The sequence below is a fragment of the Dendronephthya gigantea genome, unplaced genomic scaffold (assembly GCF_004324835.1).
Source record: "Dendronephthya gigantea isolate DGI-Jeju-01 unplaced genomic scaffold, DenGig_1.0 000235F, whole genome shotgun sequence".
NCBI classification, from domain to species: domain Eukaryota; kingdom Metazoa; phylum Cnidaria; class Anthozoa; order Malacalcyonacea; family Nephtheidae; genus Dendronephthya; species Dendronephthya gigantea.
Genome location: NW_021163245.1, coordinates 167687 through 239775, shown reverse-complemented (window position 1 = coordinate 239775; position 72089 = coordinate 167687). Strand labels below are relative to the sequence as shown.

General features: G+C 36.2%; 5 protein-coding genes across 5 annotated transcripts; 2 read left to right on the top strand and 3 right to left on the bottom strand.

The window, feature by feature from the left end:
* The first annotated feature begins 11614 nt into the window (after positions 1–11614).
* On the top strand, positions 11615–14640 carry LOC114540489 (zinc finger MYM-type protein 1-like). Its single transcript, XM_028560624.1, has 2 exons — positions 11615–12493; positions 14566–14640. Exons 1-2 carry the CDS (start codon positions 11615–11617, stop codon positions 14638–14640), a joined length of 954 nt encoding a protein of 317 aa, XP_028416425.1.
* An 11070-nt stretch (positions 14641–25710) lies between these two features.
* Positions 25711–26610, bottom strand: LOC114540487 (ATP-dependent DNA helicase PIF1-like). Its single transcript, XM_028560623.1, has one exon. The coding sequence runs from the start codon at positions 26608–26610 to the stop codon at positions 25711–25713; it is 900 nt and encodes a 299-aa protein (XP_028416424.1).
* Positions 26611–42163: 15553 nt separating this feature from the next.
* On the top strand, positions 42164–47029 carry LOC114540493. Its single transcript, XM_028560628.1, has 2 exons — positions 42164–42440; positions 44068–47029. Exons 1-2 carry the CDS (start codon positions 42397–42399, stop codon positions 46151–46153), a joined length of 2130 nt encoding a protein of 709 aa, XP_028416429.1. The 5' UTR covers positions 42164–42396; the 3' UTR covers positions 46154–47029.
* On the bottom strand, positions 44833–48247 carry LOC114540494. Its single transcript, XM_028560629.1, has 2 exons — positions 47027–48247; positions 44833–44912 (listed from the first exon to the last, which is right to left on the bottom strand). The coding sequence occupies exons 1-2, from the start codon at positions 48228–48230 to the stop codon at positions 44863–44865; spliced, it is 1254 nt and encodes a 417-aa protein (XP_028416430.1). The 5' UTR covers positions 48231–48247; the 3' UTR covers positions 44833–44862.
* Positions 48248–48501: 254 nt separating this feature from the next.
* On the bottom strand, positions 48502–50309 carry LOC114540486. Its single transcript, XM_028560622.1, has 2 exons — positions 50254–50309; positions 48502–50187 (listed from the first exon to the last, which is right to left on the bottom strand). Exons 1-2 carry the CDS (start codon positions 50278–50280, stop codon positions 48502–48504), a joined length of 1713 nt encoding a protein of 570 aa, XP_028416423.1. The 5' UTR covers positions 50281–50309.
* Between the last annotated feature and the right edge of the window lie 21780 nt (positions 50310–72089).

The window sequence follows — 72089 nt, the reverse complement described above, 5'->3', positions numbered from 1 at the left end:
TTACACTCCAATCTCATAGTAATTATACTAGCATAGATTGGAGCCTAATTCTTTCTTTAGTGTAGGACGTGATTTAATATTGGGAATTCTAGTATTGTTTCATTCATTTCCAGTTACACTGGTATGTTTAAACACATCGGGGATCAGATTGGAATCTTACACTCCAATCTAATTCTTTCTTTAGTGTAGGACGTGATTTAATATTGGGAATTCTAGTATTGTTTCATTCATTTCCAGTTACACTGGTATGTTTAAACCATCGGGGCTCAGATTGGAATCTTACACTCCAATCTCATAGTAATTATACTAGCATGATTGGAGCCTAATTCTTTTCTTTAGTGTAGGACGTGATTTAATATTGGAATTCTAGTATTGTTTCATTCATTTCCAGTTACACTGGTATGTTTAAATTCCATCGGGGATCCGATTGGAATCTTACACTCCAATCTCATAGTAATTATACTAGCATGATTGGAGCCTAATTCTTTTCTTTAGTGTAGGACGTGATTTAATATTGGGAATTCTAGTATTGTTTCATTCATTTCCAGTTACACTGGTATGTTTAAATTCCATCGGGGATCCGATTGGAATCTTACACTCCAATCTCATAGTAATTATACTAGCATGGATTGGAGCCTAATTCTTTTCTTTAGTGTAGGACGTGATTTAATATTGGGAATTCTAGTATTGTTTCATTCATTTCCAGTTACACTGGTATGTTTAAATTCCATCGGGGATCCGATTGGAATCTTACACTCCAATCTCATAGTAATTATACTAGCATGGATTGGAGCCTAATTCTTTCTTTAGTGTAGGACGTGATTTAATATTGGGAATTCTAGTATTGTTTCATTCATTTCCAGTACACTGGTATGTTTAAACACATCGGGGCTCAGATTGGAATCTTACACTCCAATCTAATTCTTTTCTTTAGTGTAGGACGTGATTTAATATTGGGAATTCTAGTATTGTTTCATTCATTTCCAGTTACACTGGTATGTTTAAACCATCGGGGCTCGATTGGAATCTTACACTCCAATCTCATAGTAATTATACTAGCATGATTGGAGCCTAATTCTTTTCTTTAGTGTAGGACGTGATTTAATATTGGGAATTCTAGTATTGTTCATTCATTTCCAGTTACACTGGTATGTTTAAACACAATCGGGGCTCAGATTGGAATCTTACACTCCAATCTCATAGTAATTATACTAGCATGATTGGAGCCTAATTCTTTTCTTTAGTGTAGGACGTGATTTAATATGGGAATTCTAGTATTGTTTCATTCATTTCCAGTTACACTGGTATGTTTAAACACAATGGGGCCAGATTGGAATCTTACACTCCAATCTAATTCTTTTCTTTAGTCTAGGACGTGATTTAATATTGGGAATTCTAGTATTGTTTCATTCATTTCCAGTTACACTGGTATGTTTAAACCATCGGGGATCCGATTGGAATCTTACACTCCAATCTCATAGTAATTATACTAGCATAGATTGGAGCCTAATTCTTTTCTTTAGTGTAGGACGTGATTTAATATTGGGAATTCTAGTATTGTTTCATTCATTTCCAGTTACACTGGTATGTTTAAACACATCGGGGATCAGATTGGAATCTTACACTCCAATCTCATAGTAATTATACTAGCATGATTGGAGCCTAATTCTTTTCTTTAGTGTAGGACGTGATTTAATATTGGGAATTCTAGTATTGTTTCATTCATTTCCAGTTACACTGGTATGTTTAAATTCCATCGGGGATCCGATTGGAATCTTACACTCCAATCTCATAGTAATTATACTAGCATGATTGGAGCCTAATTCTTTTCTTTAGTGTAGGACGTGATTTAATATTGGGAATTCTAGTATTGTTTCATTCATTTCCAGTTACACTGGTATGTTTAAATTCCATCGGGGATCCGATTGGAATCTTACACTCCAATCTCATAGTAATTATACTAGCATGATTGGAGCCTAATTCTTTTCTTTAGTGTAGGACGTGATTTAATATTGGGAATTCTAGTATTGTTTCATTCATTTCCAGTTACACTGGTATGTTTAAATTCATCGGGGATCGATTGGAATCTTACACTCCAATCTCATAGTAATTATACTAGCATGGATTGGAGCCTAATTCTTTTCTTTAGTGTAGGACGTGATTTAATATTGGGAATTCTAGTATTGTTTCATTCATTTCCAGTTACACTGGTATGTTTAAACACAATCGGGGCTCAGATTGGAATCTTACACTCCAATCTCATAGTAATTATACTAGCATGATTGGAGCCTAATTCTTTTCTTTAGTGTAGGACGTGATTTAATATTGGGAATTCTAGGTATTGTTTCATTCATTTCCAGTAACACTGGTATGTTTAAACACAATGGGGGCTCAGATTGGAATCTTACACTCCAATCTAATTCTTTTCTTTATTGTAGGACGTGATTTAATATTGGGAATTCTAGTATTGTTTCATTCATTTCCAGTTACACTGGTATGTTTAAATTCCATCGGGGATCCGATTGGAATCTTACACTCCAATCTCATTATATACTAGCATAGATTGGAGCCTAATTCTTTTCTTTAGTGTAGGACGTGATTTAATATTGGGAATTCTAGTATTGTTTCATTCATTTCCAGTTACACTGGTATGTTTAAACACAATCGGGGCTCAGATTGGAATCTTACACTCCAATCTCATAGTAATTATACTAGCATGGATTGGAGCCTAATTCTTTTCTTTAGTGTAGGACGTGATTTAATATTGGAAATTCTAGTATTGTTTCATTCATTTCCAGTTACACTGGTATGTTTAAATTCCATCGGGGATCGGATTGGAATCTTACACTCCAATCTCATAGTAATTATACTAGCATAGATTGGAGCCTAATTCTTTTCTTTAGTGTAGGACGTGATTTAATATTGGGAATTCTAGTATTGTTTCATTCATTTCCAGTTACACTGGTATGTTTAAACACAATCGGGGCTCAGATTGGAATCTTACACTCCAATCTCATAGTAATTATACTAGCATAGATTGGAGCCTAATTCTTTTCTTTAGTGTAGGACGTGATTTAATATTGGGAATTCTAGTATTGTTTCATTCATTTCCAGTTACACTGGTATGTTTAAATTCCATCGGGGATCCGATTGGAATCTTACACTCCAATCTCATAGTAATTATACTAGCATGGATTGGAGCCTTTCTTTTCTTTAGTGTAGGACGTGATTTAATATTGGGAATTCTAGTATTGTTTCATTCATTTCCAGTAACACTGGTATGTTTAAACACAATGGGGGCTCAGATTGGAATCTTACACTCCAATCTAATTCTTTTCTTTAGTGTAGGACGTGATTTAATATTGGGAATTCTAGTATTGTTTCATTCATTTCCAGTTACACTGGTATGTTTAAATTCCATCGGGGATCCGATTGGAATCTTACACTCCAATCTCATAGTAATTATACTAGCATAGATTGGAGCCTAATTCTTTTCTTTAGTGTAGGACGTGATTTAATATTGGGAATTCTAGTATTGTTTCATTCATTTCCAGTTACACTGGTATGTTTAAACACAATCGGGGCTCAGATTGGAATCTTACACTCCAATCTCATAGTAATTATACTAGCATGGATTGGAGCCTAATTCTTTTCTTTAGTGTAGGACGTGATTTAATATTGGAAATTCTAGTATTGTTTCATTCATTTCCAGTTACACTGGTATGTTTAAATTCCATTGGGGATCCGATTGGAATCTTACACTCCAATCTCATAGTAATTATACTAGCATAGATTGGAGCCTAATTCTTTTCTTTGTAGGACGTGATTTAATATTGGGAATTCTAGTATTGTTTCATTCATTTCCAGTTACACTGGTATGTTTAAATTCCATCGGGGATCCGATTGGAATCTTACACTCCAATCTCATAGTAATTATACTAGCATGGATTGGAGCCTAATTCTTTTCTTTAGTGTAGGACGTGATTTAATATTGGGAATTCTAGTATTGTTTCATTCATTTCCAGTAACACTGGTATGTTTAAACACAATGGGGGCTCAGATTGGAATCTTACACTCCAATCTCATAGTAATTATACTAGCAAAGATTGGAGCCTAATTCTTTTCTTTAGTATAGGACACGTGATTTAATACAGGGTGTCCCCAAAAGTGCGGATTGTTGAAATGAAGCTTTTGCTGGAATTTGAATGAATGATCGACGTAGTAGTGTGTATAGCATTGTGTGACAAATTCATTTTGGACAAACTAGCTAGTAGCTACAGAAAAATCAGACAACATTTTTCAGATTACAAATATTTCCTTCCACAAAATATTTGCGTAGGCTTGGGAGGGTTGAACGACTAGAAATACTGTATAAATGTTTGCTATTATTACTATTACTATTCTGTTGCTATTACTATTACTGGTCCCCCTCTTGACAAATAATAACTGTCTTGAAAAGAAATTTTATCAGTAAAATTTTTACTTTATAAAACTCTAATATTTTCAGTGTGAATTATAGTATTAAAGTTAAATTTTAAACTTTAAAACACACATTCATGATTCACACAATCCACGACTACGAGTGACGAATGGTCCGGAATGGACGGCAATATATAAGAATATTAAGTGGCGAAAACAGACGACTCGATGAACCAATGCCATTTTGTTATTCTGACAAACAACATAAACTTGCATGTGCATTGTGTACACCGCCTGCGTACATATACAATACATTCTGAGTGATATAAAAATAATTTGTTTGTATAATTCGTGGTCACTATACACCGCCATTTTGAACGCGTGTTTGTTGCTGTACGGCAGACTGGCACTAGCTAATTTGAGCAGCAGTCTGGATTGGCGAGATTGGTCAATCTGGCTAGTATAAATACTGCGCCTGCCAACCAATCTGAGAGTTATTATACTATCATAGATTCCTGCGAACCGCCTGCATTGATACACCCTTTAACGTTTTAAACACAAACCAATAGTTACATACATAATATACAAATAACTATATATTTTTAAACTATATTTTCCTGTTTCAGAAAGCAATTAGACATATTAAGTATTCTTCATGAATGTCTTTTGCGGGTGGACTACATTCAACAGCTAATGGTTAATATACCCGTTGACGTTGTATACACAAACCAATAGTTAAAATACTAGAAATACATGCATGCAGCAACCCCTCGCCTGAGCTAGCCAGACCTAACCTTCAATATTATGAAATGCCCTAAATTTAAAGCCGATAGCTGATGTTTCAAATATTTCGGAAACAAACACAGTCGTAAAGGTGAAGTGAAATCACCCGCTTTCCTGCTTAATACTTCATTATAGCTAAACATTCAAAACATCAAAACAGCCCAAATAATATAAATAACCAAGCAGTGAACGTCGAATTTTGTTTTTTGATTGTTAAATTAATGCAGTGATTGCAGTCGACTATATATAAACCTTTAAAGTGATATTTGTTATATTAAAACACCAAATTACACTTTTAAGGACTCTTTTTTGCAAGTTAAAACGATGATGTAAAGCCTTAAATAGTCCGTCACATCTTCGCATAACCGAGCAAAACGACATACTGTACCAAGGTCATACTAAAATGTATTCATACAGCAAACACAAAATACACCTCGAGATAAACAAAATAGACTCCTACCATTTCAAGGATTATGATCGAGTTGTTCCTTTTCATTGCTAATCCCTCCAGTTATGATAATATTTTAAACTCTTTCCAGTGTTTTATCTGTTATTTGATTCCACATTTCACATTGCGTTTTTGAAACATTTTTTTAAAAAATAGTTTGCAAAATGACAGTTAAATTGCTGACGTTTTCACTGAAACACAAACGTTTCGTCTTAGCCAATCAGGAAGTTGCCGATTACCAGTCTACACTCGTTCGCATTTCCCGCATGCGCACAAGTACCATGACCACTGAACGTCCATGACATTTGAGCAACTTTGGATTTCGCTATGTTCTCCCGGGTCCCGGGTGTAATTCCTAATCTCCGGGCGGAATTAGTACCCTCGCACGGTGCTCCGCACCGGCTCGGGGATAAATATTTTTAAAACATATGTACTGTTCAAAGAAGAAATTAAAAACTAATTATACCTTGAGGGATAGTGTATTTCAGCGAGATGCATGAATAATTGTGTATGGTCGATACACTATACCCTTCCTTTTAATGCAGGGACATAATATAGCGAGTTAAACATAATATACAAATAACTAGAAATACATGCATGCAGCAACCCCTCGCTATTTCAAACCAAGTACACAATTTTGTGAGTTAACCTGACCTAAACTTATATTATGAAATGACACAAAACTCAAATCAGTCTTTATATTTTACTGAGTATATTATAGCTAATGTTTCCATCATTCAATACAAAAATAATCATAAAGCTTGTGTAAACATTGCCCGTTCAATTTTGCTGCATTATACCATGCCAGCAATTAAATAACGGTTTAAAATCGAAGTTTCAAACGATTAAAACAGTACAAAATCTTCACAGACAAAGAAAAAACTCCAAATGTTATTTTATTCTGTAATTGCAGTTGACGCCGGCGGCTAAAAGTTTTATACTTTATAAATATAGTGTGTATTTTTGATACCAAAATTCAAATTAAACTTTCAAAAACACTTTTTGAAGTTAAAGCAAAGGTGTAATAGCCTTTCACAGGTTTATGCGTTTGCATAAAAAGCTGAAAATTTAACAAATAAACGGCATACAAAGCTGAAAAATATACAAATACGGCTCATTCTTATCGCGAAACAAATACGAAATAAACAAAGTAAACACGTACCCTTTGTCTTTGAAAACATTTATAAGTTTGCAGATTATGAATTATTCCTCTTACACGGCTTTGTCTTGACCGTATCCACGTTCATCTTTGCTAACTGTCATGCTTCATATATCTTGTTTCTTCTCGTTTTACTTTCTTTGCACAAAGTTTATGAAACGCTTTTACAAAAATGTTTACAAAATGACAGTTAATATAAATTGCTGACATTGAAATAAAAACTTTCTGTCTTAGCCAATCAGAACGTTCGTTGATTACCAGACGTTACAAAACCACCCAACGTCGACCGTCCATGACAAAGAATTTGGACAACTTTGGATTCGGCTATGTTCTACCGGGTTCCGGGTGTAATTCCTAATCTCCGAGCGGAATTAGTACCCTCGCAGGCGCTCCGCGCCCGCTCGGGGATTAATAGCATCTCAAACAATATTTCCCAGTATGAAGAAACATTTAAACATATTATAAGTATTAAGTAATAATATTCTTCAGCAAGATAAGTGAATAATTGTGTATGGTAGATATACTACACCCTTCCTTTTTACACATGAACCAATATAATTAAACATAATATATAAATAATTAATAACATCTGCTCAAACCATATTTCCTAGTATGAAGAAAAATTTAAGCATATTATAAGTAATAATATTCTTCAGCGAGATACGTGAATAATTGTGTATGGTCGATACACTATACCCTTCCTTTTTATGCATGAACCAATATAGTTAAACATAATATACAAATAATTAATAGCATCTCCTCAAACAATATTTCCCACTATGAAGAAACATTGAAACATATTATAAGTATTAAGTAATAATATTCTTCAGCAAGATATGTGAATAATTGTGTATAGTAGATACACTACACCCTTCCTTTTTATGCACGAACCAATATAGTTAAACATAATATATAAATAATTAATAATATCTCCTCAAACCATATTTCCTAGTGTGAAGAAACATTTAAACATATTATAAGTAACTAATATAGTTAAACATAATATACAAATAAATAATAGCATCTCTCGAACAATATTTCCTAGTATGAAGAAACATTTAAACATATTATAAGTAATAATATTCTTGTATGTTTGCATGGTGACATCAATAAGTAAATTAGCTTGCTTGTTGGTACACCGCATACGTATTTATAGAGTTTCCACAACCTATTTGCATATGGCTGCTGTTCTCATAGGGGAATGGCAATGACAAAAGAGAGAAACAAAGAACTTTTGAAAAGAATGCATAAAATATTATATTAAAACAGACCCCTCCCTCCCCTGTGGTTGCTAATTGCAAGGAAATTTCCTTGCATTGTGGAAACCCTGCGTATTTAATGCTTTTGGCCAGTTAACCCATTATCAAGTTAGCCCGTTAACAAGTACCATTGACAGATATCTTTTAGACTTAAAATACATCAAACAGTGTATTTACACAAGATACATCAGTAATTTTGTGCTTGGTTGATACACACTTTAACAACATCAATAAGCGAATAAAATATTAATGATTTACAACTTTACAATATTTTTTACATTCACTATAACCTTAGAGTGAGGCATTGCAGTCAATATCACATACATGCTTTATACAACTCTATTTCGCATGAGATAGCACATACAGATAATACATGTAGGTTTGTGGGAGGGATGAGGGTGGGGGGCAAAGGGTTAGAATTGTCTGGGATGGTGTGAAAAATGAGTGATTTCACATCCATGAAATGTCACCCATTTCAACAAAACTCCTTTTCCAAAGAGTGTGAGAGGCAAGATTCTGGCGCCTTAAATGTAAGCAGATTGCTCATTTTAAATAATTAGATGGGGGGTGAAGGGTTAGGCAAGCGTCTGGCCAAATGGTTTGTTTGCCAATCTTTCTGGGCCGTATGAAGCAAACAGCATGAGAGCACACTGTTGTACTAGTCCAGACTTTTCATTCATTGACATTAAAAAACAGCAAAAAATTAACATGAATGCCATTGGTAGGATGTATATTGTGTGTGCATTGCTACAAAATGCACATACTTGCTTGTATGGAAACATTGAGCTTTCACCAGTAATGTTGGAACAATATTTTTCATAAAAAAAAGAGGGAAATTGTAAGAAACTCGCAGAATCGGGTGGGCCTGCCCTCTTATTAGATTGGTAGAGAAGCCATTTAGACTTATCTCAACTGATTTGTGGGGTGGCCGGACTGATATGGACCTTAAAGTGGTCAAATCAGTCCAATCCTTGCATTGTGATTGGTCAGTTTGAATTTACCGGACGTATCTCGACTGATTTGCGGGGTGGCCAGTCAGACTTGAATCTTAAGAGATATGAAGTTTCCCCGGAGGGTACTTACCTGAAGGGGAGACGTAGTTCTCCGAACGTCTTCGTAGAGTGATATAAGCAATACTGTTGCAGATCTCGAGTGGCAAGAGGTCAGGAAACCACGTTTAATAAAACGAACTGCGCATGTCCCAATTGTCCTCTTGAACCTGCTGGCATTTTTTTTTTTTTGGATGCGAATGAAGGTTGGGTGGGGAAGGAAAATATATAAAATAACATAACTAAAATTAAACAGGGAATGTTTCTCCTCCTTCCAAGTTGGTCGGGGAACAGTATTGCTCATATCAGTCTACGAAAATGTTCGGAGAACTACGTCTCCCCTTCAGGTAAGAACCCTCCAGGGAAACTTCATTTCTCCTTCACATCTTCTTCGACTGATCTTCACAATACTGTTGCAGAATTCAAAGACAACTGAATGAGCATTCGATCTTAATGCAATATATTTCAATTCCATCATGGATAAATGTACAACTTAACAATGCACACATATGTAACTACAATGCACCCAATATATGTAACTACTAACTAACAGAAAGGACAGTTCTCGTAAACAAATCTCTAGACTCTGGTTTATGATAAAACTTATGAAAGGTCTCGGCTGATGCCCAATCTGTTGCCTGTAACACTATCTCGAGCGGAATCCCGGATTCAGCCACTACTGATGTTGATGCACTTCGAGTCGAGTGTCCTGTTGTATACTCAGGATTAATCCCCGCAAGTCCCTAGAGCGTTCTTTAACCATCTTGACATCGTCTGAGTTGTTATGGGTGCATGAGGGGAAACCATTGCCAACAAAAGCTTAGATGATCTGCGGAATTTGACTGATTATTGGGGTGGCGAGTGCCGAAGGCACAAGTCTTCTAGGGGGGTCTGGGGGCATGCCCCCCCGGAAAATTTTTAAAATTTGGATCTCTGAAATGGCATTTGCAGCATTCTGAGAATACATTTTGTAAATAATTTTAGGTTTTCAAAACACTATTTTAATGGTGCATTTTGTTATAAATCACATGCTAAGCATAAAAAAAACAACATTTCAGAGAAAATATTCTGGATGATTATCTACATTTGTGACTTAAACAATTTCGACCGTTCAGCGATGTCAATGATGACATTTACTTACGAGACTCGCAGACACATTACTGCGAGTCGCAGTAATGTGTCCAACAAAATGCATATATGCTACTATTTAACGAAGATAATTGTTGTATGTGTTAAAAATAGAAAGTTTATCATTCTCTGATGTAAAATACACATTTAATACATTTAATTTCATGTTAAATACGAAGTTACAACCATTCGCTAAACGGGAAAAAAACAGTGTTTATGAGCAGATTATAGGAATATTTCAAAACGCTTCCGAACAAACAAAGAAATAAACAATACAAAATCGTGCGCAGGACGGACTTGACAGCCACTTTAAGGCCATGTTTACACTGTATTGGATAACCTTCCGCTGTAACCTGAGTATCAGGCTCTTCCGCTGCGACGCGAAAACCATACCGGATAGGCGTTTAGAGCCTACAGACTGACGTAATTGGACACGATTAAGCTTAGTCATTGGCTGTCGATAAATTTGCTTACTCATAAAGTATTACCGTATTGCATCAGAAATTATGTCATAGTTCTATATCTAGAATTTAGGTCATAATTTACACCTACCCGTTAGTATAAATAGCTAAGCGCAAAACATGCATTATTCATATGGCTAAAGTCTGTACACTGTGAATGTGAAATTGTGAATCTTTTGAAATCCATTTTCCAATATATATTTTAAACTTATCGTGAGTGATTGTATTGTGAATTGTTGAGACGGGTGAAACAATTAAGAGAGGCGAACTTCAACAATATTAAGAGGACTGCAAATCGCACAATAACTTCATATTTTGCTAAAAGAGCAAATCTTGAAGTGACTAATGAATCAGATGGAGCACCATTAACAGCTGGAGCTGTGGCAACCACAACAGTGAACGAAGAAGATAGCGCTCACGTCAGGACTACTGACAACGATACAGTGTCAAGCTCTCTAATCCCGTCAACATCTGCTGCTGTTACTCCGTTGACTCCTTCAGTATGTGTTGTTCAGCCGCCGCAAGTGGGAGTTCGTCCAGTTGATCTAGACTCTGCAGTGAGTGATCTTGGAACTTTGGTGGATGGGCCCTCGCACCCAAACCTTGGATCCTATCCGAGAGGCCAGAAGAATCGTTGTTTTCGAGCAACCTGGTATACAAGTTATCCGTGGCTTGAATACAGCATTGCAAAAGACAAAGCATTTTGTTTTGCGTGTAGGAACTTTAGCACATCGACGTCAAAGAGCGACACAGCATTCACTAAAGTTGGTTTTTCTACCTGGTCAAAGGCGATGGAAAAAAATCGCGGATTTAAAGCCCATGACGCATGCTCTGATCACCTCCTTTCCATGACTCGCTGGGAAAGTTACAACATCCAGAAAAATAATCCAGGGGCTAGTATTGGAAATATGCTAGATCCTGGAAGACCGTCTTTAGTGGAAAACAATCGAGAATACATGAAGACGCTGTTGGAGTATCATCGGTACTTTTGTTCTGAAGAGATGGCGTATAGAGGGCACGATGAAACTGACGAGTCGCTCAATGCAGGAAAGTGGAAAGAATTCATCAATGTGATGCTACGCACTAACCCAACATTCAAACAACTGCATAGGAGGGTGATTCAAACATACAAAGCATACAACTACACATCAAAGCGATCTTCGCTTGAGTTGATAAGAGCCATGGCTTCCGAGGTTCGACATCTGATAGAGGAACAGATAGACAGAGCGGGGATGTATTCAATGCTCATCGATGAATGCAAAGATAATGCGGGGCATGAAGAGCTGTCGACTTGTTTTAGGTTTGTAAACGATGAAGGACAAATCGAAGAACGATTTTATGATCTCGCTAGACTTAAAGAGACTGATGCCCAGACCATTGTGAATGAAGGGGTTTTGGCAACAATTGAAAAACTGAGCTCGTCCGCCACTCTTCTGGCGCTTGGAGCAGATGGCGCATCTGTTATGAGCGGATGTTACGAAGGCGTAGCTGCTAAACTGAGGAGATATTATCCTTGGTTGCTTTATATCCACTGTGCTGCGCACCGTCTGAATTTGATTGTTGCGGCTTATTTTCGTACAGTTAATGAAGCATGTAATGTAATAAATGTCTACAAGGCTTTACACACCATTTTCAACGTCGCCAGCAACAGAGAAATATTCGAAGCTGTTCAAAAGGAGTTTTATCCAAAACAGCCCATAATGGCAGCCTCCTCTCTTACAGAAGTCCGATGGACTTGTAAGTTTGAGGGTGTTAATATAATGGTTAAAAGACTCCGAGCGATTCTTGTAAGCCTTCAGAAGATTGGTGCTTCCAATTCAAAACAAGCCGATTCAGCAGCGGGTCTCTATCACAAAATTCTCTCGGGAAAATTTGTTATCTCCCTTTGCTTTCTTCATCAGCTTTTGTCAATAATGCATGGATTAAGTAAGGCTATGCAAGAGACCAATGTCAAATGGCTAAACGTAGCCAACGAAATGGTGGCTGTAAGGAAGCTTCTTGTTGAGATTGAAACCAACGACATCATTGAAACCGCCAAAGAGCTATGCTCGACTGTGAACATTACCTTGGACTATGAGGATCCCGTACATGTTTCCAGACAAGATTCCACAAGATCTGCATGCCCTCGTCAATTCTGTAATCGTCTCAAGGCAGCTTCTGTTCCCACGCTCCTCGAGGAGTTGGAACGACGTTTCTCTGGTGAGAATACTGATATACTGGGAGCTCTGGAGGCTTTAGATGCATCAAAATCGACATACCTGGATTACACGACTCTGTCCAGTGTCGTTGCCAAATTTGGAGATTGTCTCCATATTGACTCTCCCTTGCTTAAAACCGAGTGTGAACGGGCGAAGATTCTAATTGCAGCCGGAAAGAACATCGACCCTGAGTTGTACCCCAACTTATTCAAGGTGATCGCCATATCGAAGACCTTGCCAGTTGGTACTGCAACCGTGGAAAGAAGCTTCAGTGCTATGAATCGGATATTGAGCTGGGTTCGTAATAGCTTAGACAGTTCGTTGGCCAATGACTTTATGTTACTATCGATGAACAAAGACCTGTTAAAAAGGATAAACTTGGACAAAGTGCTTGATCGTTGGGTAAATCAAAAAGCCCGAATTGCACCCTTTAATTAAAAACATGTTAAACTATCATCTTAATACTGTAGATACTTTCAAGTTTCAACTGTTGTTATTATTGTTTATAGCCATCGATAGTGCTATGCCTACGGCTACGTCGTGTCAATAGTCAAATGAGAAGATTAAAATTGTTTCTAAAGAAGCATGCTGCTTAAATCTGTTGTACATTTGTGCTTAGTATATTTTTCGCTGTAAGTCTTTTATGCAATGTGTGAACATTTCTAACCCTTTGGGAAGCAAAATTCATATGACAATGGAAAAATGTGAAGCAACAAGCATGTTGTAACTTGTAAGAAATTTCTTTATCCAAACTTCCTTCATAACACTTATTTTGTGGGATTAGAATACTTTCGCTTGTTTTTTTAAAACACGCCATTTTGCTGCTGTTGTTATAAAGTAGTGCTTTTACAGTTTACTTCTTGAAATGAAAACTTTCTCGTGCTTCCACTTTTCAAAATGAAAGCTTCAGCTAAAATTATTGGGGGGGCGATCGCCCCCCCTCACCCCCCCTAGTGTCCGCCACTGTGCATGAGTCATAACCAGAGAGTCACGACTGTGTGGCTTCATTATTTCTATTTGAAATTATTCCATATTATAGCTATGTAGAGAAAGACATATCCGATATATTCTGGCACCTTTGGAGCAGATGCTCAAATAGCCTTTCTGCAACAGAATGGATTTACAGACATAGCCATAAGTGAAGATTCTGATTTACTTGTTTATGGATGTGATCTACATTAGCCAACGAATAATTTTAATTATTTATACCTGTAGTAACTGCCCCTCGACAATAAGTATCGATATTGATAGTTTTCCCATATTTTATACAAAACGTTGTACAACCACTACCAGTACCAGAATTGTATACTGCGATTCTATTCACTATTGGCATTGCCTTTGCTTGGCCTCTTGTAAGACTAAGCAAATACCAAAAGTACCAAATATTTGGCAGAAGTTAAAGTCTAGAAGTTAAAATCGTGTTACTTTGCCTTGGCTTAGGACAGTATTTTAAAATGCGCCACTCAGCATAGTTTCATCAAACAAGATTACAAGGACAAAACGCATTGAAACCACTGATGATTGAAACAGTAACATTCTGAGCATTCTGCCCCAACTGCCTTCCCCCCCTTTGTGTACGGTCCTGTTATGTGAGTCATCATCATTACACTGTGTGGTGAGGTGTGAGGTTTGTCTTAAATTAGTAAATTGTTTGTTTATAGGTAATATTCAAGTTCCGCTGTGATGGCAGTAGTGACTTAATTGATTTGGAAAGTGAAAAAGTTTCTGGAATTTAAGAAGTCCAATTATACACTTCAAAAGTTTAAAGTCATGTGTGTTTTGAGTGGTTGTGAAATCTGAAAACATTAAAGGGTATTGGTATTAAAACGGCAAAGGAAGTTGTTGAGCAAGCAGAAGGGTATGTGTGTTAAAATTATTTGAAACATCAACTATTCTAATAGCCCATTGGTCAAAGGAATGCACTTCACTTCAAAGAAAACATCAGAGCAACATGTTATTTATATTTTTGTTATTATAGCCATTACAGTTCCAAGTATGACAAAATATATTTCTATTATATGTAATCAACCCATTCAAAACACAAAAGAACTTAAGAACATGCAGAGGCGTAGCCATATGGTCTCAACACTCGGGAGGACTGTTTTTGCTGGCCTCAGCCTCAGGAAAAATTTCGGAATTTTGCACAACAACATTTGATGCATTTTAGAACGTCTATTTAGAAAACTTCATTGCCCAACCTCGATATATTACTGTATCTGTGTGTTTGTGTTTTTCACAAAGGTGGTCTTCCAATCCAGATCATTTGAGGGACCCCTTGGCTACACCCCAATGTACCCCTTGGATACACGATAACAAGATTCAGCAGATTCAAATGCTTAGTTGCTGTAGACCATTAGTCACAGATATGCTAATACTATAAAATTTGATGTGATGATCTATCACCATTGTATATAGAAATATTAATAATCTCAATCTTAGCTATACAAAACTCCATATAATATATTATTTACAATTACACCAGGAATGGATAGCGTCCCTTCTCCTTCTTTAAATGTGTCAAAACTTGACTCGCCATGTACCATGTCTCAGTTTTCTTTGTTAATGTTCCGACACGATGCTGTGGTAATTTTTTTCTGATGACCCATCAACATAAAGTTTAGCTGCTTTACATACAATGTCTTCAATGGTGAGGACATTGTTTATTGACCAATCAAGGATACTACGAATACAAGCATTGTGTGTTGCTGGCAAACTTTTCGTTGTGTATCCATCACGCTGTAGAAGCTTTCAACAATTGTCTCTGAGCCCCCAAGAGACATCGCTATGTCAAAGGCTGTCATAGATACATTCCCAGCTATCAAATACAGAGTTTTGTCATTGTACAACATGGAAATGACTTTGTCTTCTTCGACCGCCGCTTGTAGAGTTGGGTGGTTGTTGAACTCGAACGTTAATGAGGGATGTAGTTTGACTTTCTTTGTTGTCACTGTGCCTTTAGCCATTTTCATCAACTTCGTTTCTGGATCAGCCACAATTGAATTGGCGATTTGTTGATGTTTATCATCAACTGGCTTGAGGCAAAACAGCAACTTGTTCTTCATCCATCGCGAACGTATCGCGTTCTTCCATTACCCTAAGTTGCTTTCCTTTGCTTGAATCACCAGAAGCGAGTTCCACGTTTTCTGTACCGGTAACTTTCCATCCACACACAAGTTCTATCCCGTCATACCTTGGTTTTTCAGCTGGGTCATGGCTCTCTGGATCTATGTACATCAGTATGGCTTCAGGAAATGATATTGGAAGGAGGATGTGGTTGCCCAGATAAACAATTGGGTGATGCAGGAAATGGATAAAGGATCGGTCAACGGTCTAGTTTTTTTAGATATTTCCAAGGCTTTTGACTCTGTTAACCATAAGATCTTACTGAAAAAGTTATCTATTATAGAAGTAGATGACAGTTCTGTTCGGTGGTTCAAATCTTACCTTGCAAGCCGGAAGCAAGTTGTCAGCATTGATGGCGAAAAATCACAGGACCGGATTATTCAATTGGGAGTACCGCAAGGGTCAATTTTGGGGCCACTGCTCTTTACGATATACGTGAACTCAATGAAAAATTGCTTAACTACCAGCAAGTTGATTCTTTATGCTGACGATGCGGTCCTGTATAATGTTGGTTCTAGTGAAACGGAGCTACAGTCTCTCCTTCAAAGAGACTTGGACAATATATCAATGTGGTATGGAATAAATAAGCTTGCAATAAATTCAAGGAAGTGTAAAATGATGTTGGTTGGTAGCTCACAGCGGCTGACCTATTTTGATGACATAACATTACAAATAAATAACAAAGAAATTGAACGGAAAAGCAGTTATAAATATCTGGGAGCAATGCTGGATGAAAATTGGTCATGGAAATTACATCTTGCTCAAGTATTTAAGAAACTAGGTCACCAGCTTGCGGTTTTCCATCGAATTAAATATCATCTTGATGTAAAGTGCAAGATTGCATATTTTAACGGTCTTGTGCTACCACATATGGACTACATGAGCATTCTTTGGGGTGATCAACCGGGTATAAAGGCAGAAATGACGAAGTTACAAGGCTTTCAAAATAAATTTGCAAAGAAGATACTGGCCCAGACACTAAGTGGTGAAGAAGCAGTAAAGGAACTTGGATGGTAACACGTAGAAGGAACTATAGAGCAATGTTGGCCCATCGGGTTATGAAAGGAGAGTACATTTCACATTTGCATGAACTAACTAATAAGGATGATTGTAATACTAAATACTATTTCAGAGATAATATTTTTAACCGTCTTTCAACCCCAAGAACAAATTGGGGCAAGAGACTAACTACACAAACTGTTTTTGCTGCATGGACTAGTTTACCAAGGACTCATAGGCAGATGATACCCATAAATTCCTTCAAAAAGTTGTTGAAGAACGGGTAGAGTCAGTGAGTTTATCACAGGTTGTCAAAAGACGGTTTGAGGAAGATTTGGACAGTATTTGGAATAATCAGCTTGTTTTAAAACTTTTAACTTATTCTTTTTAGTGTCTATGTATATGGTATGTGTGTTTATGTAAACATCTTTTTATCTGAGGGCCTCCATGAAAACCACCTTTGTGTGATTGGAGCTCTCCTCGTTGAAGATTTTTTAATAATAATAATAATATCTCCTTTTCCAATATCAATTTACGTATTGCGTTCTTCCATTGCCGTAAAGTGCTTTCCTTTGCTTGAATCACCAGAAGCAAGTTCCACGTTTTCTGTACCGGTAACTTTCCATCCACACACAAGTTCTATGCCGTCATACCTTGGTCTTTCAGCTGGGTCATGGCTCTCTGGATCACGATTCAGGATATCCTAACGCATAATCGAAGGGAAAATTACAGGCCAAAAATTTAGTTATTTTTTTTTAAATTTACATTATTGAATAATTACTTTAAGTTTAACCAAGTTTTTAAACTATAATTTATGTGTATGACCAAAAGCTGCATATTGTATACCTCCATGTTTTTCTTCATTGCTGGAAAGAACTCCATGTTACCATGTATATAACACTCATTTGATGCATCCACGAGCCACTTTGCTACTTTCTTGGCATACAAATAAGCTTTCCATTGCGGAATGGAAATGCTTTGAAAAGCTGTCATCACATTGGCAAAAGGTGCAAACATATGCATCAGCAATAAGTTGACAATAAAGTCCTGAAATAACAATATTTAATACACAACAGTAAATGGGAATCATGATTGGGACAACTAATTTGTTGTCACAGACATATCCTACCTGTCCAAGAGCTTGGTATTGTAATGGATGTTGTTCATCAGATAAAGCCAGAGATGCATTCTCCAATGCTTTAACAAATAGTTTGTAGGATTTGACAACACGTTGCCACTGCACATATGGTGAACTAGCAAATCTTGTCTGTGAGTAGATTGTCAACACAGTTGGTTTCACTTCGAGCTGCTTGGCCGTGGCTTCCAGTATGCTTCTCCCTGTGATTAAATGATCAATTGGCTTAGTGTTCCCAACGAATAGAAACACTCAGTCTAAATTAAGCAGGTGCTTACCTTTCCCCCTGTTCAGCGCTTCTGAGAATCTGTTTGTTCTTTCAATGAAACTTGTGAAATACTCTTTTGAAGTTCCAATTTTTCCATCTTTTACATATGTAACGACAAGGTTAAGCCAGTGAGATGGATCCCAATGGACTTGTTTCAAAAAGAGACTTGTATCATCATCGCTTATTGTTTCTTGGAAACCAGTGGCTTGGTAAACACCATCTCATATAAAGAATATAAATGAATTGCACTAGTTTGAAAAATAAATAATACTAAACTATGCTATAGGCCATCTTATGCTTATTTTAGTTATTTAAATCCATTTATTCTAAAGCTAGTAGGTATTCAATAACTACAAACAAGGAACTTACCCACCATATAGTCCAATGCAGTCTTACCAAATTTCTTCTCAACTTGTTCAAAAGCTTGTTAACCAGAATCCTCAGCTTTGCCCCCATCTACATCACCATCATCACCATGCTTATACACCTCAGGCGCACCAACAACAATTGGGACTTTAATACCATCAATTGTTGGACAAATAATAACTGCTTGATTAGTTCTCTTGTTAACAGTTGCTTTATCCAAAGCCATATAGTAGTGAGGGGGAAGACCTCTGCTAGGTAAGCATTTCGTTTTCAGAACTTCAATTCAGAACTTCAATCAGACATCTTACAAGGTCTGGAACTAATTTCTGTGAGTGCCCACTCTGGCCAACTTGAGCACCAAGAGAATATGCAAAGGCAACTTGCTCTTCGTAATGAACTCCAGCCGATTTCGACTTGATGGAAACCAGAGCACTCTTTAGCAATGTTTCAGCGGCTTTATAATTCGTCTTCATTAGATTATTTTCCTCATTCAGTGCTGTAAGTGCTTTAAAGTGTGTCTCTCCGTCACAGACACAAAGCATGTGTTGGATCACAGAACTCTTCAGCTTCCGCCAGTAAGCTCCTTTGCCATTCATGAGTTCTTCAATCCTTTCTTGCAGTCTCTCGTGCAGTCTCTGGACAGCTTCTTGGCAGCCCTAGCAGGTGTTAGCGTATAAGCTTTATCTTTGTACAGGGAAAAGCACGTTTTCACATCTAAGGATTGCACCAGAATTACCACCAAATTCATCTTCTTCTTTGCCAACCAAAGGATAGAGTTGCAAGCATTCAATCTCATTCACAAGTTCCACTTATTGCCCACATTTCTCCAATCCTTCATTCGTAGATATGACTCTTTTATGTCCTTGCTGAATTTCGATGTTGGGACTTCCCCTGTAAGGAATAAAATTACATCATCAAACAAGGGAATTATAAATGTTTAGATGGCAAAAAAGCTAAATATATGTCATGTAAATTTTGTATTCAAACTAATTATTATAACATATTTTTATAGGGACAGAGCCAAATTAAAAATTTTGGATGGTCACGCTGAATATTTAGATATACAACACCTGTTAGTAGAGATTTGTCAGATTACAAATTATTATGCGTACCTGATGTTTTCTTGCTAGTGCTAGGTTCTTTAAGGTCATCAACTTTGTTGGAGATTTTCTCGATCATTGTAATAACTTTTTCTTCAAAGGTTTGTTTTGATACTGTGACAAAATTGGACAGGTCTGTCTGGAGGGTTTACAGTGCACTGTGTTAGGACTGATGGTGAACATGTTGTCTTCTCATTCTGCAAATTGGACGTTTGCATTGTCTCTACAGGGTGTATCAAAAAAAAGTTTACAGTTAGAAAAACGTCGTTAAATTAATCAGCACGCAATGCTTGGTAAAACCTTTGGTGAAAATAAGTTGTTTGACGCCCATTGGTTTATCTGACAGCAAAATTGTCTCAAAAAAGAACCATTTTTAGAGTGAGAATTTTGTTAGCGAAAAGCACTTTTGAATGAGCTTGCGCCGAAAAATGACACGTTTAAAATGCAATCTGATTACATGGGGGGGAAATATGGAACATGTTGTTTTAACTAACAAAGTTTCAAAGCATTTGGTCAATAGCAACGCACAGCCGCCAAATCTTGGATTATTTACTCTTTTTCGTTTTTAAATGATAATTTTTAAAGCCTCATTAATTATGCATTGTCATGTCTTTGCACGCTAAGATTTTTGCATAAATTGGAGAACTTTTACAGCGTTTATTTATAAAAACTGTTGCAATGTCGATACCTCATGTCTAAGGTTTATGTGACACCGCCGGCTAATCTGGACGACCTCGAGATGAGAATCTGTAACAAAATGGATATTCTAAGGCAGGACAGAACCATGGTTTGTCGTGCTGTTAATAGCATGACTGCTAGGGCTGGTTTATGTATGGAACAAAATGGCAGTCACGTTGAAGATTAAACAGAACAATGTAATTTTTGTAAATAAACATCATTGTAAATAAGTATTGTTAATAATATCTACTATCAAATGTTCGAAACAATGTTCAAATAAACGCTTTATACGTTAAAAAGCTTAAACAACGCTTGAAAGCGTAAAGTCCCTTGGGGAAGTTCGTGTTATAATTTATGCAAAAATCTTAGCGTGCAAAGACATGACCATGCATAATTAATGAGGCTTTAAAAATGATCATTTAAAAATGAAAAAGAGTAAATAACCCAAGATTTGGCGGCTGTGCATTCCCGTTGGTATTGACCAAATGCTTTGAAACTTTGTTAGTTAAAACAACATGTTCCATATTTCCCCCCCATGTAATCAGATTGCATTTTAAACGTGTCATTTTTCGGCGCAAGCTCATTCAAAAGTGCTTTTCGCTAACAGAATTCTCACTCTAAAAATGGTTCTTTTTTGAGACAATTTTGCTGTCAGATAAACCAATGGGCGTCAAACAACTTATTTCCACCAAAAGTTTTACCAAGCATTGGGCGCTGATTAACTTTGCAACGTTTTTCTAACTGTAAACTTTTTTTTGATACACCCTGTATTTTGTCAATTTCATTATCACCATCTTCTTCACTTTTACCATCCGAGCTGACTGAGCACATTGAAGATTCAACATTTCTCATGGTAACCTCAACATTAGGTTCCTTAACTTGAGCTTCTTGTGATGGTATTGGTGCATTCGGAAGTAAACCTTTTCTGATTCTTACACTTTTTGGTACAGAGATGTGATTCATTGGCACAATATTCTTTTTGACTTCAGCAAGTGTAACAGTGGAATGGACACTTTTTTTGTGCCTATTAATTTGGTAGTCTCCACCGGGGAGAGAATTGCCTTCTTGATTTTTGGGTCTTCATTTTTTGCACACAATAGACAAACTCTTTTACTTTTTGAATAGTCTCGAGTTCCTTGCCCTTCATTCATATTTTTTTAACCTTTTTCTAAACTTTTTCCTCTTTCAGGAAGAATAAGAAAAACAGCAGCTGTCGACCTCGTAGCACCATCCTCATTTTGCGTATCATCATGATCAGGCGCAGGATCACTTCTGGCAGGCTTGTTAGTAAAAAATGACAAAATACTCTTATCGGCTGTGCCTGTGGGTCTTCCAGAATTTGCTCTTTCCAAATTGCTTTTTTTCGCAGGAATAGTTGCTGCACCATCATCTTCACTTTGGCATAACCATCAGCACAGACTCTTTTTAAACTTTCAATGCTTGCAGACAAACGCCGTAGTGTTTGTTCCCTTTCTTCTTCCGATTGTTTGCGCTCAACAACATGAACAGCATGGTTATCACTATCAGAAGTTTCACACTTTCTTGATTCCATGTAATACTCACTTTTTGCTGTATTTAGTATTGTATTTATTCCTTTAATCCTTTTTTACCATTGACAATTGTGTTTAATACTCTAGTTCAATATATTGAAATTCTTTCAATATGAAACATGAAGATTGAAAATATAAACATTCATAAGCAAATTTAAATAAAACACGTTTCTTTTGGAATTTAGGGCTGCAGTTTTGATGGTCAGCGCCAATAGTTAGCACACATCATTTTACTTTGTGTTAGCTGAATTAATTGTGCTTCGGTAATTCGAATTATTTCGACTATACAGTACTAACAATAATTTTAATTCCGTTTCGATTTTCAATAAACTTCGAAGGCTAAAATTTCCCGATTTTGTGCACCATAATTGTGCACCATTTTGGCAAATTTGTGCACCAAATTGTGCACCAACTTTGGCTGCTATGCACGGCACATGTGACATGGCGATCGCCGACATTCCATACTGGATTCTTGATCATTTAAGTTACATTTTAAAAATGGCATCTCTACATGTTTGTGGAGGCTACAAGACTGAGTTTAAAAAAGCTGTTGGAATATTTCAATATCATCCAGTCTTAAATCCTGTTCAGAAGAAGGCTGTCAACATGAACCTCACCTCTGAACCACTATTTTAAGAATTTGTTTCCCAGTAGGCTATTTCCCAGAACTTTTTAGTCAAGTAAAAATTATCTGCAAAATACTAATGTAATACTAAATGTTGAAGGTAATAAATGTGTAGAATTCTTCCATTGATGAGTAAAGTCATCTGGTGTTTAACAGAATGAAATGATTTATTATTTTAGTCTGTTTAACCCATTGAGCCTCCATTGCACCCCAGTGCACCCTACTTATATAGTTTTTACTTGTCTAACGCCAGACGATTTTACTCTTCAATGGGGAAGCTCTGCAACTTAATGGGTAATTTCAGGCAGTTTTGGTTATCAGTGGGCAAGCACTGGCACTCAATGGTTTAACTGTTTGCTGTACAAGCAGGTATATAATTTGGAATATACATTATGCTTTAGAGCCAAAATACAAAAGGTGTCCCACTTTTGCTTCTGTAGTCTTGTGGTGAATTTTTGCTTTTCCGAAGCAGTCACAACCCGGAATTTATTGGATAAAATGTTAGATTCATCGCACAAAAGGTGCAAAATTGAAATTTTATCACAGTATTTGCTGTTAAATTAGTACTGTAGCTGCTACAGCAAGACCAAAACCAGACAAATTACAACAAAATGCCCGCTAGGCATTAAACTCACATTGCCTGGGTACTTAGGCCGACCTTGAGTAGTTGTTACAAGTCATCTGGTATCATAGTTAATAGAACTCTATGGTCATATTTTTAAAAAAGATTTATAATATTAAAACATTTTTGGGTGATTTATTAAAAAACATGAACTAGCCTGTAATATGAGGGACCTATGCGACAACAATTATTTTTAATTATATAGGTATAAACACTATATAACAGTACATATTTTTAGATGAAGAGTATGGTACAATTCTACATCAAATGAAAATTATGTAGTTGTCTGTGCATTCATAATACAACAGTAATAGCATGGCACATTTTTTCTGAGCAACTACTAGACGTGCAGTTTTTTTTCAGAGAGTTACTCCACTGTACACTGTGGGTAGTCCATATTGTTATCAGCAGAATGTTTAGTCGCAGTATAATGGAAGAAATTTTCTAGAGTAACTTGTGTTCAAGTGATATTGTAGTTGACAGTCCAAGCTCTAACATGTACTGTACCATAGGCAGCATATAATTCCAGTTGTTCAGCATGAGTCAGTGTAATAGCTGCATTATAGTTGCTTGATTGTTACATAATCCACAGTTTATCATAATCCTCTAGCATCTGGTAACATAAAATCCAAATTGATAGACATTCACATTCAACCATTGTGAAAATAAGTCTTGACTATTTCATGATAGTGATTTGATTGCTATAGTTCAGGTGGAGTAAATGATACCATATATGGTCAATGCATAACATTAACATGTTGGCCATAATGACACTAAAAATAGTGCTTGGTCATGTAGTAACAATTAAGGTACGTATCATTACCAGAAGTGAAGCAGGAATGTTTTATGGTGTGAATGAACAATTAATATAGCTCATAATTCTCAAGCATCAAGGCAGCAAATAAGACTGTTTCATAGTATTCTGATGGTTGTTTTAGCTCAGGTGAAGTTGATATTTTCCATATGATCACCGCATTCGTTGGCATTTTGACACTAACCACGTTGTAGTAACTAAAGGTACTGGTATTGATAGTTTGTGTACCAGACTGGACGATATTAAAGCACAGTGGAACCAAAATGTTTCTTTGAATGGATAGGAAAAACTGTTCATCATGACTTAGTTTCCAAGCAGCACCCAAGTTAAACCGTCTTAAAATTGTACATTTGAAATGGTGGAATTGCTAGAGATGCTCGGTTTTAATAGTATCCTTCATATTATGTGTTTTCTTTTGATGGGTGCTATATGGTAGTGAATATTTATTAATAACACTATTTTCTCTGTGAGAAGTTCTGCAGCTGTAAACTTGTTGATTTGATGTTATCTGTAAAGACATGGAAAATGAGATTATAATTAAGTATTATATTAAATGACAGTCAATTTATGAAACATGGTAATAGCAGACTCAGCCAGGCCATAAGTAATGATATGACATGACGTAATGACCACACAGCATACTTACCATGTGTTGTCACTTGTCCCAGTGGGTCAGGCATGTCCATGTATGTGGGATCAGGACTGACACACATATATGCACCATTACATGGTGCATTGTTTCTAGTCATGCAAATGTTTAGTAGTTGTAAATGCAAATGTTTACTAACCGTAACTGGTAACATTTTGAAGTGTATTCATCTGTTTCACAATTTACATTATATGCCACAATAGCTATATTAAAATTATATGGTGTATTGTATAATAGGATGTTATGTTTAGATAACTATAAATTTGACTTTCACAGCATCATGATCTGAATAATAAACACTGAGGACATCATTTTCAATTATTTCAACTGTTGTAGATCTGATATAAATATGATCTAACAAACTTCCAGAAGATACAAATGTTGGCTTTGTTACAATTTGAATATAATTTAAAGAATCCCATTATTAATTTAAGATGTTCAATTTGTTTATCACTGAAGTAGTTAATATTAAAATCACTAAGAACAATATCAACAGTAGTACTTGTAAGTATGTATCTCAAGCATTCTATGTATTGTGAGACATTAGAGTTCGGTTTTCGATAGAGTAGAGGAATATTTTGTGTTCCATGGGACATGTTGTTAACCAGTTCATATTTGACTGCATTTAGTGAAGGAAAATATTCAAAATCTCCAACATTTACAGTATTTTGTGTACAGATTGCCATACTTGAATATTTATCACTGACATGGTCTTGACGGTACAGTTTGAAGGGTCAAAGTGTATCAATAATTTCATTGTCAGAGTCAGAGGAGAGCAATTGAGTTTCTGTTAAGGCTATAACATCACTAGCAAAAAGTCTTGAATCACTTTTCATGTCAATGCAATGTTTTTTAAGAGATCTGATATTTAAAAGTGTTATGGTGACAGCATTACTATGATGTTGCAAATAGTGGTTGGATGACTAACAATACATTCTTTCCTTAATCTTTCATATTCTTCAAGAACCTTTGGGTTTGTTTTCACATGTTTACTAGCAATCTCTCCTAAAATATGCAGACCTTGTAACGAAGTTGCTCTGCTTAAGGCAACATAAATTTGTCCATAGTTAAATGATCTCTGATTTACTAACTCCATGCTGACTACTACTTCATCAAGTGTTAAACCTTGAACTTTATGTACAGTACATGCCCAAGCTAGTGTCACAGGAAATTGTACTCTCTGTATTTCTGGGGATGATGGTTTACCTGGTCTTATTTTAATCTTCACCAAAACAGGTTCAATTGGGACAACTTGATGTTCTCTTGCCAACAGGTTGCTAGTAGTCTTAAGAAGATTTTTACCAGCATTTGGATCATCAAATTTAATGTAAACAATGGTTGGTTTCTGGTTAGTTGGATTGACATCAACTTTAAACACAGTTCCCATTTGTCCATTGATAAGTCTGTCTGCAATGCTAATATTGCTTGTCAACATTACTCTGGCACCTTCCTTGATGTGAATTACTAAATCAAGTCCACCTGTTTCAGAACGTTTCCTTGCAAGAACTTTATCAATATCTTGTTTCTTCACATTTGGTGGGAATTGATCTTTAGCTTTTAGAACAAACAATGGTCCAGCAAGTTGTTCTAATTTCTGATTATTGTGTTTGTCAACTGGTGAGTTCTCTGCCCAAATATGGAGTGCATGTGATGGGTAATTAAGGTCATCTGGGGATACTGATCTTGATTGGATTACCTTTATATCATCTTCTGTCTGGTTAGCAGTTCTTATTCTGTTAAGAAGTTCAATAAATGCTTTATCATTTCTTTGTCTCATGATTTCTACGAGTTCTATCATTTGGAATACTCTCCATGGATGGCATAAATTATAAATATTATTTCTGTTAAGTATCAAAAACAAACTTTTTACGTATTGGTGGTAGTTGACAAAGATCACCTACGACTATGATAGAGATTCCTGCAAATAACAGATAACTTGGTGTACCAAATATATCTTTTAATCTCTGATGAATATTAAGCAAAGTTGTGTTTCCTACCATAGAAATTTCATCAACAACAATAAGCTTTAACTCTGACAATGTTAATCTTAATTGGGTCTTTCTTTGGTCAGACAATGGTGGTACAATATCACCAGCTTCTTTAGGAATAGCAAGACCATTATTAATTGTTGTTCCATCAATATTTATTGCAGCTACACCTGTGGGTGCCATTAGCAATACAGTTGGTAACTCAGGGTTAACAGGAGGGTGTCTAAACGTCTTAACTGCTGTATGGTATATTGTTTTAATGACATGACTTTTTCCGGCACCACCACCCCCAGTCAAGAACAGATAGATTGGATCTATGTCAACTGGTTTTAGACTGTTCAAGTTCTTCATTTTATTGCGACACCATGTGAGGAATGTATCATATGTAAGACGTTGTTGTTTGTTTAGTGATCTGATATTTTGACGTAATAGATCATCAGAGATTTCTGTTGGTTGGTGATAAGTTGCAATAGCTCCAGGTGTGGATTCATTATTACATTGTGCTGGATCAAGATGTGATGGTAACTGTTCATTGAACAATTCATCTTGGTTTACATCATCTGGCATCTCATCTTGTACATCTGCATTTTCCTGATCATTAAGTGCATCAAATGATTGACCAAGGTTGCCTTGGTTAGCTTTAAGTATGTCAAATGCTTCGCTAATTGCATCTGCATCAGGTTCAAATATTGATCTGTTGAGTTGTACAATTTTTTGAACATCTGCTTCATAAAATTTGGATGTATATGTTTGGTTAGAAGCCAACAAATTATTTTCATGTCGCCATGGGTAATATAGCATAAGTAGGTGGTGGAAGTATAATTCTGGTTGTTTCTTTTTATTTGGTGTATGGTATCTTAACACAGCTTTCACTTTTCGACGTTTCATGTACTCATTTTTGTTAAGCAATTTGATTGTTTTTGGTAGGCTTGTACTCTATTGGTGATTGTACTTTGGTTTTCAATTATGTCATCTGTTAAGATATCTGGCTGGCCATCTTGTGTTTCACAGTCTAGTTTATAATCTTTGTAATAGTATGCTGCAAATTCTGCAAGGCACATGCTATCAACTAGAGCTATAGATGTTGGTCTAATGACATAACGTTCAACAATATTTGATTTAAATATATCTGTACTATCATCATCTAGATCATCAAGTTCTTCCTGAGTTTTAGTCATCCGGACCCTCTGTTCTGGGAGATTTGTGTTGACAAATACTGTTCTTGGAAATATTTTCCTCAACCAAAGTTCAGGCATTGCTCGGTAAACACATTCTTGTGAGCTCACTTCTCTGGTGGATAGAAAGGCAGCACCAACTTTTTTCAAGCCTTCTCTAATGCTCATATTGGCAGCTTTTGCCTCTTTTGCTGCATTCATAATAGCTTGTGAACATTCAGTCTCATCTTTAGTAAAGTACGAGCATACATATGTTATACATTTATAATGATTGAATACAGGTTGCAAGTCAACATTTGCTGCAAAGCCCTTCATACCAGCAACAAAATAATTATTAATAAAACAGCTATCTACAGGTCTTTTAAGATGTAGCTCAAAGTCTGAATCAGGGGAAATAGATAATGCCCAGTAATATTGCTCTTCAGTGATATCCAAAGACTTTAAAATATCTGAGTCACTTAATGAGGCATCATAAGTTGTTTTGGATGGGTTAAGAACTTCATCAATTTTTTGTTTGACTGGACTTAAGATTTGCATTCGTCTTTCAAGCAGGTTAGTTTTCGCTTGTTCATCTAATTCATCACTCAGAGGTTCTGCTACAATTGTTCTGTTTGTGAAGAATTGCCCAAAATTAAATCTGCAACTAACATTTTTGTATTTTCTGCAAGTTTTGGAGTGATTGTGTTTTTGATATGTTTTGACTAACTCATGTAACTCTGGTTCTATGTTTTTATCTGGAAGGTTGGCATGTACATGATTATCAATGAATTGTATATAAGCCTCCTTGCTATCAGAGGTTAACTTAGGGCAATCAGAGGTCCAGATTAAAGCATGTAAATGAGGTGATCCTCTCATTTGGAACTCAATACGAAGTGCATAGTACATTATTTTGCCAATTGGGTTACTTGCACGAAGTAAAACTTCAGTGAAGAAAGTTTCAACTCTATGTTGGAAGTGTTTTGCAACAACAACAGGATTAAGATTCAACATTGAACATCTATCGTTGTAAGATAAAGCCTGAATTTCCTCATCTGTGATGTCATTACCTTGTGTTTTAGCAATAATTTGAAATAATTCTGTCCATCTAAGATCAGCACATGACAATGTCATAAACCATGTTGGGATGCCTAATTGTTTCACCATTGCTACTACTTCATACATAAATTTTTGCCAATATGGTGGTGTACCTGGAATCTGTCTTAAAAATAAAATGCTTGGTCTTGACAAATCAGCCCTTTTAATTTATTTACATTTGATTTTATTTCAGATGCAGTGACAGGTTGTCCTTGTATTTTTTTCATGGCTATGTTAATACTGTCAGATACTTTCTTTTGTTCTGTTATAAACTGGGCAAAGAAAAGGTATTCCGGGTTGGTTGCAAACCTTCCACTATAATGTAAAAGTCTAGCATTGAAGTATTTTACTGGTGACAATTTAATTGTCCGTTCATGTGTGAAGCCAAATCTACCTTTTGGAAACAGTACAGGAAATGCAAGCTCTTCACAATTTTTATCCATCATTTATGAAACAGGGTGTTTGTTTTCACCAGGTGCAATGTTATACACTTCATTGCCTAATGAGTAATTTTTACTGTTTTGTGTTATTGCAATTGGGTAATCTGGTAATACAGATTGTAAACAGGTCTCATTAGGTGCTTGGCGATACTCATTTAATGGGTCATCCTGTTCTTCAAAATCATCATGATCATTTGGATCTGAGACATGATGTTGCCTGTTATCTGACAGATTATTTTTGTTTGTTGTAAGATCATCATGGCATTGTTGCTGCTGAAGACTTGTCACATTATCTCCAAGACTGTTAATATCAATTGTTATGTTATGATACAATGGGTTGTTGACCTTAAGACAGTTTAAGGCATTCAAAACAAACTGAGGGCGTACTACCTGGAAATAAACATGACCCCTAAATTCAAGCTTCCTTTTTAGCTTCAACATAATGATACCAGATCTTTCTGGTGGACGAGGTAAAATTTTACAGGACTGGTCACATTCAACAGGCACATTACATATTGCTCCTTTTACTTTTTTCTGCTGTCCTTTTGGCATCACAATAATTTTTCAAAAACTATTTGCTAGAAGAATCTGCTCAAGCTTTTCTAAGCACAGCAATTCATTTGGTATGTCATCAACATACATGTCATTACATACAGCTTGACATGGTGTTTTACCCTTTGAGACTTTAGAGTGGCATGTTTTGCAAATGAACTGTTTTTGATCGAACGATTTGACATTGGTTAACACATTTAGCATGCTATTGTCATATGTAGATTTTTGCAATAAAACAACTGATTTCCTGTACAATAACCCCTGACAAACTGAACATACAAAAAATGGCCATCTCTTATTTTGACTTAAATGTTGATATACAGTTATCTAAGTCAGATTGCTTGGACTTGCACTTCTCATATTTCTTCTTCAAATGTTCATCTTTTTTGCAGGGATCCATAGAATTATATTTCTTAGCACATGTTCGAAGGAGAACATTCTTTTTTAAAGGATCCATTGAACTATATTTCTTAGCACAGTTTTCAAGAAGAACTTTCTTTTTTAAATCACTCATTGATTTGTATTTTTCAGTATTTGTATCAAGAAGGGCTTTCTTTTTTAAAGGATCCATATATTTATAATTTTCTTTCCGCTTTGCCAAACATTGTTTTTTCTCTGCAGGACCCAAATTTGTATAATCACTTTTGCGTTTTCCTGACATTGTTCTTTTCTGTTCAGAGGATTTAAGTTTTCTTACTACTTTCTGCCTCTCTGAATTTGACAACTTGTGCGAACAAAATAAAAATTGAACATCGTATGACACATTTTGACATTTTACTTTACTAGAAAACTCGTAGAGTTTATCAATTAAACAATTAGGGGTACCACAAATTTCAAACCCAATTTTCCTTAGCATATCATTGTATGCAATAAAATAGTATTTTACTGCTATACAGTAAAGTAAATACAGAAAATACTGTATTTTCATTTGAAAAAAATTCATATAGTGAAAAAAATTCACATTTATTACTGTAATTTAATGTTTATAGGCCATTCTGCAAACTAGCATAGTGAAATTTTTGTATTCTGTTGCCATTTACTGCCCATGTTTTACTGTTCATACCTGTCCACTAAACTTTTGTGACAAAAACATTGATATTCTTATTATAAACAATTTTTATTGTGTTCTGAATGTTAATAGACTTTGTTATTAATCATATATTCATTGGATATTTAAACCTCGTGGTTAAGTACAAATAGTTTGAGATTTATTTTGGTGCTCACTCTTCCGTACTTTGTCTCTTTGTCTTTGTTAGATAACATTGACCTCTGCCTGTTACACAAGTATGCATACTCATAAATATCATACTGATACCACATTAAAATACAGATCATTTGCATTGTTGTGGATCAGGAAATGTTCAATTTTGAGCATTGCCCCAGTAGCATACCTCAAGTTGAGGTTTGGGGTAGGTATTGTGATTATGATTATATATATCTATATATATATATATATATATATATATATATATATATATATTATATATATTATATATATATAATATATGTTGAACATGATTTGCTCCAAAATAAATTTGGAGTTGCAACACAGGTAATAATATAGGCAAAAATGTTCTCCGTGTTTAATATACTCACCCTTGACGGGCATATTCAAACCTAAGAATGTAAATTTGTCCCTTTCCCTCACCAGCTCACTCGTTAAGAGTGCCTAGGCCTTGGGATGACGACGATGAGATGAGTTGTGTGGCACTTGGTCATTTTATATGTTAAGAATGCCGATGAACGCTTTGGATGGACGTATGGACGTATATATATATATATATATATTATATATATATATATTATATATAATATATATAATATATATATATATAATATATATATATATATATATATATATATATAATAATATATATATATATTATATATACACCCATTTGCAAAAACGTTGGCCGCAGATAGATAGATAGATACTCAAAGTCTATGTTGTGTAATATGATTGAAATCCCATGCAAATGTAATCATATGCAATTCTAATTAGACATCGAATATCTATCTATCTATCTATCTGCGGCCAACGTTTTTCCAAATGGGTGTCTATATATATATATATATATATATATATATATATATATATATATATATATATATTTATATTTTTTTATTTAATTTGTTGCTTTATGAAATTAATATTGTATAATGAATATACAAAAAATCAGTAGATCACTAGCAATCTATGTGGCAATAATTACTAGTTCTAAGAATCCCTATGCCATATATAGGGTTTCTATCCACAAAAGTGGTAAAGTAAAGTCAGTTGTACGTCATGTAGGTGTAGTTGTATTAGTATTAGTCAAAATAGTCATGTAAATGAGGGAGCGACTTCTGCAAAAAATGCAGCACACTTCTGCCTCGTTCTTAAAAAGCATATATATGCAATCATCATACTGAACCATATAGAAACACCTAGCTATACCGTATAGAAACAATAAAATTTAATTGATGTGTAATATTATTTTCTTTTTAGAAGAAATTTAAACAGAATAATATTGAAAATATGGAAATAAATGGTGAGTGCAAAAACTTAGAGATTAATTTGTCTTTGTAAACCATTCATAAAATACCAAGTTCCCCAATGTATATCAAAATAAAACCATCTATGTCCGTGATTATCTATATTATTAAAAATAAAATCAAGTTGTCTGGCTCTCTTTTCTGCCGTTCTTTTAGTTGACCATGAAGTTGAACTTAAAATCCATTCTGCTGTGTAATTAGGCGATGCGCCATTACCAATAAGGAATAAAAAAAGTTTGAAAGTATCTGTGTCGGTAAGAGGTTTCTTCCAAAATAAAAATTGATATTGAGATGGCCAAAATTCGAGCGGGTAAAAAATGTCACCATTAAAAAGGTTAAAAAGGTTGTTTCTTATGGATACAATATCGGATCTGTTGACATTCTTGAATGAGGTAAGATAAAGATGCAGAAAATTGTTCGTGTTCATTGCAATGGTCAATTAATCTACATAGAGTAAATTATGTTTAAATTAACTACAGGTATGAGAAAAGAAAGGAAATTTGGAAGAAAATGCAAAACCCGGGTGCTTTAGGAAGTAAACCAAGTCCAACAGTATTTGCAAGGTAAAGCTACTGTATGGTCTCGCCCTAAACTGTTTTTAAAAAAACAGAGTCGTGATGTCTTCAGGTTCCAAGCACGACTGGGAAGCGTGTTTCTAATCCACCGGCGGATCTTGGAACGACACGCCCGTTTATGCATAGTGAATAGAAAGAGATTTGATATATTAAGAAGGAATTACAAATGAAAGCAAAAGGTGTACATAATAGGAAACACTCAAACCGCTCTAAAAATTGTATTAATACGCCTATATATTCATATCTATCTTTATAATAGTATAACGTATTTATCACCAATACTATTTTAATGTAATAAAACCAAATTTCAGTCTATATATTGAGTTATAGTGTACAATTGTGGCTGTGCTCAAATGAATATCACAAAAAAAAAAAAAAACAAAAAAAAAACCAAATCCGCAAAAAAAACAAACCTCAAAACTCGCAAAAAACCACAAAAAATTCGGCAAATCTCCGAAAAAATCATACAATGATGAAATTGATCGAATTATACACTCTCTATATCTATTAAAATAAATTAAATATGCGAAAAACATGAAAAAAACTTACATAAAGTAAACTCCCGGTTGGTCGTCAATAAAAGTTCAAACTTTTCGCGCGTTATAACAAAACGTTGTTGCCATGGTAACGCCAAAATCACGCAAACGCTTACGGTTTCGTCGTTACGTTAAAATAACAATGGAGAAAACTAAATGGAATGTTATCAGCGGAGCAACCAAAATCTCTTTTAATCGGACGATCGGAGGAACTAAATTGCTTACAACTCGTTCTATTTTGAAAAACTGATCAAAAGGTAAGTTGAATTTCATTTGAAAAACGAAAACAAACCATGTAACTCCAATGCAAAATCAGTTTTATAACAATCATCCTTCGAATTATATTTTACAGGTCAATTAACAGTGATCAACTTCGATTATTTTAAGTATATTCAAAAGGTATATAAAATACTTGAAAATGTATAATAAAATTAAAGATTTTAGACTATGTATAGTAGTATTTCGTTCTTAATATAAAATTATATCTATAGACATTTCTAAAATTTTTCAATATGTTAATATAGGTTAATGCACCTATCATTTGTTTCCACCACCCCTGGGAGGGCGGGGAACCGTGGGGGATTTGACACAGATTCTCTTCCCGTGGGAGGAGAATTTGACATGTAATTCTGTTCCGACCGTCGGGGAATTGACCAGAAATTTATTTTGTCCGTCGAATTCACCGGAAGTGAAAGTGTATTTACTGTATACAATTTTACTTCCGGTCCAAGCCGTTTGTGTTCGCCAACGGAATTATATATAGCTCAGTGTCGCCAACGTGTTCGCAACTTCGCAGCTATGGAGAAACTTTCTGTGGACGAAATATTCGGCTTATTTAATGAAAACAATCTGCAAGACGTTGGAGTTTTATTTAAAGGTGAGTGCACTTACAATAGTTGATGTTTTGTTGACTCACAAAGATGTTTAGTACGAGTTTTCTGAATATTAAATATTAAAATTATGCATGGCTTTTATTACCGTGAATATTAAAATCCAATTATAATAATCCGTGTATTGACAAACATTTCGCCTAATAGCACATTATGGTTGACTAGTACGAGACATATTAAGGTATTTATTTTATTAAATACTATAAAAACGATGCAAATATGAAAAGTACGGTATATGTGTGTTGTGGGTTTAAATTTGTATATGTCTACTATTTAAAGGGTATTCTTGCAAAGGGAAATTTCCATGTTTTATATTGTTTACAAGCCTATTAAAGAATCGAAGTATATTAAATAAACTTGTAAAATATAAAATTTAATAAAGACTCTTATGTGCAATTTTGTTCAGAAAATGATATAGATGGGGCTGCTTTGGAACAAATGCTGAAGGAAGAGCCACAAAATTCCTTAAAAGAGTTAATCCCTAAAATGGGTCCTAGAATGAGGGCACTGCGTGTGATTGAATTAAAGTATGGTAAGCCAGGTACTGAACAAGATGCACATAAATTAGCAAGGGCAGAAGCAACAGACAGTGGACGTGTTGCTTTCAAGGGACAGTTGAAATTGCGGATGGAAGATGGAAAATGGAGCATGGAGAAGCTAGATGAAATGGTATATACTATAGATAAATAACTGTTTACTGTCACAGGAGTCACAATGCTAATAGAGTAGTGTAGTTTTGAGTATGGTCATTAAAATCACATGGATTGCTTTAATTTATAATGTAGAGATACAGTATTTTTTAGCTGCTTTAATCAGCAAATCCTGGTATAACCTTTCCATACTTATGTATTTCTGCACTGACATGGTGTGGTACACTAGGATTTTATTGAGATTGTTTATGTATTACAATATTGAATTCATACTGTATAGGAATTGGTAGAAGTTCAAAATGCTAATGATCCTAAACAAAAACTAGAACAAGCATCGAAGATATATGGGTTAAAGAACAACACAAGAGTACTTACAGATTATGAAAAAGCGATTAATGCTGCTTCATTTTGTCTTGTTCAAGGAGATCCATCATTACTTCGTTGCAGGGATAAGCTATTTGAAATGGCTCGTTCCAAAGTTAGGGAGGATGGCTTCTGCTTTAAAAAAGGTGCATCTCGCTCAAAGTTTTTAAATGCAGATGGAGATAATTTACAAATAAAGCGACCAAAAACCTCTTCAGATGATCGCAGAAGTCGACTAGAACAAATTGAAAAGGAACAAAACGAAACAGAAAAGTCCATAAAGATAAAGGAGCAGAGGAGGAGCAAAGCACAAGCAATAAAAGATTTTGCATTGTGTGATACCCTTTCAACACAGATTCGAGCACTTCTCCACGAAAAACACGTTTTGGAGAATGAGAAAAAAGTTTTAACCAGAAAAGAATCAAAAGCAAGCTGGTTTTCCAAGAAGAAATCTCACAAGATAAAAGAGAATAAAACCATAAAACCTTCAACAACATCAAGTTTGAGAACACTTGAATCCTTGTGGTCGTCTGATCAAAAGAAAGTTCCCAGTTCAGCTGCATGTACCACTACAACAGTGATAGAAATATCCCCAGATGAAGCCCCAAAAGATCCCAAAATTGTGTGTACCTCAGACATACCAAGCTTAGAAAGTAATGTCAATGAGGAGTCAACAAGTAGTATGGAGAAACAGGATTTTTAGGACCACCCTCCTATGAGAGATCATTAGGAGGGTTGCTTGAAATTTATACTGCTGAAAATAAAAAGCAACTGTCTAATTACGTAACAAATAATGATGTTTCAATCTCAATTTTTAAGGGACTAACTTTACAAGAATATTCAAAAGCAAGAAAGGTTTTTTGTGAACTACATCACACTAACAGCAAGTGTAAATGTTTGGGATTTATTCAAGTTGCGCAGCAAATCATAAAATACGGATATGTCAAACTGAAAAGTGCATTCATATGTGTTACAAAACACAAACAACCTTGCGAATCATGTGTGCATGCCTTAGAAAATAACGAAAGTGAGCAAAAATTTGCCTACACAGTAGAACCATCTGTGGATTACACACCAGCCCATGCAAAACGGCTATTATTGCAGATGCCCATTGCCGCTATAAGAATTAAGGGATTTGCGATCGTTCTTTGTGATGTCCAAGCTAACACGACCATGTTGAAGTCTCTCCTCGAAAAGCAGAAAAAACAAAGCTGCAACAATCTTTCTAAAGATTGCTTTAAAGAACTGATTGCTTTGTGTTCATCAGATAAGGAAAGAGACTGTCTAAAATATGCAGTTGCAAAAGCATCTGGAGCTTCTGCTAAAGAGATGAGAACGCGTTATGGTGTTCAGAGCTTCAACACGAAAGCAAAGCAAGTTGAAGAAGCAATCAGTCACGTCCAAGCGCTAAAAGATGGTATTGATTATCTAGCAAATGTAAAGGAGACAGCTGTTATGTCCACTTTTGGATTTCCGTCAATGTCTTCTTCAGAATCTGAAGACTCTACATCAAGTGAAGAGGATACCGACGTTGAACTTTCAGAGGACATTGATGAACGTAGCCAAGTTCATGGGAATTATCATTCAGCGCGAGCAAGGCTATCTGGACATGAAATCACAGCTGAAGATATTGTTAAACAACCCGATAAACTGAAAGATCTGCTTGCAAGAAGTCAGTTTAACTGGGTGGCTTTGTCAGAAATTGATGCAAGAAGAAATTTCTGGTATTAATGTGAAAGATGCTTTAACGAATATTTTCTCTTTGTTGCCTTCTCTTGAATTGAGCAGCAAGCAGTTACATTTAATCGAACAGAGCCAGCAGGTATTTAAACAATTGGAGGAAACGCGTGAAGAGAATGCGAAGCTTTCTGAGGGGTTAATAGTTTCAGATGAAGATGACTGTTTTTCTAATGAGCCAATTAACTGGAATGAAATTAAAGATCCTTTAAGTGAAAAGGCAAAACAGATCGTCATTAAACGGATCAAGTCTATCAAAAGGAAAAAGAAAAGAGACTTAAATAAAAAGATCGCTGAGCATAGGATTCTAAAAAGAAAGCGAAGCAAAAATGTGGGAAAGATTTTAAGAAAATATCCAAACATTGGCAAAGACATTGAACAATTTGTTGAGCAAGCAGGTGTTGGCGCGGATGCCTGGCGGAGGACAGGCGTTTTAACTTTCGATGGGAACAGAAAGGTGAAAAAGAAAGTGACATTTCACAGTATCAAAAAACATCTAGAAGAAAAGTATGCAACGAAATTTGGCTATGGCAGCATCGTCCAGCTCTGTGTTGCCAGAAATAAAAGGAGGATTAATGCTAAGAATTACAAAGGAGTTGCTAAAGTCACATGTCGCCGGTCAAGAAAAGGATTCGATTTAAAATTTAATCCCGATAGCCATTGGTCTGCAGCATTATACAGATATTTGAACTACATCCAATATAAGGAAGGTAGCAGTAAAGTAATCCTAAATCGAGATGATCTTTCTGTATTTAGACTAGATTCCACAACGTGCAGCAACAAATGTCCTACTATCTGTATCAAAGATAAAGTTTCCCTTGCCACCAAAACCGACTACCAACAAAAGTACCCATGTACGCTACAAACCACTTCTTATAACTTTACCGAAACGGAAGATGAAGGTGAACTCTGTGCAGGTGTTGTGAAGGGACCACTATTACACCAAAAAAACCCTGCGCAGCACGCAGCTGATTTGGAAATGGTACAAGAGAATTATGAAGTTAAGTTCTGCACTAAAGAAGGACGCCTTCCTAAAGAAGTCAAATGCATCAGAGTCGATAGTGGAACCGATGAGGCTCCTTGCTTTGAAGAAGTTCAATTCTGGTGGACCAAGAGGCACTTTGAAAGACCCACCCGTGTCCAACTTGTGACGAGTAGGCAAAGTGGAGGCAGCAACTTAAATCGAGTTGAGCTTCAAAATGGCTGTGAGGTAAAAGCAAGGTCAGGTCTCTTTATACCTTCAACACTGAATGGCCTAAATTCCGATAGAAGTGGGAAAGTTGATGAGTCCAAGCTGAAAGAAAATCTCTCGGATGCAATAGATGTATATATCTCACGAGTGGATGGGGCACCGTGTGGAGAAACAAACATACGTTTATATAGAGGGGCTAACAGCGAAGATAATCAACGTCTAAGTGGCTTTGTAAAGATGTTTTTGAATGGTTCAAAAAAGAAAAAGAAGGCATTGGAATTGGAGCATCCAGACGAATACCTCCAGATAAAGCGAATATGGGACATTCGAAACAACCACATAAACAATTCGGTTCCCCAAAGGTATATTTTTCATCTAGTTTGTTGCTATAAGAGCGAGTGTCCTCATCCCCTTTGCCAACTTGGAAAACCCGAAGATGAAGTCTTATGGTATAATGGTGGACCTCCTATTGAGTGTATTCCTCTGCCTCTACCAGACCCAAAACGACCCTTTGGAGCCGAAAATTGCTCGTCATGCGAAGGAGAATGTGCAGGACATTTCTTGCCTGCAGAAGACGTTGTTCAACATATGTTAGAGAAGAAACCGTTCAATGAAATACGCCCCCCGTCAGAAATTATCAAATCAGAATTTAAGCTTAAAGGAAATCAGCTACTGGAGGAACCTCCCTGTCGAGATTTGGCAAAACGAGTTCTGCTCGCCCCAGCGGAAGTGGTGTTTTGGCTGGAACACTTGAAATCCGTGCAAGAACATCGGATCGAGGGTGCAAAAAAGGCAGCACGAACGCGGAAGCAAAATACACTCAATAAGTTGAATAAAAAACCGAAGAAGGCAAAGGTCAATGCAATATTTCATGTTAAAGAGTTTTGTTAGTTGTTTTTCTTTGTCAATTCTCAATACCATGTGATTTTTCTCCCAGCAGAAAGAGAGCTTCGCATTTATAGTTGATTATTAATGTTTTAATTTTTTCTATACTGTATTATTTAGGCGAACACAATGGAAAATGATGATTTCTTGGAAGGCTTGTGTGCCAAATGCGAAGACGAGATTCCCCCAGAAGCAATGAGTGATACAATTTCATGGGTTATGTGTGACGGTTGCTCTTCTTGGTTTCATGACGTGTGTGTAGCTGTAGTTAGTGCGGATGTCCAAGGCAGCTGGTTCTGTAACACTTGTATGGCCAAGTCTTTTTGCCAGTTATGTTTCCTTGACGAACCGATGATTAACGGGGAAGTTGTCGAATTTATTCACTGGATTCAATGCGATGGGTGCGGAAATTGGTTTCACTCCATTTGTGTCGGAATTGAAGAGGATATTAATGCATTACCTGAATGGTATTGCAGTGTTTGCAAACATTAACGTACTTCCATAGGCGGCCCAGAACTGATCTCACTGACCTCGCGCGACGCTTATGTTGTCTGAACAGTCTTATAATATGACAAGGTAGGCAACTCTCACGCCAAATAAGCTAAAAACGCACGACGGTTGACTCAAACACCTTCACAAAACCGCAAATATTTCGTAAAAATATGACGAATAAGAAAAAAAAAGTACAACACATTTATTAAACTTGAATAATTTTACTACATTTATACTATATTTTTAGCATTCAAATGTATTCCTATGCATGTATAAAACGTGAATGTTTTTTGGGTTTCTGGCAAATATATTTCAAAACCTATGCTGGGGACACCTTGCCTATACCTTCGTCATATTTTTAAATTGAAAATAGAAAGCTGATTGGCTGTCGTTTAAAAAGAGCCAATCAGTTTTCTATTTTGTGAAGGTGTTTGGGTCAACCGTCGTGCGTTTTTAGCTTATTTGGCGTGAGAGTTGCCTACCTTGTCATAATAGGGAGATGTAGCATGAGGACGTGAACGCCAAAGACGACGTGAGAATGACGAATAAATGGCGTGATGCGCCCAAATATGGACATGCCACGCCATTTACTCGCCATTTTCACGTCGTATTTGACGTTCACGTCCTCGTGCTAAATCTCCCTAATATAAAACTGCTCAGACAACATAAGCGTCGCGCGAGGTCAGTGAGATCAGTTCCGTACTTCTGCAGTTCATATTTTCTTGTTTTTACATTTTAATCATGGAGATTAAACACGAATTTGCTATTTTTACATTTCACCTGAATACAGATGTTAAACTAAGAGCTTTCTGTTGTCTCATTATTTTCACTTGGAATGCACGTTTGACTATATTGCCTCAATTCAACTCCACTGTATTCAACTCCATTGTGTTCAATATTAATAATACCAGCAGGTAAAAGCAACTGATTAATGCTCTGTTCAAGTTTTTTTGCCTTGTCGTTACTGGTATGCAAAAATCACCTCAAGTGTAAATATAATAACCTGTGTCATTCTCTATCTTTTTGTATTAAAGGCGCAAATTGCTATTGGGTAACCAGAATGCATCTAGACATCAAGTATATGATATCATATTTCCATAAAAACCTTTTTAAGCCATGCTAAAGAGGAAAACTGAACTAAGCACTCTCCCTGAGTGGGGATATTTGACAGCTAATTCCAACTTGTGGATGGGGAATTTGACAAGAATAATTTGAAAAGGTCAAAATCCCCCACGGTTCCCCGCCCTCCCAGGGGTGGTGGAAACAAATGATAGGTGCATAACTTCTCTCAAAACTTCAAGAGGACAAAAGTCAATCTTGATTAAACTATGTATCTTAATAAGGTGTGGTTGATCAAATTGAAATATGCATATAATAACTCGTTCTTTGTATATGCAAATCTATAAACATTGAGAATTAATTAATTTATCATGTAATTTTTTGTTGGTTAACAAAAGTGTGTTCAATTTTTTAGCATTACAATAGGTTTTCTTGAGACTAGGGATATGTTTATTGTGGTATTTATGTAGGATGTGTTGTACAATCTTGTCTGTTCTAGCATGCTTATTAAATCTTATATTATAATGGATTGCCGGTGTCTTCTTTTTTTGTAGTTGATTGGTCTTCTTCTGCATATGCTTGTTCAAAGTCATAAAAGGGAAGGTATTTCGTTTGATGAGTTCCAAAGGGTAGCCAAGAGAGGTGAGTCGGAATGTGAATAGGTTTAACATAAAGTTGTAGTCGTCGATGGTGGCGGATAATCTGCTGTATCGGATTGTTTCTGTGGTAACAAGCCCTTTGAAAATATGACTAGGATGATTGGAGGTATAGTGTGGATACATATATTTATGATTAGGTTTTTGATAGATCTGATAATGGATGAGATTGAACAGGATTGTATGGTAATTGATTGAAATTGTAAGATCTAAGTAGTGAGTAGAATAAAAGTTGCAATTGAAAGAAATTGGAATTTGACGAGGATAGTAAGTGATAAGAGAATTAATTAAGAGGTTTGATCAGTGTGATTGGTTAACATGAAGCCGTCATCTATGTATCGTGCAAATATATGTAAGCCATTAGTGCATGTTGATAAGAAAAAATTGAATTCAGATAACAGTAGTACTAGATCTGCCATTTGCGGTGGCCCATAGGTGTCACGGCAATGGTTTGAAAAGTACAGGGCACAGCATTTATATTGCACAACAACATCGGCATTGAATGTTCACGGAAACTTTTAAAACGAACGGCAACATCAAAAGTTCGCGGTAACAATAGAATATATATCTCACGGCAACTTTTAAAATCCACGGCAACATCAAAAGCTCGCGGCAACAATAGAATGTCTCACGGCGACTTTTAAAATCCACGGCAACATTAAAAGTTCGCGGCAACAATATAGAATGTCTCGCGGCGGAAGTGAAATGTTATTCTTCCTGGAAATTTATCTAGTTACCAGATTCCTTACTTAGTTATTTTATCAATGAGGACAATCAAAATGGCGGCAAAAGAGGAAGAAAACGTGTTGTAAGTTTCTACATAATTGTTCTGACTTAAATGTACTACCACCTTCCCCGTTTCAACTAATTTTGAAACATGAAAAATTGCCAGAACAGCATTCTAAAATTGGTAAGATTACAATGTTCGGTACTTTGGTTGCAAAAAGCGTCGCCATGGGAACTTGGCAAATTTTGTATATTTGAATTAGTATTTAATATTTTTTTCATTATTTCGCAACAAACCGTTCCAGTCTTACTGATTTTGGATTGCTCTCTCCAACTGTACTGATGATGATGATCCCCGTGGCGGTGTTGGGGGAGGGGGAGGGGGGGGCATAGGGTTATTGAGGTAGTTGGGCTGGTCTTCCATCCAGTTTGGGGGAGGGGGGGGGGGCATAGGGTTATTGAGGTAGTTGGGCTGGTCTTCCATCCAGTTTGCTCCTCAGATCTTTTCATGTTGTGTATGGACACAGAATACCTATCAGAAGAATAACTCTATACTATTTTTTCGTAAGTGTGATTTGTCATGATTCGTCACTTAGCAAGTGCATTTTTTTGAGGTAGTCACCCCCCCTGCCAATGTCTAAAATCACAACATTTTTAGTATTGGCAGGGGGGTTACTGCCTCAAAAAAATGATGAATCACACTTACGAAAAAAGTACAGGAGTTCTACTTCTGATGGGTATTCTGTGGCCGGTATGGATGGGGGAATGGAGTGGAACAAGAAACGCGTTTTCTGTGTTTTCTTTATGAATATTTTCGATTGAATGTCTAGTCAAAAGTGCCTATTGAAGTGCAAAAAGGCCTAATAATTAAGGCACAACATCTAAATTAGATAAATATGAAGATATGTTTTTCAGTATCATGAATGTGAAAAGTTGAGATTATCATACTGATAATAGATACAATATACAGTACCTGCAGTAGGATGGCAGAACTACAGTTTCTGTCTTCAGTTCTTAGTTAATCATGATATAAGACTTTATGGAAACTGAATAGTACTATCCACCTGATTGTGTTTTTTAGTCACTCTAAAATTGCCAATAGTTCAGTATAACTTATATAGTCTTTTATGACTCTTGACCCTATATCAATAGTTTTGCAATTTATTAATTAATTATGGTTAATCTCTAGAATGACCTAACCCAAATTCCACAGTGTTCAGAGATCATATGTGTAAATCTGCCTAGATTCAAAACACTGCATGTAAATATCATTTCATGCAAGCAAGAAGCTTCTTGCATTTTACAGTGACTAAATCAAGTTTTGCTTCTTTAAAATGTGGACATTGTTGTAATTTCCATTTTCTCCAAAAACGAGCCACCTTAATTAACTTTGTATATTAAAGTTTTAGTTTATTTCTAAAAATGAATTTATCTTTGATAATGTCACATCCTGGTATTATGGGCTCAAAGTTATTGTTACTCACTTAAAGGAAATTACTGAAAACAGTGTGTATTCCAATTGTTTGGTATAAATACAATAATACATTCACAAAACAAACAATATGGCAAAAGCAAAAAAAAAGCAGATTTCAAATATTTTGGAACCTTCTTTGTGATCTTTGTCATTCCAAAAATTGGCCGCTAAGGAGAGAAACAAGCTTCCCAGCTACCGTGGTGTGACACTAATCTCTGGAATACTTTTGTTTTAGTTATTGTGGGGTTTGTGCTGCTAAATTAAGAGATGGAATACGCTATTGTTGGAAATGTAAAAGTGACCAAACTCAAGTTGGCCCTCCTACCTTGAGTTCAAAACTTTCAACCAGCGATGACTCTCACCAGCAAGATAAAAAGACAGATATGTCGCAAACAGCTCAGTCATCATTTGGTAGGCCCCAAAGTGTCCCTCATGGGAAAGTGCTAACATTCGAACAGTTCCTGAAGAAGAAAACCAGCAAGGAAAACGTTACTAAATTTCGGCCAAATAAAAAGGCAAAGTCTGATCCAAATGAAGTGGTAATGGTATATGTGGGGATTAAACGATACAAGGATGGGTGTCTGAAAACAGTCAAAGGAAAAAGACTTCCTATTCGAGTTCCAAAGTCCGCTACCTGTAACTTTATCTTGCAAAAGGCAACTGAAAAAATGGCAGCTTTTGACAGGTCCTTTGATACAACAGAAAAGTATGATTTGCTATATGAAGATGGAAGCCATGCACTTTTTATGCCTGGAACTAAAGATTTCTTTGAATTGGAAAAGTACAGATTTGAACTCGGTAGGGACTACAAGCGAATTACTCTCTATTTGTGCACTCAGTCTGATATTGACTTGAATGAGGGGATGGAAGAATCCTCATATGAATTGGATGAAATGAATGATGAAATGGACTGCTCTGTCCAATCATTTGGGGGATCTAAAGTGGTCACTGTGTTACCTGATGATCCAAGTACAAGCCAAGAGGGACAGCAACCATGTACAAGTCAAGATGAACAGATAGCAAGGCAACTTCAGCAGGAATGGAACGAAGATGTTGAGCTTGTTTCAACTTCAAGGTCGCCTAAAGAAAACGATTCAGACAGTACTGTTAATGTATCAGAATGTATGATAAAGGATAAGCAAGATGTTATCCATGTCCTTTCTTCAAAAATAGAAAGCAATGATCAGTTTTTTATAATCACCCGAAGAAAGGCTGCCATTTCGAGAATTTTTTCCCTTTGGCAGCGCCAGGCTAAAAGAAAGTCACCAACCTGTAGAATTATGGTAAAGTATAGCGGAGAAGCAGGAATTGATTCAGGAGCAATTGCATGCGAGTTCTTAGAAGACACAATCGCAGAGATAGCATCAACTTTATTCAAGGACGGTATTCCCGTCAATTCCACTCATCATGTCCAGAACGGGGACTTTCGTACATGCGGTGAGATAGCAGCTGCTTCACTTGCCCAAGGGGGACCACCACCGTGCTTCTTAGATGAATGTGCTTATAATAGCATTTTCACTGAAACAGATTTGACAAATGTAGATGAAAAAGACTTGGCTGAGAAAGAAAAGCTGATCCTTGATAATATCAGACTCGACTGTACCAAGCATTCTGACTTCATAATAGAACATGGCTTCACAGGAATTGTTGATCAGAGGTTTATTCAGGATATTGTGAATTCATTGAAGGTCAGATTTGTCAGTGACCGTATGTTATACATGAAAGAGTTCAAGAAAGGCCTAGATGTTTATGGTCTTGGAAATATGATTGAGATGAATCCTGATGCCTGTCGACCCCTTTTCGTCAAAGATTTCAAGAAGGATTTAGTTCCAGATGCAGATTATCTTTTCTCCTTGATGAAACCTATTTTCTCTGAAGAAGGATCAACTAAGCGTGTTATGGAAGAGTCTATAATGGATCATCTTCAAGATGTCTTGATTTCCTTAGAGGATACGCAAGTATCAGGGTACTCGGCCGCAGTAGCATCCAATATCAATGAATCTGAAAATGAAGCGTTAACATCTGAAGGTGCCGAAGAATTGTTTGAAACCGCAGATATGTCAGTTGGAGGTGTCATGGGATGGCTTACTGGCCAAAGGCACAAGCATGTTACCGGTACGACAGAGGAGAGACCCACCATAACAATAAATTTTGATCATGAATGTCTTCTTAGAAACCCAGATCACAAAACATGTTTTCCTGTGATAGGAGCTTGTGGTAGGGAATTAACAATCCCTGTTGTACACATGGATACAGCACAGAAGTTTAAAGAAATCTTTATTCTAGCTTATTGCATGGGGCAACCTTTTGCCAAACCATGAATACTAGAATGTTTCATAAGTTCAGTTTTAGTTTGACATTGTGGTTTGTTAACAAGAAATCAATCTTGTTAAGTTAGTGACAGTAAAAACATTTAGTTTAAACTTTAATGGCTACCATAGAATTGCAGTAGCAATTTTGTGATACAGGGTGTATAAAAAAGTACCCCCTAGAATGGAATCAAACATTTGCTGGAATTTGAATTTGAATGCATAAAATTGAAAGCGGGACCTTAAGTACTATGTTATTTACACACCAGTGTGTTAATCATGCATTCAAATTCACTTTAATAGGGGGCAATTTTTTATGCACCATGTAGTATGTCACAATAAGCATTTTAAAATCTAGCATTCCTGATGATAATATTTGTTTCAAAATTTACCCTAGGTGATAAAGGCCACATTTAATTATTTTGATAAGAAACAACCTTATTTCTAAATTCTTCAAATTTTTTAACAAAATTATAATATCAGTGGCAGATTTAGAATCAGTTACAAAAAGCTATAACTGCTCATATTTGGATATGCTACAATTTTAAAAAGCGTTCAAAATAAAGGTAGATTTTTAGAATCAATAGCATCATTACTCTGGTACTTTGAATTGAGATTGTGTTGCAGTAATATATTTTGACTAATGCTGGATACACCACTAAATATTTAGCCTGAATTACAGCTGTGGTGTAATGACATTGGTGTAATAATCACAGCTGTGCTAATGACATTGAATGTTAGAAATGTTTGAAAGACCTTATTCATAGTTCGAGCACTCATTAAAAAATTCAGTTTTGTTGTGAGGGTGTTTGTTTTACATACATATTTAACCCCTCTCAGGAATATCTCAAAATATGCAACTATCATATCATAATGCAACTTCACCATTATTTGCACAGTTGATGAGTACATGGAACAGCTCCAGCGCATCTCTCCAGTGAGAAGGCTTTTCCAATGAGCAACTGTCCATGATATAAGTAAAATATCTTTGGTAGTCATTTTGCCCAGAATAGTCACTGATTATATGCTCTCTCCCATAATTTATTTCTTCTTCAGGAACAGGCAGATGCAAATTAGATAGTCCATTGTGAAACTCAGGGAGGTAGAATAAAGAATCTGGCCTTCCTTGCAAAGTGTCATATCTTGATTTTCTAATTGAATGTGAATTCCAATTTTCCTTCACTTCATTTAAATTCTCTTGCAATAATGATGCAAAACAAAACCAGAGGCATTCTGTATGGAGAGTGAGTGTAAGGTTTAGTGTCCCCTCTTCCACAAGATCTTTAAAAAAGTTCATCCACCATGATGTTTGGTCTTTTCTAAGGAATGACCACCAACCTTCAATCCTCTGATTACAAGGGGAAGATACATACCTATGACTGTCTGGGTCATTTCTAAAAAATGTATGGATGGCAGCAGCAAGACCATTTTCTGTACCAAGATCCGTGATGAAATCAACTGGGCAACCATTGTACTGTTGCACAGCCTCCAAATAGTACATTCCTATGTTATTTGGTTGATTGTTGGACCGTGTCACATATAACCAGAGAATTTTGCGGCTCCACCCATCTATGCACCCATGGATGGGGAAGCCGTATGGTTTTAGTTTGTCGTATCCGTCGCAATGCCATGAAAAATTAGGGCCTGGATTCCGATATACCCTTCTTTTCAATTTGTGCCTCGACCTCTCTTGTACCCCCTCGGGATCTAGCTCTCGTAATAATTCTGCTACTACAACTCTTGGAACTGTTATTCCCCTCATTTGTAGAGCATGCCACATCGCGCGGTAGCCCCTGCAACACCCAGGACCATCCAGTAAAGATCTTATTGTATCCCGAACAATGTCAAGGTCATAATCAGAGTTTTTCCTTTGAAGACCGTACCCTTTAATCCGACGTTTCAACGTACTCAAGCTCATCTCCTTGTGATGAAATTTCTGGAGAAAGTTTAGAATTTCTTTATAATGAAATCCCCGATGAAAATAAAAACTTATGATTTCTTTTTCATCAGTTAGATCAGTGGATTCATCACTATTTTCGTACTCGTCTTCGATAGCTATATCATCGATAGCTATAACGTTAACCGCCATTTTGATTGCTAGGTAAAATAAGGAATCTGGTAAGTGGTAACTAGATTAATTTCCAGGAAGAATAACATTTCACTTCCGCCGCGAGACATTCTATATTGTTGCCGCGAACTTTTAATGTTGCCGTGGATTTTAAAAGTCGCCGTGAGACATTCTATTGTTGCCGCGAGGTTTTGATGTTGCCGTGGATTTTAAAAGTTGCCGTGAGATATATATTCTATTGTTACCGCGAACTTTTGATGTTGCCGTTCGTTTTAAAAGTTTCCGTGAACATTCAATGCCGATGTTGTCGTGCAATATAAATGCTGTGCCCTGTACTTTTCAAACCATTGCCGTGACACCTATGGGCCACCGTAGCCATTTGTCTACTATGGTAACTACCCATTGCGATCCCATGAATTTGCTTAAAAATGTGACCTCCTACAGTAAAAAAGTTTCTATCATTTAGAAATTGGTTGATATTAAGTAGGAAATCTCTGTAAAAAGTAGATAATTTAAGTAATTTACAACTATTAACAATAGCATTTATAGTATCTTGAAAAGATATGTTGGTGTAGAGAGAAGAGAAATCAAAGGATATCAATTTATAATTATTGATATTATAAATAGGATGTTGACATAGGATTTCAACAAGCTCTAAGGAGTTGTAAATAAGTGGAAAGTGAATGTGTTTAGAAACAAAGAGATCTTTAAATTTCAAAATGATGCTATCCAAATGTAGGCCTAACAATTTAGAGATATTTGAGGTGGACCAAGAGTGTGCGGTGATTATAGGTCTACCAGTAAGAGAGGATAAGTTAGAAGAAGAGGCAATAGAAGAGAGTTTATGTACTTTAGGGAGCAGTTTCATGTAAGGTAATTGAATATTTGTAGAGGAAAGAGGGTTGAGTAGAGCTTTGTCATCATCCGAGACAAGATTGTTGAAACGAGATTTTAATTTTCCAAGTATTGCGTTGCATTCTGTGGTGTGTAAATCCAGATTAAAATCTTCAATAATCTTGTAAATGTTAGCATCTTTCAGGTGTCTTGCGTATTCATTGATGTACCAGGATATTGGTAGAAGAGCCCAACCCATATTTTTATCCGATTGTGTGATGACTATGTCTTGATTGCATTGTATATCATACAGTTGCAGTGAGGTATGTTGATCTATGTTAAGCATATTCAGTTGAGATAACCTAGAGAAATTTGTGTCGTCAAGGTATTCTTTAGTGTAGTTAAGCGTTTGATGTACATAATCTATAAGGTATTGATTGAAATTAGGTCTTCCTTGCTGTTGATCTAAGAGGGAGAAAGGATTGGTATTGATGTTGTTGATATTGTGACTTTTCTTTTTACCAGTTGATTTCTTCCTTTTATGGACAGTGTTATAATCTGTAGGTTGTTTTAAGATAATATTGTTGAGGGCATCTTTAACTTCTTTATAGGTGGAATCTTTAAGTGATGCAGGATTAAGGTTAGTAGAGGTTGGTATGAAATTGGTGCCTTTGTTAAGGATGCTGGTAACGCCCAAAGGTAAGGTGATATCAGTGAAATTATGAATTTTGTTCGTATGTAATGTTTTCATTTTTTCTTTGACGGTAAAGGTTTTCCTTTCATCATTAACTTTATTTTTAAGCTTTGATGCTAAACCATTCTTAGTAATAATTGACCTGTTTTGTATGAAACCATTGAATGTAGATAAAGATTTATTAATTTTATGAATGCGTTGTGTGATTGATCTTTTGAGGGGTGCTTTTTCTTTTATATCTTTGATTTTGCCCTTCTCGGTCTGTATTACTTCGTTTTTCATTTGATCTATTCTTTTTTCTAACATTGCTATGTCTAATTGAATACTGTTTATATATTCTAGTGTTTCTTCAGGAGGAATTTGTTCGGATTTGGTGGAATTAGTAGTGGACACATTAGCATCGGCATTTTTATAAATGACTTGATCTATGGATAGTTGAAGGTGGTACAGGCATGTATAGTTCGATTCTAAAATTTTTTCCAAGTTGTGAATTTTGAGTAAATTTCTCTTTTGTAATGGTGTCAGGTTTTTATGCGATTTCATACCTCTGATCCAAGTTTTCTTTGAATAATAAGTAGGTTTAGGGGGTTGGTTTTCTTATGCTTATTTTGTTTTAATTTTTGTTTGTACTTAATTCTTTTCCGTTTCTTTCTATTTTCTTTAGCAGATGTAGCCTTCAAAGATGGATTATCCTTATTGTAGGTGGGTTGCGTTAAAATATCTGGGTTATTCAAACGTTTCCGTTTCAAAATTTTTCGAATAGTGCTGTTTCTTCTAGCCATTTGGTAAATCTATATGGATCACATGAAAAATTGAGAAAATAAAATAAAAATAAAAATAAAAAATAAAGTCTGTCAGTTTGAACATAGTAAAACCATACATAGATTTGACTAGAACCAAAAAATATGCATCTCTACTGTAGATGCATTATATATTTTTATTTAATTTGTTGCTTTATGAAATTAATATTGTATAATGAATATACAAAAAATCAGTAGATCACTAGCAATCTATGTGGCAATAATTACTAGTTCTAAGAATCCCTATGCCATATATAGGGTTTCTATCCACAAAATTGGTAAAGTAAAGTCAGTTGTACGTCATGTAGGTGTAGTTGTATTAGTATTAGTCAAAATAGTCATGTAAATGAGGGAGCGACTTCTGCAAAAAATGCAGCACACTTCTGCCTCGTTCTTAAAAAGCATATATATGCAATCATCATACTGAACCATATAGAAACACCTAGCTATACCGTATAGAAACAATAAAATTTAATTGATGTGTAATATTATTTTCTTTTTAGAAGAAATTTAAACAGAATAATATTGAAAATATGGAAATAAATGGTGAGTGCAAAAACTTAGAGATTAATTTGTCTCTGTAAACCATTCATAAAATACCAAGTTCCACAATGTATATCAAAATAAAACCATCTTTGTCCGTGATTATCTATATTATTAAAAATAAAATCAAGTTGTCTGGCTCTCTTTTCTGCCGTTCTTTTAGTTGACCATGAAGTTGAACTTAAAATCCATTCTGCTGTGTAATTAGGTGATGCGCCATTACCAATAAGGAATAAAAAAAGTTTGAAAGTATCTGTGTCGGTAAGAGGTTTCTTCCAAAATAAAAATTGATATTGAGATGGCCAAAATTCGAGCGGGTAAAAAATGTCACCATTAAAAAGGTTAAAAAGGTTGTTTCTTATGGATACGATATCGGATCTGTTGACATTCTAAAATGAGGTAAGATAAAGATGCAGAAAATTGTTCGTGTTCATTGCAATGGTCAATTAATCTACATAGAGTAAATTATGTTTAAATTAACTACAGGTATGAGAAAAGAAAGGAAATTTGGAAGAAAATGCAAAACCCGGGTGCTTTAGGAAGTAAACCAAGTCCAACAGTATTTGCAAGGTAAAGCTACTGTATGGTCTCGCCCTAAACTGTTTTTAAAAAAACAGAGTCGTGATGTCTTCAGGTTCCAAGCACGACTGGGAAGCGTGTTTCTAATCCACCGGCGGATCTTGGAACGACACGCCCGTTTATGCATAGTGAATAGAAAGAGATTTGATATATTAAGAAGGAATTACAAATGAAAGCAAAAGGTGTACATAATAGGAAACACTCAAACCGCTCTAAAAATTGTATTAATACGCCTATATATTCATATCTATCTTTATAATATTATAACGTATTTATCACCAATACTATTTTGATGTAATAAAACCAAATTTCAGTCTATATATTGAGTTATAGTGTACAATTGTGGCTATATATATATATATATATATATATATATATATATATATATATATATATATATATATATATTATATATATATATATTATATATATCATGATTGTGATTTAATGTTCGTCTTGACAATCTTGATTAAGCAGAATTATAGAGCTTGTTACCAAGATCTATTATCACTATTAGATCTTGTGGCCCAGTTTATTATACTGAAGCAAAGATTTGAGCATGATCATATTATGAACATGAGACAAAAGCCATTATTTTGTTTCTTGAATAATATGTCTATAAAATCCCTCTACCCAACCCACAAGGAAGTAAATATATTATCACTATTAGATCTTATAGCCCAGTTTCTGTTTTTATACTGAAGCAATAATTTATTGAGCATGATTATTATTATGAACATGAGACAAAAGCCATTATTTTGTTTCTTGAATAATATGTCTATAAAATCCCTCTACCCAACCCACAAGGAAGTAAATATATTATCACTATTAGATCTTATAGCCCAGTTTCTGTTTTTATACTGAAGCAATGATTTATTGAGCATGATTATTATTATGAACATGAGACAAAAGCCATTATTTTGTTTCTTGAATTATGTCTATAAAATCTCTCTACCCAACCCACAATGAAGTACATATGTACAGTATGAGTATTAGTAATAAAGTCATGCTTGTATACCGCTATTTGTCTGAAACAAAAGCACAGGAGAAAACTACTTCGCATATTTATTTATTACGTGGGTAATATAGTTTGCAATACGTCCATCCACAGTTATTGAAGCAAATGGTTTGGATAGTCGTTTAAAATTCAATGGATCTCATTAACTATGTTATTGTTCACATATACTTGTTGCATCGCAAATACAATAACATGTCGATGCTGAATATCCGTAATTTTGTAATACTTCGCCATACAGATTGAAATCCCATTATATAAAGATAATAGAAACCTCTGCTAGCAGGGAAAGGCAGTATAATAATTGTAACAAGACTTTCAGATATTTCGTCTAAACTAAAGCCCGTTTCAAAATCGCGCTCGCGGTCCTTCGTTCTTCGGTGTAGGCTAACTGATTGTGCTCATCGTGAGTATTTGTATATAACTATAAGATGATCGTTATAAAATATAAATAGATCGAATAGTACTTGCCAACCATATAATTCACAATATTTAGCTCTCGTGACAACCGCAGCTTTGAGATCGAGCTAAAATAAGTAATATGTAAATGTCCGGCGACGTGGAAATGTAAGCAAACCATAGCAAACCATATGTGAAGGTTGTGCAGGTACCGTGCCTGCAAGGGGGGACAAAATTCTCGACCATAATAATAAAAAAAACGGCCCTGGTTTTAAGAACTCGCTTGCGCAATGCGAGTTAATAAAGCACAACAAATTACACAAGTGGACATATGACAGTTTTTTTATTTTGAGTGACTGTAATCACAATAGGCTAAATCCTTGTTTTTTTTCTGGCCTTTAGAATTAGTGATGCTGATGCTATTCAAATAGCCATTGGGAATGTATGCCACAGACTCTGGAAAAGCACAATGATTATGAATTGCCTCTAGTAAGTGAATATAATTTGGATATAGATGTGTGCACAGTTAGACTGTTTTTCTGATTGGTAAAGATATATATTTGCTTCATCTATATGTTATTGACCACTCTCCAGCATTTTGCTTTTCGATTTCTCTTCACACTTCGCCCTTTTTGTGAACTGCAACTGCACACTAGTTGTATATTATTCAGTATTAAGCATTGACATTCCTATACATGTGCATGTAATGTCCCCTTTTAATAGATCCAACTTATCATACTTAAACTTAATGTACACTGTGTAATTGACAATTGATTACATTCTTGAGTTGGTAAAATATCTGGGTTATTCAAACGTTTCCGTTTCAAAATTTTTCGAATAGTGCTGTTTCTTCTAGCCATTTGGTAAATCTATATGGATCACATGAAAAATTGAGAAAATAAAATAAAAATAAAAAATAAAGTCTGTCAGTTTGAACATAGTAAAACCATACATAGATTTGACTAGAACCAAAAAATATGCATCTCTACTGTAGATGCATTATATATTTTTATTTAATTTGTTGCTTTATGAAAATAAAGATAATAGAAACCTCTGCTAGCAGGGAAAGGCAGTATAATAATTGTAACAAGACTTTCAGATATTTCGTCTAAACTAAAGCCCGTTTCAAAATCGCGCTCGCGGTCCTTCGTTCTTCGGTGTAGGCTAACTGATTGTGCTCATTGTGAGTATTTGTATATAACTATAAGATGATCGTTATAAAATATAAATAGATCGAATAGTACTTGCCAACCATATAATTCACAATATTTAGCTCTCGTGACAACCGCAGCTTTGAGATCGAGCTAAAATAAGTAATATGTAAATGTCCGGCGACGTGGAAATGTAAGCAAACCATAGCAAACCATATATGAAGGTTGTGCAGGTACCGTGCCTGCAAGGGGGGACAAAATTCTCGACCATAATAATAAAAAAAACGGCCCTGGTTTTAAGAACTCGCTTGCGCAATGCGAGTTAATAAAGCACAACAAATTACACAAGTGGACATATGACAGTTTTTTTATTTTGAGTGACTGTAATCACAATAGGCTAAATCCTTGTTTTTTTTCTGGCCTTTAGAATTAGTGATGCTGATGCTATTCAAATAGCCATTGGGAATGTATGCCACAGACTCTGGAAAAGCACAATGATTATGAATTGCCTCTAGTAAGTGAATATAATTTGGATATAGATGTGTGCACAGTTAGACTGTTTTTCTGATTGGTAAAGATATATATTTGCTTCATCTATATGTTATTGACCACTCTCCAGCATTTTGCTTTTCGATTTCTCTTCACACTTCGCCCTTTTTGTGAACTGCAACTGCACACTAGTTGTATATTATTCAGTATTAAGCATTGACATTCCTATACATGTGCATGTAATGTCCCCTTTTAATAGATCCAACTTATCATACTTAAACTTAATGTACACTGTGTAATTGACAATTGATTACATTCTTGAGTTGGTGAACTAATTAATTTTCACTTTTATCACTTACTTTTTAGGGATCATTATTAAACTTATACCGAAGGCCTAGGGCTGTTTCTGAAATAAGTGAGTAATAATTTATCATCATTTTTAGTACGCTTCTGTAATATATTCTCTACAGTTGTTTGCACACAATTTTATAATTTTACCATATCTAATGCCAGGTGAAAATACTTGTCAATCAAGGGAAGGCATTTGTAAGATTCTTGAATATAGATAATGGGTAAGCAATATTCTGAAAAAAGAGAGGGAAGATTGGAATTAAAATCAGGATTTACATAAAGGCATGTGTATTTCGAATTTAGATACTGATGATGATGAAGACCATGCTTTGGATGAAGACACTTATTCAGATGCTACATTTGATCCAACATGTGACGAAGATAATGATTACGATGAAGACAACGCTTTAGACCAAGACACTGATTCAGATGCTACATTTGATCTGACATGCGATGTAGATGGGAGTCACAGATCCTAAAGGAAAGCTTGTGACCATTACAGTCTTGGGGAGAGAAATTAGTTGGACGATACCATCCTTCCCAGTCTTGACACTTACGTTTGTGAGTGTAGAGCTCGAAGGTGGTCACTTGGCTATTATTAAAGGTAGTGAGAGATCCAAGTTGAAATCATACCCTACAATTATAGATTGTTGGTCCACAGAGTGTGAAATTACCATTGCCATAAATTCATACACTGTCCTTTGGGATTGGGAGTTGTACAAAGAATCAGAAATACAAAGAGACAGAGCCACCCAAAGAGACAGAGCCACCCAGAGAGATAAACCAGAAAATGATTTTCTTGATAGCCTGTTAGGACTTAATGAACATGCTCACAGACCTGAAGAATCGTTAGGTTCAGGGTCATCAGAATCAGACTCCTCCGATGACAAAGAATCATTAGTTTGCTCACATTGTATTTTTTTGTATTTGTGACTGGAACAATAGGGTAAATTAGGAATTAGTATCGGTGGATTCGGCAAAACTATGTACAATACACATGTGACGGTGAAGGACAGTATTACAAATAAACATTGACTTAGGGGCCATTTATCTTGCTTGCCGGGACAAAATTCTAGCCAGGCTACTTTTGCTGTTTTGAAAGAAGTTGCGGTCAGTGATTTTGCGAAATCATGTTAATATAAGATTTTTTCAACCATGTGTGATGTTTAGTAGTAATTTCAAATTACATGTACGTTTCTTTGAATATTTTGTCCGTATCATTCCGGATATTTACACTACATTCGTAAGAATATTGCTGTATACAGTAATTACAGTAATATTGCATGATATTTTTTTGACCCTGAACAACACAGCATACGATGACTAAGCCACCGTATATTGTGTCGCATATTTAATTTGTTAGTGATTCCCAGCAGCATTTTGCGCTCTTGTTCGACTTTTCTGCTTTGCTCAGGGACATTCTTAATTGAAATAGCTGTATACAGCAAAATAAGTTCATGTACCTGCAATCCATGGATGAGGATCGTAATGAAATGGATGATGTTTTCTTCTTAGCATGAAAACAGCTTTTTTAAATGCAAATCTGGTTCCATCCACACTACTATTCTCCATAAACTCGTGAAGCCATTGCACATCTTTAAAAGGGACAGCTTCATGCCCTACCTCTGGGAGAACAACTCCTAGACAATAAAGTAATTGCACATAGTCATAGAATAATAATGAGTCATTGCCAATCGGGCGTTTAGGGTGCTCATCTGGATTCATAATCTGAATTACACCTTTCCCCACACATAACCTCTGTAATGTACCTTCTTTCACAACAGGAGTTAAGTACTTTTTGATGTCTTGAACTCGATCGCTTTTAGCATGTTTTCTGGCAATCGCAATCAGTTCAATAATTGATGGTGGTCTTTCAGCGCCCATCGTTCGTAAAGAGTTGAACTCTCCGTCCGTAACAAATCCTAGAAGATGATAAAATGTACAAACTGTAAACATTTTAAGTGGACATACACTAGTGTAAGAACAGTACTTACATTATTGTGTTTGTAGTCAACTAGAAGATTTTACAACCCCAAGTGATATTGTCCATTGATGATATACTGCATTATGATACCTAAATCTGTAAGCTATATAGTATCCTGTTACTTCTATTCCGTAAAACACATACTTACCAACTCTCAGCATATCCAGTTTCCTCATTTCATCAACCAACTGCCTCTTAAAACTTTGAACAGTCTTGTCTGTTATTGAACTGTATGAAAAGAATCTCACAGGAATAGCATACGGTTTGATGTTTCGCTGTTCTTCAGAAATCATGAATAAAAACACATAGCTTGCTGCCTCCCTTTGCTTTCCAAATACTCCTTTGCAGTATGGTAGCAAACCTTTGCGCATTTCTGTGAAATATTTGGCAATGTTTCCTTCCAACTGTTCATTTTTTTGCAACCTTAAAACAATTGGTAATATGTCAGATTGGAATGAGAGATTTTGCTTTGACAGTATTTCATATTCAACAACATCCCATGCCAATGCAAATAAGGTGTTTTCTTTAACATTACTAGCACCAAGTTTCTTCTCGTAAGCTTTCTTGGACTCTTCATATCCAGCTTTCAATAACATTAGGTCTTCTTTTATAATAGGCTGCATTTTCGTAAGATCTATTTAAAAAAGTTTTTGTATGTTACGCTTACGATATATGGCGTATAGCATCATCACTGGTTGTTTTTATGCACTTTTTTTTTCTTTCTGTCATCAAATTACTATTTGAGAAGTATCTCATTGTAAACACACATAGTAGACAAAAATACCTCATAATAACTCATTGCCATGTTTTCCTAATGCAAACGTCTTAGCAGCAGAAAGGCGTTGGTCGTATTTTTTTTAATTCTTGGAGCTTCCCATCACCAAAGTCAGTGTCTCCAGACCATTAATTTTTCAAACTCTCTCTTAATCCTATCCTAACGTCAAAGGCATTAGCTTTTATCCACCACCTGCCATCTTGGGCTTGTTGCTTTGCAGCTAATAGTGCTTTTACTTGCAAAATGACATAATTTCACAATGTTCTTAGGTTGCAACTATCAACGATGGCCTAAACTTTACAAAAATCTTCTTACAAGTACATTTGATACATAGCATATTGGAAATAGACAGAAGAAACAGTTCAGCTGTACTCCAATCTAATTAAAGCGTTACCAAACAAACAGGAGAATTACAGTACAATTTTTGCATATGATAAATAACAACAATGTGCCAGCTGGTTAAAATTCTAAATCAACAAAGAATTTTAACTCTATTACCTGTATTGAAGTATTCTTTGTAAATCCAGCATTTTTAATCTTTCGTTGAAGTTGGCGGACAGAAAGACCAGCAACATTTACTCGGGCCTGGAATTATAGTGATACAACATGCATTAATTAAAATGAAACAATTAAGGTGTATCAGTACCCTACCCCTCCCCTTAAAGTCCCCCATTCATGTATATAGATGCATTCACTTCCGGATGGTGATTTTGACTTACCAATACAAAAATATAAAAAAATATTACAAATAGAGGGGTATTCTGGGAGGTGTTTGGACAAAAAAAAGAGTATTTATAGATTAATTAAATATTAAGTACCTTTGTTGGATCTCTCTTAACATGCTTTGATTCACATGCAGATGTCTTGTCCAACCCATCCATATGAGTCAAATCATTCATGCTTAGTGACGACAGTTAATCGAAGGGGGATGGTTAGGCTAGCCGGCAAACTTCAAAAGGATTGCAAATTTATGTCGAGAGCCGGATAAATAAATGTCACATGGTCCCGTGCCTGCATTATTTCAACTTGATGACAGGAGCGGTATTATTCAAATAACAGATTGAAACACATCGTAATTATCGCTACTCTGGTTTTAGTAAATGAAAGTAATCACCACACAAAGATTAACTTTCACGACCCAACGTTTCGACACTCCGGTCTAGTGTCTTCATCAGGGGTGATCTGATGTTGAAACTCGGTTCCTTATATACTCTCAAAATGACGTCATCTATTAATCAGATGTAAATATTCTTTTGGCAAATAGCTTCCGTCATCCCTATTAAGGGCACAAAGACTCGCATTAATATGCCAGGCTTCCAAACAACGCCTTTGTCCATAACGATCATTAGTGGTAATGACATTTGAATCGTTCCACCCAATGTTATGGTTAGTTTGACACATGTGTTCCGCCAAGGCTGATTTTGAACTGTCTAATTTTGAAACGGCCTTTTGATGTTCTTTTAAACGTGTGCCGAACTGGCGTTTTGTTTGACCTAGATATTCTTTCTCCCAATCACCACATGGTATAGAGTATACAGCATGAGTTTTCTGTTTAGTCGCTACGCGATCCTTGGGTTTCACGAAAATATGTCCCAATGTCTGAAAGGGTTTTAAGGCAACTTTTATACCACAATTATTCAGGATCCTCCTGATTGATTCTGCAATTCCCTGAATGTATGGAACTATAGCAAAACCTGTGTTTGAGGAATCACCCTCTGAGGAATTGCATCTAGTCGAGACAGGGGATTTTAGACAATCATTTAAAAAGTTTTGTGGATAATTGTTCTCTCTCAGTACACTGAGGACATAATCACGCTCGTTGTCCCTAGCAACGCGATTGGATGGTAACGATTCAGCTCTTTGAAACAAAGTTTTTGCAACAGACTTTTTATGACTTTTTGGATGGTGTGAGTAGAAGGATAGATATTTGTCCGTATGTCCGTAAAGTTGGCTTTTTTGGATACTTATGTTCATAGAAATATCGAAGGGCAGTTAGAAACTGACGTTTACCCTAAACCTACACATACGGACAAATATCTATCCTTCTACTCACACCATCCAAAAAGTCATAAAAAGTCTGTTGCAAAAACTTTGTTTCAAAGAGCTGAATCGTTACCATCCAATCGCGTTGCTAGGGACAACGAGCGTGATTATGTCCTCAGTGTACTGAGAGAGAACAATTATCCACGAAACTTTTTAAATGATTGTCTAAAATCCCCTGTCTCGACTAGATGCAATTCCTCAGAGGGTGATTCCTCAAACACAGGTTTTGCTATAGTTCCATACATTCAGGGAATTGCAGAACCAATCAGGAAGATCCTGAATAATTGTGGTATAAAAGTTGCCTTAAAACCCTTTCAGACATTGGGACATATTTTCGTGAAACCCAAGGATCGCGTAGCGACTAAACAGAAAACTCATGCTGTATACTCTATACCATGTGGTGATTGCGAGAAAGAATATCTAGGTCAAACAAAACGCCAGTTCGGCACACGTTTAAAAGAACATCAAAAGGCCGTTTCGAACTTAGACAGTTCAAAATCAGCCTTGGCGGAACACGTGTGTCAAACTAACCATAACATTGGGTGGAAGGATTCAAAAGTCATTACCACTAATGATCGTTATGGACAAAGGCGTTGTTTGGAAGCCTGGCATATTAATGCGAGTCTTTGTGCCCTTAATGGGGATGACGGAAGCTATTTGCCAAAAGAATATTTACATCTGATTAATAGATGACGTCTTTTTGAGAGTATATAAGGAACCGAGTTTCAACATCAGATCACCCCTGATGAAGACGCTAGACCGGAGTGTCGAAACGTTGGGTCGTGAAAGTTAATCATGTGTGGTGATTACTTTCATTTACTAAAACCAGAGTAGCGATAATTACGATGGATTATATACCTGGTTGCCGTGAACTCATAAACTTCAATAGATTGAAACACATTGTGTATCAAGTTACATATAAAATATCGATCTATTGTCGAATTTTTTCGACAGCAGCAGGTAGTTTACAAGCGAAATAGAATTAGATGGATGTCTATGAAGATTTTGAGCACGTTGGTGATGAAATTCGGAGCGTGGAAGAGGGAAATATCGCCGATGAAGATAGTGGTGCCATAAATGTTATATTCGAAGCTGGCGAACCTAGCACTTCGACTGATGTTGACCAAACCTGTGATCAAACTGATGAATTCGAAGAAAATGAGACAGATTTATATTTGTTGAACCTAAGCGTCACTATTGCCGAGATGGAAGGCGAAGAAATCGATCAGAAATTCGATGATGCATTGGTTGAAATAGAAGGCATCAAATCTTTCCCATGCGAGAAATGCGACAAAGTTTGCAAATCAAAAGGCGGTCTTACCAGACATTTCAACTCTAAACATGGCCAGGTTCCAGCCGAACAATCGTTAATTTTAACTCTTTGTCACCCGCCAATCAAATTACATAACAAATGAAGCGTTCGATTCTAACGCGATTTTCTCGGCGTCCATTTTGTGTTTGCCGGAGAAAAATACATCATTCAAAAGCTCATAAGGTTGGCTACCGAGTAGAGAAAATTATTTCCAATTTAAAGCCAATTTTGCGACGAAAAATTGCATAAATTTGCATAATTATATTGAAACACTTGAGATAATTTTCGAATGTTGCCTAGTTACGGCCAAACAATGTGAATTGTCAAAGTATCGTTTAGATGAAAAGCTACCTTGTTATATTGGGATAATTTCTGCAAAGTTTCAGGGTAATTGATAAAAAGCATGTATTTTTTTATAATTTTTGAATTTTACACCTCAGAAATGCTAAAATCTGGTTATGGGACACATTTGCATAGGTTCAATTTTGAAACTATGCCACAGTCATATATTTATATATATTACATAGTGGTGGTAATAGTCTTTCAGAATTTAACTTTTTCCACGTATTTCTGCAATCCACAGCCTGTTCATACTTAGAAGTTCGAAACTAACCAATACCCATATTTGGCAAATCAATTCCTAGAGCACAAACCAATATGTTACTGCCCACATTTTTATATATAACTGGTATTTTTTTGGTCTGCACATTGAAAGAAAAGTTTTTAAACTCCTTCAGGAGCTTACAATCTTACAAACAGGCACTCATACCCACAGCACTAAGATTGTAGATGAAGCAAAGCATTCATAATTCAAATAATAGGCAGACTTTGTACACAGAGTAGAAAAACCTTTGAAAAAAAATGCATGTATTTATATCAAACAGAGTTCATCACAAATGAAAAAACATATGTTTGAAAAAAATGTATGTCAAACTATGAATGGTAATCACAATGGAGAAATATGACACAAAGTTCATTGTTTGACAAACTTGATTTTGGACAAAGTCCATCCTAATTTTCAAAAGCTAGAATTACTCATGACCTTCCAGCATAATCTCTACTACGCCAAACACTGAAACAATCAAACTCTCCACCTGCATGCATATACTTGTTGCACTGTGGCGCACTGCAAAAAGTTGTACACCTTATCTGCCCTCTACCCGCTGCATAACACACAACGCAGTGTAGTCGGACTCCCTCGGTTGTACGAACTAAATGAGCAGTACAGTACTGATCAGGTGGAGGTACAGGCTGAATTGCCTCATATATAGGTGGTCTCTCATATTCTGCTATTCCACAAATCTGTCGAATGATCTCTTCTCTAAATTCAACAATGGTATAACTTTTCGGGCGATTCAGAAGTGGATTGTTTGGATTGTCCTTACAATGTTTGCTGAAAAGAAGATAACCGTTAACAACAGCAATATCAATAAGATGGAAGAACAAAGTCTTCCACCACCTATAGCACTTACGAGACACATTATGGCAAGCTAGCATTTGATCAGATCGATCAACACCATTCATGAACTGGTTGTACCTATAAAAAGCATAAGGCTGGTCAACATCAATCTCTTCATACACACCACCTGTTTTTGTTCGTCTCTTTGCAGTCACTTTCTCATTCGCCGAATCAATTGATGTCACTAATGAGACTGGCTTATTGTCAATCCATTGCATCATTAGGACATTTGATTCTCTCTCCCAACGCATACTTCCTCTATCTTTCTTCTTTGCCCACTCCTTCACATTCTTCATGGATTTGGGGAAACCCTCCCTGTCAACCCTACATGTGCCAGATGATAGAGTGCCTTGTAAAAACAGATCATGGACTAGCTTAGGTGATGAAAAGAAATTATCAAAAAAAACATGATACCCTTGACCTAAATATGGCTTCACCAATTTCATAACGACATCATACCCTAGACCATGACTTGATGGTGCATCATGCTTTGATTTACCAATATATACATTGAAATCAATTGTGTAGCCATTTGAACTATCTGCTAAGACCCAAAGCTTTATCCCCCATTTGGTTGGCTTGTTCTTCCTATACTGCCTAATCCCTGACCTAGCTTTGGACTTCACCATTCGCTCATCTACTGCAATATTCTGGTGAGGTTGGTACAATAGATGGCATCTTTCCTTGAATGATGCAAGGAACTCATCAACCTTACGCAGTTTATCACCAGGGGTCTCATTAGCAGGGTCTACCACATGCAGAAATGCCATAAGGGCTTTATAACGGTTACGTGTAAGTATTTTCCTAGCCCAAAGACCATGATAAAGGGACTTTGTGCTCCAATACTTTTCCACTGCAGAATCAACACGAACCAAACCAAAATATATTAATATTGCAATCAACTTATTGATTTCCTCTTCATTCGTAGCTTTCCAGCTTCCCTCAGTGGTAAGATATGTTTGAAGGCCCCCACCTAAAATCTTCATGTAGGCATAGCTGTTAGTGTGGGCTACAACAGATTTTATCATCTCAGAGGTAATGAAAAGTTGGAAAAATTCCAAGGCAGTTGTCATGCCACCTCTCAGGACAGGGCCTACAAAATGAATTCCTGAGGGCCGCCTTGGTTTGAAAGCAGGGATGTTATTTTTAATATCTGCATGACTATATGACTTATAATCTGGTGCAATCTCGACCCTGCCACCCCTGGCCCTCCCTCGACCCCTAGCCCTCCCTCTAGGTTCCCTGGCTCTCCCTCTGGGCTCCCTAGCTCTCCCTCTGGGTTCCCTAGCTCTCCCTCTAGGTTCCCTAGCCAAAGAACTTGTACTATTTCCCTCTCCAACCCTACCACCTCTTCCCCTAATAGTAGATGCAACCATAGGGGGGTCAGCTTGCTGCTGCCTAATAGGGGATCGGCTCCTCACACTAGCACCCTCTCCCAAATCACTACCCCCTCTCTTCTCAACATCATCTTCTTCATTATCTTGATCTTCTTCACTCTTTTCACTACGAAATCACAATAAGAGCGTCAGCATACATTCGCATAGTATTATTTTTACTGTGATTGAGACAAAAATGCAAAATTTAAATGCCCGGACCATGTGGCTATTCCACGTGCAATGCGTCATGCTGATACATTTTGAGATCGGTTCAAACATTTGATTTGTGTGGCAATATATCACCAAATTCTTGCAAATATTACCATATTTTAGGAGTTATGTATATATTTTATATAGTTGTAATTAGATATTTCATTTTAGGCAGAATTCTAATGAGCAATAAAGGTCAACATTTGCAGTTGCGTCGTATGTAAATTTTCTCCTTCAACCATGACGCGACAATATCTGTTCACTAAAAATATGTAAATACTTGCCTTTGATCACTTTCCAAGTCAGCCAAAAGATGGTTTAGGTCATCCTCTTCCTCACTAGACAGGCCTTTCTCGTTAGCATTCGGTTCTTCGTCAAATAAACGCTTAAAAACATCGTCAATCGACAGTGCCATGTTCGCAATTGCAAAACAACAACAATAGCAGGGCGTCAAAGCTTGCGCGCGTCTATCATAGCCACCATGGGCTGTGATCTTGCTGTAAACCAATGAAATTCGCGATTCTAGAGCATTATGTAATGTAGAATCGATTGCCGAGGCTCTAAAGTCTCTACGGATAAAGGAACTCGGAGATTTTAGCACGTAAAGTTTGCCGGAGAATATCGATTGTGTCCCGAAGCCGGTACCTTTCCGAATATGCCCATAAATGTTGTTTGTTTATTGTATGACCTTGCGCAATTTCATATATAGATGCATTTTTATACAAGGATTCGAATGGTGGTATTTCTGTGCCCATATGTTAAATTCGCGCAAAGATATAGCCATACAAACTCGCAGGGATGATTGTTATGATCAACATCCGGTACAATATTCTGAAAATGCCTATTTCCCTGTTTCAAAAGAAAATAATTCAATATATCTCAAATGTAAACAAATGAAATTTAGTGTATTCGTTATTTTAGCATTTCTTGGCATAACAGACATGTTTTTGTCCACATAGAGTTATCACGGACAAATATATGGCCATATAAACTCGTATACTGTTTTCGGCCTACGCGCACACTAAAGGTCGGAAAGGTGTTAAAGTCTTTTTCGCTTGACGCGCTTGCTTCGATAGTCGAATCGATTAAGACCAAAATAAGTGAGGAAAAATTATATGGTACTGAAATGAGCGACAGTGTAAAGACAGCTACTGCGACCAAAGCTTTGTTCGATGCCCTGTATCCCCTGTTCGCAACGTTTTGTAAGAAGAAAAACCAAGACAAACTGGTGGAATCGTTTTTTGCTCTGATCAGAAGAGCGTGCGAATTGCTCGACTGCAAGGACTACAAGGCTTCAAATCTTATAATGATTCACATACCTGATCATCTTGTGGGATTTTATCACTCAATCAGTGGAGAACATACTGGGGAATCAGAAACTACAAAGATAAAAAAACTTGACCCAGCTGAGCGTGGGCCATTAGCATATGTTGCTGGTTATGTGGTTTCGAAGCTTTTCCAAAAGAACAAACGAAAGTCTGGAAACCAAAACGAGGAGCTACATTCTCTCTTGCAAAGCATGAAGTCAACTGATCAGTCAACAAGCTTTATTTCTGCTCGTTCTAGAGGTGGACTGGTTAATCCTTCAATGAACCTGGTGGGGATTTTAGAGGAAGCAGAATATTTATTCCGAAAGCAAATGAGTAAACCAGCCCAAGGCACATTGAGAAAAATACCCACTGATGCTATATGCAGTGATACCTTGGCATCGCCTGTAGTCAAGTCACTGTGGGATAACATTGTCATGTCCGCAGGAGTGAATCAATCCGGTGCCACACAAAAACTGTGCTTGGAAAATGTTGTCAAACTTTATTTGAGAGTCAGGTCATTTTCTTATGCCAGAGACTATTTGACTAAGCACAAGATAAAAGAAAAGCAACTGAAGAAAAAAGCATTGAGAAAGGATTTAAAACAATCTTGTCAATAGAAATAGTCCATATACCTGTATGGCTGTATCCAGCCAGTGATAATATGAATTATGTAAATAAAAAAATGTTGTCATAATCATGCATTTTTACATACATTGTTTCTATAAATTCCTCATTTCTCAGGGACCAGTAGAAGAAGAGGTGGGGGCTGGGGAACTGAGGGGGTAATATTTTTGATAATTGCAAGGAAATTTTTCCATTTAACTTTTCTGAAAGGACAAGTCATAATTTTTTAAAGATGGGCTACAAATTTTCATGCAACTATAAGGGGATAGGCTACAAAAATGCAGATACCGAAAATATACGATTTTTACATCCTTCCCTTAAACTTCATCATGGTCTCTCAAACAAAATATGATTTATTTTTTATTTGCTCTGAAACCTCCCTCCTTCCCACTAAACACCTTAAGCTTATTATAAAACATCTTTGTACATGCAGTTCTGGATTCTCATAAAAATTTGTGATTGTGAAAATCCCTAAATACAAAAATAGGCAAAAACATGAAATATTTCATTTAAAGTGTAGCCATAACCCAGACTTAATCTCGACAATAGATATTATCTATGTTGCAGTTTTGGTTTATGCAGAAATGATCACTTTAATGTTGAGGGTGTATTGTATATTTCACAAGTGTAAGTTAAACCATGTGCAATATCATGACTGAATAATCACACCAACACACTACTATTGGCTAGTTGCATAGAAGAATGCACATGTGACAATGAAGTGACCATATTTTGCATAGATAATAAGTTATTGACCTGGCATAGATAATAAGTTATTAGTATTCTAATCCAACCCATTTCATAACTATGGCTAAAATTAACCCACTGATATATTACTTGCTAATGTTAATAGCAAACTCCAGAATATATACAGTTTTACTTTGAGGGTTTCTTCCTCTTCTTTACGGGAGCATCACTGACTTCACCCCACTTCTGCTTCTTGTATCTTCCTCCAACATTGCCTCTCAATATTGGGACAATATCTCTCTGGGCTGCTATGGTTAAGTCATTATAACCAAATTGCTGTGCGGTTGGATTGTCTGCTCGACCACCTTTCGCTCTCTGATGTCCGAAGTAGTCTTCCAACACATCTTGCATGAAACGCTCACTCAAAACATATTTGAACCCTTCAGCAAGTAAAAACTGAATGGCCTCAATGTGTGAGTGAACATAAATTTTGAGGCCTTAAGTCTGTATTGACGAAAACATTTTACCCCTGTCATCAGCAGTGTACATTCCCTCTCGTTGCATGATGCTTTCTCTCCACTTCTCCAGGTACTGCAAAAAGACATCCCGCAACCAAGCAAATCTCTCATCATCTTGGGTAGTGTAAGGTTTGATGAAATGATTCCTTCTTCTGACATGCTCAGTCAATGACCTAACATTTGCACAGTCGAAGAAATCATTCATCATCTTACAAAATTCGGCTGTACCAAGAACATCATCATCATCTTTTGCCTCCAATGCTGTTGCCACAGACTGACTAAGAACCTGTGTTGCCAACTTCACCTTCATTTTACTATACGGAGTTAACACTACATGATCTAGTGTCAGTTTTGGCAATGTGTGCATGGCAAACTCCTGATCACAATAGAAAAGGTCATCAATGTGTCTGAACATTAAATATCTATCATTGTTCCACATTAGACGACTGCGGGAACCAGAGCCAGAGTTGTATAAACAATTCCGGGCGGTTTTCATTAAATGGCAGGCATCAGCAAAGAAGTAGATGAAGCGATCTGTGGCGAAAAGATTATCTACCTTGTAAATAATGTCACTGTCCATATCACTCATATATTGGGAATGGAGTTCAAAAAACTTGCGATTTGGAGATGCTCCATCATTGACTGCGGCGATAACCCAAAGGTTTAGTGACAACTCAAGCACTCCTACAACCTTCCAGAACATGGACATTATCTGGTAGGAAGTGACATTCCCAGTAAAATAATATGTAATGATATGTTTGAGGTCACTGCACATTCCTCCACCAAAAATGCAAGTGCATGAGTTGCCATTACATCTTCTTCACCCAGACTGGCATAGTTTGTCATTCGATCCCCGAGATCAACAAACCCTATTAACTCACCAGAGTACTTGTCAAAGACAAGGTTAGACTGGATTTTCATCTCATCCATAACCAACACCAGATACCGTTGAATGCCTGTCAAGGTAGCAGCCTTTTCCCGCAGAGATTCAATGTTATCCAAATTTATTCCAGCTTTAGGCTTGAAATAGTTCTTGTAATCGCAAAGAACTCTCTCACTGGGTAGAACCAATGCCCCACTCTCTCGTAACTCTCTGTAGGCGGCTGCAGACTTGCCATGCAAAGATAGTGCAAATCGAATAATTTGTGGGTGATATCTTCTTCCCATCTTTTTAGCTTGTAACAACTTCATCTGCTGCTCCCAAAAAAACTTCATGTGAGGAGTACTTTCTAGGTTCTGTCCACCCATAATTTTCAGAATGTCATTCTCTAGACTCTCGCTGATCCCTATTCCATCTTTTTCTACTCTCTCCTCCAACAATTTTATCTTGTCCTCCAACTGCTTGAACTGTAGACGAGATGCTTTGACTGTTGCTACTAGCTTTTGTGGGCCACAAGCAGCAAGAGAGGCTTTACTTTTCGCTGGAACTGAGGAAACCTTCTTCTTCCTAGCTTCTGCTTTCTTCAAAGTGCTAGCTGTCATTGAACATGGTTTGCACTGTTCTTTTGATACCAAGTTATTCAAAATAACTTTGCAATTTGGTGAACGAAATGATACATCAGACTGGAAATGGGTATCACAGATTGATTTGGGAACAGAATGTCGAATAACAACCGACTGAGTAAAGTGAGTTAATTGTTCATTCCAAGTTGGATCAACTGCTACAGTTTGAATGGCATCAATATCTTGTGGCAAGCCTGCACAAAGGTTAGAGTTGGTAACAAACCTTAACATTTCCATGGCATCGTCCAACGTTTTAAGGCATCTCTTTCTTTCCTGGTATATACTGTGGTCGTCTGGAATGGGCCAGTTATACACATACACAGTAAATTCTAAGCCAGTATTCACATCAACTGTAAATTTTGGGATGCTATGGGACTCGTCGTCATGACGTCGAGTCGTGGACGTTGATGGCATGTCAACATCAACAAACCTCATCAAATCTCGACGCTCTTTCGTAGGTTTATCATTACTTTTGGTCGGCAAGTTCTCGGTGGGAATGCTGCCAGTTACAAAGACCTTTCTTTTTGGATCTTAAAGAAAAATTAGAAACAGCATTAATAACAAGCAGTTTGTTATGCATGAATGGCCCTTTGTTCTAACATTCTAATTAGTCACGAATGTAATCAATATTGGCAACAATAAATAGGCGCACAAAATGCAACTATATACTCACATGTTAGAATGCATTCAGGCTTAAAGTGTCGTTCACAAATGTAGATGTTGTTTGCGTCAACACGTTTCTTCAACTCTGGTGTTGATTCTCGGGTTCTTAATATCAGCTTTAACCAAGCTTGTCTCGCGTTGTTTTTCAAATCAGACGTCTCCTGGCTTTCGTCAGCGCGAGCGGACGGTATTTTAAATAACGAAATTCCGTGTTTTCGGCTCATTGGACAGCCATAAAATGCACAATTTTCGACAGGCATAGCTTTCAACTCACCATACAAACCGAAAAATAAAACAAATACTAAAAAGATCTTTTCTAACATTCAATTTTCTATTGCTCTTGATCGTGTTTGCTATATAGCGTCGCAGTGGAATTTCCGAAGTGATGCAGGCTCCGGACCACGTGACCAAAATATTTTTGGTTGAATAACATATTTTGTCACGTGACCGGGCTAGCCTAACCATCCCCCTTCGATTAACTGTGGTGACAACTGGCACATATCCTCATTGGTCAAACCTGACCAGAGGGATGACACTTGTGTACTTTCACATTGTGTTTCATTGCTGTCGTTATTACTTCAACTCACTTCTGCAAAACAATAAAAAGATCCCAAATTGAGAAGCAATACCAAGTACATGATTATGACCAGACCCCAGAACTTTATTATCGCTGTAATTACTGTCAGTTGCTATGTTTATACGTTAAAACCAGGGCGCAGTGGGGCATATTGCGCCACAGTGCTTCTATTTTTTAATTGACAACTGCCATATGATCTTACCTGTCATTGAATGAGGAACATCTAGAGCTTAAGGGGCTAAATGAAAATTTAGATGTCAGTGGTTAATTTACTTAACAAGTATACACTCAGCTTTACACTAGCATACCATTTTAGAAAAATGCTAAATAAACAACTAATTTAAATCATATTGAAATGTATGTGATATGATAATGCACAACCAAGGTTGCCAATAGACATACCTTAGTGGTCCGTATATCACACAATTGCCAAGCAATTAATTGCAATGCAATATGGGAAACACATTTGGGGAAAATCTATTTTTATATGGATTGAAAACTGTGTGATATAAGCACCTCGAAGGTCTCTTGGAAGAAATAATCCACAATACTGTTTATCCCAGAACTGTTATAATACTAAGTACATGTTTGTGGTACACTAACCTGATTCACAATTAATTGCAAATGGAAGATCATCATCTGCAACAATGTCATTTTGTAAATCAACACCAGCATTATCACCAAAGGTTTCTGCAAGTGCTTGCTGAATTATGTTATTCTGAAACTGGTTGGGAACACTTAAATCTTTGATGGATGTCTCGTTTCAAATTTCTTGTGTGAAATCAATTTCTTCAGTGTCATTGGTAACTAACTACATCCACTGTCTGCAATCCCTTATTGCATTCTGACCACATTGGACCTCGTTGAAGAGCAGCCCACTTGTGCCCAAAATGTGCAAACATGCTAATTTCTTATTAAACAAAGTGCGGTTCAGGGTGCAAGTTGGTCACATCTTCTGAACCAAAGAACTAATATTATGGCTTAATAAGCCATAAGGCATCCTGTCCATTGGTAACTTACTCTGTCCTGCTTTACCAGGCTCCAAACATTTTCCAAGGTAATATATTAGATTTGGCTTGTTATGATCTCTTAAGTTTTTCATTGCATTTGCAATTATCCCAATGGTATCATGTGGCAGGAAAACTGAGCTAATATTGCTGGACATCCTTCCAATATATTGAAATAAAAGCCTTGAGAGTAGTTGCTCTTGTTGCATTGAAAACAAATGACCAAATAAAGCAATTATAGACTTTATTGCATGACCATTGGTGTCTGAAACAACTACCTTTTCAGTGGTGGGACTGTGCTCAAGTATTGGGGAAGGTTGACTGATGATGGGCATGCACGGAATTGTCCTGATTTTGGCGTGACGTACTACACACAACCAATGGGGAATCATCATCAAAATATTTTATATTGAAGTGTTTTTCAGCTTCATCCACAGTTGTAAAATTCATGCGGAAAAATTAAATATTTTGTGACAACAAGCATTTCCTATAAAAATAATAGCTATAATTTAGTCTTTGGCATAATCATAATGGGCAGATTTAGATCGAGGACACAGACGTCAAAGACAACATGAAATTGGCATGTTTTGCCCATATATGGATTTGCCATGTCATTTTGACGCAATTTTCATGTCGTCTTTGACGTCCACGTCCTCAATCTAAATCTGTCTAATAGTATCACTAAGACTGACCAGTGACAAACACTTATAGTCAACATCCCATGGCCATGACCAAGGATGGGTTAGCACTTTCCCTGTTTTGCAGCAATTTAGAAACTTAGTTAACCCACCAAGCCTCAATGTGCCCTACTTTATGTTTTTTTACTTGTGTAATGCCAGATGAATTTACTCGTCAATTGGGAAGCTTAACAGCTTAATCTATCATCTATCATTAATACACATTGAAATTTGGGAGAGAACTCATCTTCCAACCACCCTATTATATGTGAGTCTGTCAATGATATACAGTGGAATTGG

Bases quoted from the DNA above. Each gene is read 5' to 3' on its own strand.
- LOC114540489 (XM_028560624.1), top strand. From the start codon at position 11,615: ATGCTAGATCCTGGAAGACCGTCTTTAGTGGAAAACAATCGAGAATAC. The intron at 12,494-14,565 runs GTAAGCCTTCAG...GTTTGTTTATAG, and splicing joins AAAGACTCCGAGCGATTCTT to GTAATATTCAAGTTCCGCTG.
- LOC114540487 (XM_028560623.1), bottom strand. From the start codon at position 26,610: ATGAGACAAAGAAATGATAAAGCATTTATTGAACTTCTTAACAGAATA.
- LOC114540493 (XM_028560628.1), top strand. From the start codon at position 42,397: ATGAGGACAATCAAAATGGCGGCAAAAGAGGAAGAAAACGTGTT. The intron at 42,441-44,067 runs GTAAGTTTCTAC...CTTTTGTTTTAG, and splicing joins AAAGAGGAAGAAAACGTGTT to TTATTGTGGGGTTTGTGCTG.
- LOC114540494 (XM_028560629.1), bottom strand. From the start codon at position 48,230: ATGGCGGTTAACGTTATAGCTATCGATGATATAGCTATCGAAGACGAG. The intron at 44,913-47,026 runs GTGAAGTTGCAT...CGTTTTCTTTAG, and splicing joins CATCAACTGTGCAAATAATG to GCGACCTTGAAGTTGAAACA.
- LOC114540486 (XM_028560622.1), bottom strand. From the start codon at position 50,280: ATGAAATCGCATAAAAACCTGACACCA. The intron at 50,188-50,253 runs TTACAAAAGAGA...AACTATACATGC, and splicing joins CGCATAAAAACCTGACACCA to CTGTACCACCTTCAACTATC.